The sequence below is a fragment of the Fringilla coelebs genome (genome assembly GCF_963513975.1).
Source record: "Fringilla coelebs genome assembly, chromosome: 15".
NCBI classification, from domain to species: Eukaryota; Metazoa; Chordata; class Aves; order Passeriformes; family Fringillidae; genus Fringilla; species Fringilla coelebs.
Genome location: NC_140041.1, coordinates 6911199 through 6981844, shown reverse-complemented (window position 1 = coordinate 6981844; position 70646 = coordinate 6911199). Strand labels below are relative to the sequence as shown.

Below are 70646 nucleotides of genomic sequence, written 5' to 3'. Positions count from 1 at the left end.
TGATGATTCACATTTATTGTGCAATCCAGAAGTTTGAAGATTAAAAATTATAGAAAGGCATCAGATACAAAAAAAGAAATCCTTTGTCAGCCTCTACTCTGTACAAGTACTTCTACACCTCCAATAATTAATTGACATAATTATCATAAAAGACTGGGAATTCAGGACAAAATCATGAGAAAACTTGCACAAAAAAAAACCACTTGGAGACCTCCCTCCCCTTCTCCCTTCCAGAGTTTGATGCACAGTTGGTTTGTGTCTTTAACACACTTCAGATAAATGATTGCTAAACATAATTACTAACTGTTTCCAAACCTCTTTTTCCCATACAAAAAGCTGAAATATAAACTGCAATCCTTCGCTGCTCAGGAATTGCATTTCAACCTTTGCATAAAATGAGCACTCAGAATTGTTCACCATAGCAATTTCTCTTTGGAGTACATAAAATTATCAATATGTCCAATGACCATCTGAAAAAGCTGAACTTAACACACAGTACCTCCTTTGAGAGCAAGGGGCTTCACCTGAATTACAGGTTAAAAGAACATAGACTAACTAAACGCAAGGTAATTTTTGGTGATGGTTATTTAAGGTTTAAGTTAAGCCTTCAGTGAAATTACAGCAAATTTGCACTTAAGTATCAGAGCAGAACTTCATCCACTATCTTCTACTGAATTCAAATGAAAGCTTTTGTTTCCAAAGGCAAGCAATCACACTTACATGCCACAGATTCATTAAGTCAGCACCTCTCCTACTCCTTCTGATACCATTTTCATTACCAAGATCTTTTCACTAAATATATAACATGTGGACATGGAAATCATGTATTCATTCCCAAATCCCTTGAACATTTTAAGTTCCTTAATTCTGTAGTTACTAGTCATTGATTTGTACTTGCATTATCCCCAGCCTTTAGAGCTCTGGAAACCAAATACAGAATTTCTACTGCCTATCCTACTACTTTTACTGCTGAAATAATGAAACATTATATAAGTTAATAATTTCATTATAAAAGTTTATTTCACTCTATCTTCCAGAAAAGCCATTCAAGAAAGAAATATGCAGTCAATTATCCAATAGAATGAAGTGGTAATGCTAATTACCAAGTTAATGTTCAATTAGATTTAACAAAAATACTGCTGGGAACTTGAGAAGAGCCATAATACTGATGGCTCTTTATTAATAGAATGATAACATACAACAAAGCAAAACCTGCCAGCAATGAGATGTCAGACTATAAAAGAGTCCCAAGAACAGATGACTTTTCCTGAGATTTAAGCTTCCTACAATCCTCATAGCTCCTTAGGGAGCCATGTCAATTATACCATCATCAATGCAAATGGCATTTTAAAGAGCCTCTGCAATGAGCAGGGAATGCAAATGCTCATCAGAGGTGCTGGTGTTCAGCACATTTCTCCCAAAAGCTCTGGCACCTCTTGTGTGTCTGCTCACTTGGTTCTGACTGTGTCATTTTCTGATGAGCCACTGGTGCCCCCTCTGCTTTTGTCAGTCCAACATCAGCCATTAAGAAGGGCTCCTTTTACACCATCAGAGCAGTGTGGAATGCAGCAGGGGCAGCAGCAAGATGAAGTCCAGAGAGTGTGAGACTGTGAAGTCTGCTGGCTTTTGTGCCTGATAGGCTCTTCTTAAGATAAAATGTTTTCTAACGAACTACCATAAATAGAAAAGTAATAAAAAAAAAACACAACCAACAGAGCATGAAACACTTAATACTGCTACATGGTATGGCAGCAGGAAATGAAACTCTGCCTGAAATTTAATTACCACTATTCAAAAAAAAAAAATCCCAAATGCTCATTTTCAAAGGGCATTTGATCTGCATCCTCTTGATGCTCTACTCAGCATATAACAGGGCTCTTCTGGGAATAGATGCAAACAAGTAAAAGAAGTAGCCAAAACCACAATATTAATGAAATAAACTAGCATATAAATTTGAAAATAAATTAGAACCCAGCCAGTCACCACACTGCAAACCATTCACATGTGATATATCCACTTCACATTTACATATCAAGGAAAAGCCACAGAAACTCTTTATTTCCCATGTTAAGAAGTTGTAATGTTTACCCCAAATGATGCAGCAATCCCTTTTGCTTTCATGAAAATTTTGTATTTGTTTTTGAATAATGTTGTTTTTGAATGTAGTTCAGTTAACTAGGATTAGAAGCTGTTTTCTAGATTACTTGGATGTAATGACTAATTTTTCTTTTTCCTAAAGGTTATTTCCAATACTGCTTCACCAATGGACAAAGTTGAAGGCATTTTGATAAAACACAGATTTGCACAAGAGACTCAAGAGCAAAAATAGAAATACTGAAAGAAATATGGGAGACAGGTGGACTAAGCATTTAATCAATTTTACATAATGCAGAAAGAGTTTTGAACTGGGCAGTGTTAGGAGATGTACAGATATACCCAATTCTAACACTGGCTTTTTATTTCATGGCTGCTCCATTGTGATTTTAGCTTTAGTCACACTTGGGTGAAGCTCAAGACTGTTCAGTCTTGAGAGCAATGGTGGGGAGAGAGGGAAGACAAAAGGGAGTGACTTACATCCAAACATAAACACAGAACAAGTGTCATGTGCAGGATGAGGTGAGAGGTCCCTGCAATGCCCATATCTCCCCTGGGGTTATCTGTCTCTTTATTAGGAAAGACATGAAAGAGTTCTAGCTCAAGGACTATTGAACAAAAATACAACAGGGCACAGGAAGGTGAACTTTCAAGGGATGTTTTACCTCGCAGGCAGCCATCCCACACACACCTTTTCACAGCACAGAAGGTGCTTGTGCTTTACTCACGTAACATACATTAAATTAATGTAACTGTCTAGAAACAAATTGTAAGCTCTTTAATTTTGTTTTTTTTTTTTTTTTATCCTAGCATGCACAGCTAGTCAATGAAGTAGCTCAGTTTAAAAATGCTCATGCCTTCTCATAATTCTTCCTCTTGAAAAAAACTATGAAACTAATACAGTGGTAATCTCCCTTCTGTAAGGAATTCTGTCCTATTGGGAAATACAACATTTTCCTAGCATGAACTGAACACCATTTTTGATTTTTTTAAGAGTTCCTCTGCTTTCAGCACTGAGGTCTGATACCTCCATCCAACAGCAGCATTGATCAAACAGAGCAAGCATCAAGGGCTGCACTCCCCATGCAGCAGAAGAAAACTCATTTCACAGGAAGGGAGGAAACTCAGTTCTCAGTTCACATGGCATTTTCCCTGTCTGCCAAGCCCCAAAGGCAAATTCTCCACCCCCTCTGGCACACACTTGGCTGTTGAAGTCACCAATTCCTCCATGAAACCAAGACATTGTGTTCTCTTCTGCACGGTGTGACAGCAATGGCCACTGCTCACAGAGTCACACACCAAAGTCTCACCTGCACATCCAGGTGGAGACATGCCAGGGCAGCCTCAGTCAGATTCACCAGCTCATAGATATCTGTACCTTACAGAAATATTTTAGTTCCCACACAAATGATTTTATTGGACTGTGCCACCATTAGGTATAGAATCATTTTTATGTATATACACCAGTTCAATATTGTCATTATCAAATGCAAGTTCATTTGGGGAGGTTTTAGAGTGCCTACATAATATTTCTAAAGGAGTTTAATCTTTTCATCTGGATTTGTAAAGCAAGAAAACAGGTTGAAATTGTACGCAGCTCTCCAATTTGTATTCCTGTATTTATAAGCATGGAAGACTATTCTACAAAAATCACTCCCATTTTTCAAAATCCCAAGTGCAAAAACTTTACCAGAAGCCATATGAAGTAAACTTTCAAAGTCCTCCATGGAACATGAATCCCTGCTGCAGATAGCTGATTTTAAATTAGTTTTTAAATTAGTGAGATAATCCCTATTTTTAATTTGGTATTTCAGTAAAGGTTTCCATCGATCTCAGTTTTCCAAGTGCACTTGAAAGCCTCTAAGTAACAGCAGTAGGCCGATTTTTAATTTTGCTTTCACACCACTTGATTGGATTCAAATTCTGTGAGGCAAAATGATATTTGGCAGCAAATGACACAAGATGCCACTTGGCATCATATTCTGATTTTTAAGCAGAAACTGTTGGAACACTTAAAATCATTTCTGTGTCTTACTATTCAGTATCTGAAATACAGGTCTAATTTATTAATGACTCCAATGTCAAACAGAGGAAACTAGCACACTAAAACCTCCTTTTTCTGTAGATTAGAAGGGTATTGATTAGATTAACTGGGGGAAATATCAAAATACTGCATGAAATGGATGAAAAATAAGACCTGCTACATAATCAAGAAACACTACAGACAAAGAGAGACTTTACAATCCAAGGACTCATGATGGTCAGTTCAGGAGCTACAAGCATATTTTACAGACCACTGCAACCTCAAAAGAGAATTTGATCAACCTATGGTTACATCATGAACACCATTTAAATCAGAATATTTGACTTGATTATGATCAGCCCACATAAATACTTATTCTATCTCAGCTGAGCTGCAGTACCACTGAGTACTACAAATATTATTTTCATGCTTCCCCCATCCACATCCCACTACTCCTTGTTACCCTCTCACATCTCAGTGACTCTGCCATTTGTATGGCAATTTCCTCTAATAGCTTTACTCAGATTCCAAACTGTGCAAAATGCTGAACAAAGCAGAACAAGTAATTCAAGCACCTTTAAGAGGACTACAGAGCCCTTCAGCAAGCATTAGATAAGCTCCTGAACAAACAGTATTTATTTTGCAAATTATCCCTAAGGTCACTGAATTGCACAACACCCAGCAGCAAACCCAACAAAGAGGAATGCACATGGAACACATTTACTGCTGGGGAAAACCTCATCTAGTTGGGATACACAACCAGACATAGATAAATGGGGTTCAATGCTTTGAAGCAGCACTAATTCTTACTAATGCTTGCTTCTGGTAATCAAGAAGCCTATCAGAAAGAGAGGAAAAAAAAGAACCAAGCAGTGACAACACATCTCCCAGAGTTCCTCTGGTACCCCAGGGAAGGACCCAACACTAGAGACTCACACAACACAAGGCAGGAATGTTTAACACCTCTCAATATTCACACAGCAGTGCTCAAGGGGTACAGTGTTTTGTATCTGTTTTTAGCCAGCATACACTGGCTAAATAGATAATGTTGAAGATGACAGCTTTCAAAAGCAGTAATGGATTTTGGTTCTGAAGCTCCAGAAGGACACAAGGTTAGTTCATTCCTCTGGTTCATCAGGGATTTAAACAAGACCCACTTCAATCTCTACTTCAGAAATGCCTAAATTGCCAAGGCTTCAAGCCAAGTTGCTCATAACTGGAGGTACAAGAGTAGAGAATATGTGCTGATGATGTCTGGGGCCCAACCTCCATGTTCTGACCAGAAGAAACATCTCAACATCCTCAAAACAAACTTCCTGTTGAAATTGGCCTATCATAACAAAAACATTTTGTCAAACATACCTTAACCAGGAACATTCACCAGTTAAGCATTCAGTCTCATAGAGGCAGATGATTTTGTTCTATTTCTCCTCCGCACAGTTTCAGCAAGAACACTCCTGGTTCACTCAGGCAATTCAAGACTAACACACCTTCCACACAGCTGCCTCAATTCAGCCAACATTTGAGCATAAAGCATGTTCACATGAAAGAGTGAGAAACAAGACCCTGGCACTTGTTGAGTTTATAGACAAAAAGCAAGATTTCTTTTTGATAGCTGGCAAAACTGTCAAGAAACAGATTTAGGAGCTTGAACATCACTAAACAAGCAGAAGGAATGAAAACACACCATGCATTCAGACATGCCAAATATCAGCTTCATTTGTGATTCTAAGCTATAAATCTTTGATAGTTTGGGGCTGTGGAAACGTCCAGACTGTAGTGAAACACTGAGTCATGCAAACAAAGCATAAAACAAACAAATAAAAAAATCACCCCAAACAACAAACCTTTGTGCCTGCAAGTGACTGGGGTCCCATTGAACTCAGCCTGTGGGGTGTGGAACAGGAGCTGTTTTCCTTATGAGAAGCTCTCCAAGGGACACTGCAATGTTTGCTGCTGCATCAAAACCCCTTGCATTCAAAAGAGAGGTAACAGAACTATTCATCCACTCCAAGGTTTGCCCAAGAGTATTGAGAAGTCCCTGAGGTTCATCTTCTGTAATTACCCTTTTGAACCCTGAGCAGAACTCCTGGCTCAGACACACTGTGTTGAGCAGCACATTAAAGAGAAACTCTGAATAACTATGGAGGGAACAAGTGCAAAACAGTCCCCATGTGATTTCATGGTCACTTACTCTAGAGCAAGGGCCTGCCTGCTTCTGTGTCTCAGGAAAAATCCTACAATTCCACAGTACTCCAACCAAGAAACAGCACATGTGAGTTTTATCATTTTTCCCAGAACACCATCAAAAAGACACAAACAAAACACGGCCACTCACACACTTACAGAGCTTGTGCCAGAAGGAGCTTTCAAAATGTTACATTTCAGAGTGCTAAAATGATTGTTCACAGAAACAAAGCCAAGCAACAGAGGCACAGAGCACAGATGAGCCAGCACTGGAGTTGGGCAGGAACCCAGTATTATAATCCCACTCTGACTTTAGCCTCAAAAGACTTTTTGTCCTCAGTCCAGCTCCCACGGCTGCCAGCCTCTCCACCGATTTCAGCAAAGGTTGATTGGGCCTCGGGGCTTAAGTCTCAGACATGCTGGATGTGTGTTGAGTTCAGCTGTCCTGCTCAGCAACACATCTGGGAGAGCAAGTCCTCTGCATGCAAAACAACCCTGGTCACATCATCACCTCACAGGAGTCACAAAAACATAGAACCACTTTAACGAGAAAGACAGCCCTGAGAAGGATGGTGACAGAGAAATCCAACAAATCAGTCAAGAAGACTGAGCACAGGCTGCAGACTTGCAAAAGGTTTCAGAAATAAACACACATCTTGTAAAATTCATCTCTATAAAGCAAAGCATTCAGTAAACTTCAAACTATAAACCAAAGCATTCTATAAACCAAAGCGTCATGAATGAAGAGGTGGGAATTTCAACATACCTTAAAAGCCAATGCAGTTGTGCATGACTTGCAATAAAGCTTCTTCTTTCTTCCTCTGATTTATAGATATAGTAAGCCAGAACTGACATTTTCTTCTCCAGCCAAAGACAGCTATCTTCTATTGATATTCTTGTTTCCATTAAAGCACAAGTCACTTAAGTACTCAAATGTACTTCTGCAATATTTTGTTTGCATCTATCCACAACACATTGAACAATGTGTCAGTTTTATCCTTAAAATACTATTTTTAATAACTGAGAAGTTACACAAAGGCCTGCAGGAGACCATCTAGAATGCAATAGGCACTATTTCTTTCCTTTTTCTTAAGTGTAGGACTTGAGATAGCCACAACACACAGAGTAACACCATACCACCTCAGCAGGCTGCAAGCATCTGCCCCTCTTGTTCTCCAGCCCAGCCTTTTATCCCCTCCTGTTGATGCCCTGCACCTGTGTGCCCTCTGCTCCCTTTGTGGTTGGTCGGTGCCCCTGGGCACTCCAGGGCTCGTTATCTCAATATTATTCACCTGAACAACACAGCTGCAGCCCATTAGGGATGGGGCTGGGCTGCAGACCCACTCCCACTTACCACAAACTGTGTACCAACATTTAAGAACCTCACAGACTCAACCATTATTTTTAAGGGCTGGGAGAATATGTAGGGAGTTCAGTTCTTCAAACCTGCAGCTTCCAATAACTACCTGTTGTAAATAAGGGATTTCTATCACCTGGACAAAATACTTGAGCTTTTCCCAACAGATCAGCAGTTCGCTGTTCAAACACTTTTATTTTTAAATAAAATAAATAAATAAAATATCTATCTTCCTTTCTAAGTTTTTTTTGCCTGCCCATCAGGAAGAGCCTTTACAATTGCAAAGTGAATGCTGTGGTGAGGTCAAGCTTAGAACCTCCCTGGAGTACTTCATGAAACCTACTGGCTTTCAGTGCTGTCTCAGAGATCTTTCACATAAGAGTGATAAAAAAAAAGAGAAGCACAGCATGCTTCTGATCAAAGATCTTGAATGAGGATTTAGGGATTGACCAAAAAAGCTGCCATTTCCCTTTCACTCACAGACAAGCTTTGATTAGTTACCAGCTATTAAAGCTGGGAGCTCTTGCATTGTGACAGAGAAGTTTAGCACCACAGGACCTTAGAAATTACAGGTTATATTGTTTGTAGCTCACATTAAAAACACTCAGATTATTGCTATTAGCCAGTTTTTCAACTTATTCTTTTCTTAAGTAAATCAAGACATTAGCTGCTAATGCCAAGTTTATGGAGGCAGTTGTTAACAATCCCTTGATTTCTGCTTGAAGTTCTAAAATACTTTCCAACAAAACCATACTTTTTTTTACAAGACAAGCAAGAAACACATTTTCTGTTTATCTACTGGGATAAACAAAGCAGTAATTGGTAATTCATATCTTCCTTAAATTATTTTCCTCAGTAGGAACTGAGACACACAATAAGTGAGCATTGAAAGGAAGAAAAACAAACATCTGAATTGCTGCAGGTCTTTATCTCACAGCAATGATTATGAAGACAGCCTTTATAGGTCTTCCTCTGTCAGTCTGAAAAAAGTTCCAAGTTACAATTAAATCAAATCAGATGTAAGAAAACGAAAGGTATGAAACACTGAAGTGTAAAGATGCTCATTACCCTGAAAGAAAAATGAAACTGCATACAGAGTAACTGCATAAACCACACATTCTTGTGTCACCAGCCAAAACAATCTTATTGATATATATTTTTAAATCTGACATTAGCTTGTAATAACATTTTCAAACAATAGTTCTTTCCTATTGATTTTCTGTGCAATCCATTAGAGAGAATGCTATCACCTTTGAGTCAGCTACGGGGTGTTAACCTTCCAAGAAGTCTGGGAACACAAATATGACAGTTTTTCTGAGCAGCATTGATTGCTGCATATTTTAAGTTATTCTGTAGAGGAATAGCAGAAAAATAGCTTCTAGATGCATAATGTATAAGCTCATTTACAGGAAGCAAGGAACAAATCAAAAAGGGAGAAGTGACACCTAAAAACCGATAGAAGCAACAGCAATCTTGTCAAGATAGATAACAACATGGAAATTTAACCTTATGGAAAAACTCTCTTTATTCAAAGCAGGCATTTTGACAAACAGCCTTTTAATTTGCAAACTGTGCTTCCCAAAGGTAATGAAGAGTACCCAAAATGAAAAGGAAAAGCATTGCCCCTTGTCTCTGAGACCTTGGCACACGACCTGCCAAAGCTCCAAAACGTAGACTTCCCTGTCACAAACATCCAGTGCACACAGACCATGGCACTTGGCTTCCTGGCCAATACACATATCCACAAACCTCGTGACAAATGTGAAATAGAAGGTTTGCAAACAGAATGCAAACAGAATTCTCAATGCTCCTGCAGTTCCTTGGACCTAGACTCGGGCTAGATTCAGATCAGCAGCCAGCTGACCTGTAAAATGCCTCCCAGGGAAGGGTTTCCCAAGCCAAGATCAGAATTAATTTTATTTCACAGCTTTAACCTGAAAACCATACTATGTTACCACATAATAAACATCCAGCCAGGAGTCCATAAATATTTAAGTAATCAGTATTGGTTTTGTTTCAGGCAGCTTGACAATTTACAGCTGTGTGCTTAATGAAGCACAGGTTCTCCAGGCAGCCACAAAGCTCAGCAGAACACAAAGGGTGTTTTCCCCATCCATCTTCTAAGAAGAGATTCCCAAACTCCTGTCACTGACCACTCTGCTCTAACCATGCACATACCAGTGGCCTCAAAAGAAGGAGCCAGTCCCTGTTGGACCCGACTACTTGAGGCACAGAAAGTGACCAGCAAGGATGCTTTAACCTACACATTCCTTAGAAAGACAACATCTGCACAGTGCCTGAAGACATGCAGGTGCCAAAGTGGCTCCATTCAGCACACAAGGTATATTTGTACTACAAATAATTCCTGCACAAAAGTGCAAGGTCAGCTGGAAAGTGCCACTTGCTCCTTTTGCACATTGAGAAGGCAGCAGACACACAGTACAGCACATTACAGCACTTTGGACTGCATACAAACCTACTCCTCCAACATCTTCCTCATCTCATCAGAATTTGCTGCCTACATACTTTGAAAACAGGATTAGGTTTTATACAGGTTGAGTTTAGATTCCCACCTCCAAGGCCCGTCCATGCCATTGCTTACCAGGCATAGAAAGCAGGAAGTGTTATTCTCTGGTACAGACTCCACTGGCATACGAGAAGATAAATCCAACAAAGAAAAATCTAGCTGGATAAATTTTATAGTTAAAATCATTTGCAAGCAAAGCTAATATACTTGTTCTTCAGCTTAAAATAAAAGCTTTGCCCAGCAGTTAACACTCAGAACTGAAGTGTGGATGTGCTCCCTGTCACCTCAAAGCCAGTGACTCTAGCACTTTTCATCAACCAGGGATTAGACATCCATCTTTCATATTGCTCTAGCCAAGCCTTCAGGAAACTCTCAGCATGAACAGTGGCGTTAGCAGGCACATAAATACAAACATCCCTCCCTTCAACAGCCAGCAGCAGTTGTGCTTGCAAGGAATTACTCTTTCACTTCATTTAATAATATGCCAAGTCTTCTGCAGAGGCCTCAGCTCACTGTTCTGCACCATTATTGGCTTGTGACTGCAGAGATTCCAGGCTCACTGGAGCACAAGCTTATATAAAGCTGGGCAGACACAGAGAACAAACAAAAGCAGACTGGACACAATATCAGCAGATTCTCAAAACCATAATACCCAATTACATAATTAATTCTGCTATTCAATCCCGTTCTTCTGCCACCTCAGCAAGCTATCGGTCTAGTTACAATCTTATCTTCATTGCTACATTAACTGCCCCAAAAACCTTGTCACTAGACAAGACTTCTCACTAGATGGTGTATTGAAAAGTCCTCAAATGGTAGAAAAGTCACACTTCAAAATACAACATCCATCAAAACACCTGCAACAACATACTTTGCTCTCTTGCAAATCCCTTAATATTACTCAATACTGAAAACCAATTAAAAAAAGCATGATGGGTCTTATGTTAAGGCAAAGAGAGGAGAAATTACTCATCTAAAACTTCCATAACTGCTGCTGCTGTGAAGCAGCCACATGAGGATGTAGCAATTAAAAGTACAAGATTTAAGTGCATGTAAATAGATTTGCTGGGTATCGAGCTAAACAGTAAAATGAAACACTGTGTATGGAAAATAATCCTTCAGCAAAAATTACTCTTTGTTATTGTAAACTTGATGATTTGAAAATCTAGAAAATTTCAGATATAGATTTGCAAACTCTATTTGACAAGTAAGTGCATCTTATTCCCTTCAGCAAGTTGTCCTGATTTTCTTGAAAACTGAAAAATCCTTCTAGGAGGAGGTTAAGTTAGAAGTTCTCTATATAAAAATATCTCCCTTCACATTCTTTTCTCGTATTTCTCAGCCCTGAATTTATAAAAGTAATTCCACAACACATTCGCTGAAACTCCTAATATAAATACAGCAAATCTCACAGTCTGTAATGAGTGTTACATGAAACATGAGCAGGGACTGTGCTATCTGTGAGCCACCACTGCCCTCATCTGGGAGAAGGCTGAATCTGGCAGGAAAGATTTTAATTTTCCACATGATTGTTTGTATCGTTAGTTTTGGTACTACAGATCTGAGAATACATACTGTCATTTACATTTTCCTTCAAGTTTAAGTGTCCTCTTGCAATGAAGGGAACCCTTTTAGATACCCTAGCCAAGACAAGGAGAAAAACCTGCTAGTACAGCTGGGCAAAGAAACAGAACAAATCACCAAACCAAGAAACCCACAGCATTTGCTTCCTCACGAGTGGAAACAGGCCATTTCAGTGCCAAATCCATCTACATACAAATGCAAACACCAAATATGCAGTGCAAACACATCAAAAGCTGAAAACAACTGCGATTCAGATCAAATAGAAAGAGGTAACAGAACAAAAAATAGTAGCTATGGGAATAGCTTAAATGTGCTCCACATTATGCTATTCATAAAGGCAAAACTACTCAAGGGTGGATGAAAAACCAACCTAAAGGGGGCAGAAGGACAAGGAGTGCTATTGAACAGGTATGATTTCCAGAAAAGGCAAGGAAATGGAGTCATGACAAGAAAAATTTGATTCAACACAATTTAAACCAAATCTACATGTCACCAACAATAAGGAGCCAGATCAGTTTAAAGGAGCAGAAGGAATCACACAGCCTTGACCCACTATGACAGAGAAACAGAAAAAACCCAACCAACCAACCAACCAACCAACCAACCAACCAACCAACCAACCAACATTATTTTGCTCTCCCCTTAACCCTCTTAAGAAAACCCTAATAAAATAATTTAGCATTTTAAACAATTTTGGCATTAACATTTGATTAATAGTAAAAAAACTCTTTGAAATGCTTCTATTCCACAAAATATACATTCATAAAGAGCATTCTTTGCCATTTAAGTTGATTTTTAAACACTCCCACCAGAAGCTGGGGTCATGATAATATTTTTAAGGAAAATATTTAGTTATCTGCTTAGTCTAAATCAATCCTTAGCAGTATCATTAAATATTTGCCTATTTATGCCTTCAAGGAACTACTCATTTGGCCCTTTCCACAAAAAAAAAGCTAAGTCATCCCTTCTCAGACTGGTAGCCCAGTCCCTAAAACTGGCAGCAGACTCTGAGGCTCACAAGCTGAATTCAAACTGTTCAGCAATCAGTGCTGGTTTCTGCAGAAATTACTTGTCTCAGCTGTTTCAGATCTTGTAGTGGGAGGGTGACACAAGCCCAAGTCAGTGAGGCTGCTCACAAACATTTCTTTATTTAAGCAAGAAGGAATGTGTTCCATGTTTTCAACAAACAGCCGGCAGCTTTGGCCAGCTGCGAGCAGGTTGCAGGCACTTAGTCCCACCAGAGGATTACTGAGTACTCCCAGTGCTGTTTGAGCCTCCACAAAGTGGTATCAGAGACCACTGACTAAAAAACTTGGAGCTCTATATACCATAATTTAAGAAAACTATGACAAAAATAGTAGAGGTACATACAGGTTGGAGGCAAGGTGAGAGCAGCACTGAGGGGACTGCAGCATCTCTTTCAATTTCCAAATTTCACAGCACCTCTCTCACCCATGTATTAAAAACTAAAAAATAGACTTTGTTCACCCTCCTCTGGGACCTGCTTTTCAAATGTGCAGCACCAGACAAGCAACACAACAGGGCTCATGTTTCCCTCAGAGACAACACTGTCACTCCAGCTACATTTGTCTGACATTTTACATTCACACATTAGGAGACTATGACTATTTCTGGACTGCTGAAAATACTATCTGAAGGACAGATAGATTATATACCCTGCATTCTAAAGTGGCAGGTTGCTATGGTTTCCCCCTGCAAGAACAAAATTCACTTCATTAGGTTATCTGAAGATCTCCACTAAAACCAAAAGGGGCCATCAGGGAAGCAGCCTGTCCTTTAATCACAGCTCTGCCTTCCTGAACACCAGTCCATTTTTCTTCTGAAACAGCTTTTGAAAAGAAGAATGTAGTTCTGCACATGAACTAAAATATCCTGATACTCCATATTCTGAGATGAGCTTTAACCAGAGTTGGCACAACAGCATGGATACTGATTGATCGGAGACTGCTGTACTGGAAACCTGTGGTTTAGAAAAAGATATTTAACTCTTGCTTGTTTAAACTACCACCTGAACTACTTAACTCATTTGGTAAATCAAATTAGGAATTAGCAGAACCTCTTTTCTTGAAAATAAAACACAGATAACAGGACAAAATATTTCTTCTTTATAAAGACACAAACCCAGGCGAGGCAAATTCCCATGACCAGGTATCACCCTGCTTCTGGAGATTGTGGCAGGAATAACATATTCAAGTTACTTTTCTTTTTCCCTCAACAATCTTTTCTGTGTATTTTTGCTTGTGTCCAACTCCTATGTGATCCATCAAACAAAAATTACTTGTTCATGCCATCTCTTTGGGCTCTTCAGCCAAGCACAGTGCCAAAGACTCCCAGTACTACTTTTAGCAAACTGTTTTCAACCATTGAGTGAGCCCTCACTTAGTTTTTCAAGTTGCATTCCTTTGGGATTTATGGAGAAGTTGACTTTTTTAAAAAGAAATAAAAGCTTCCAAGTGCAAGTGATTGACTTCCTATATTTTTTTTCTTAACAAAAAAAGACAAACTGTGCATTTCCATCATGCCAAGTCTCAGCTTAGAGGGCTCACCAACTGTTATTCCAGAGTAGTCAGGAACAATGAGCCCATTATCAGTAAGCCTAAAGCAAATGTGGAGCACCCACATAACCATTGGAAACATCCAGTCCATAAGCAAAAAAAAATTAAAATATTGAAACATGAAGCATGACTTTGTGCTGTCTTGTAATGACACAAGTATTTCTAACAGTTCTCTCTGAAGGGAGCTGACACTTTCCCCAGGCTGCTCCTCCCAGGGTAATTAACAAAAACACACACACTTTTGCAGGCCTATTAATCATCACAAGTGCCCAGTCTCAGCTTTCCCTGTCTCTTCAACAAATTACCCTTTGTTCCAAATCTAGCTGACATGACTCTTCCTAAAAAAGCAGTCCTGAATCTTCTCAAAATAGGAGAAAATACCTGGCTGAAAATTATTGGTGGAGAAGATGTAACCATGAAGAGCACAGGACTGCTGCTAGTTTTTAAGTCTGCACTGCAGACCCATGATATCATACCCCATGCAGACCCTCTTCTTCTAGGACAGCTAACTACACACCAGTCATATTCATAATGCTTGCTGATGCTCTTAACAAGGGCTGGGGAAAAGGAGTGTGAAACAGAAAAGGATTTTCCTGAATGATGCCAACAGAAACACCATGTCAACATGGTGGCATGTCTGGCCAAGCAGGAGAGCAGGCCAGCCACAGTTCCTGGACCTTGATCTTACTGAGGCTCACTGGATCCTCGGGCAAGGAGTATGGGTGCGTGAGAAATGACTGCTCGATTTTCCAATTTCAAAGGTTTATTAAATCTTAACAAAAAAATAAAACAAAAGGACTAAATATGTAAAAATTACAGCACTGGCAACCCCTGTGACTGTCAGCCATGTGCTTGTCTTCAAATGGATGCTCTGCCTTTTATACCTCTAGTCCCTCCTAAAGTCCTGTCAGTTGACTCCTTCCTTGCTGTCCAGTGGTGGGGATCACTTTCCTAGACCTTGACTGGAGGTCAGGTGTTACTACAGTAGAGAGCCAACCCTCCCCAAATGCCCCAACTACCAAGGCCATCCCATGCTAACAATGCAAGGGGGAGGACATATCACAGTAACATTTACAAACTTCTCTTGGCATGCATATAATGTTCACCCCTTAACTGTGAGAGCCAACCATCTCCTTATTCATCTGTAACTGGTGGAAATCTCAGGTGAGCCCAGTGCACATATTTACACCCTGCCGGAGCCAACTGTGGCACTGAGGATTAAACAGACACAGATTTGTGAAAGACATCTGACACAGGTTAAGTAGAAAAGAGGTGAAGATACCACTCCTACAGCTATCCACTCTGCTTCTGTGGCAGGCTCACCCTGCAGCACTCCTCAGCTTGGCACAGGCACTGGGAGCAATGGGTGCCCTCAGCAACCAGACCAATCCACAAGAAATGTGCGTGTCCTCGTCTCAGGCATGACAACCCCTGAAGAGGCAGAAGACACATCTAGGAGAGAAGACATAGCATCTTTGCTATAGAGTCTGAATCCTCCATCTCATCTCTGCCCTCTCTTGAAGCACCTTCCATCCACACACAGCAGCCTGCAGAGCAGAGTATGAGCATTCACTGCAGCCACTCCAGTGTGAAGTCTGGCAGTTCAGAGCAAAACCCTCCTCAAGCTGCTGCCCAAGCAGCTACAGCACGCCCACGAAGGTGTTTTGGGCTTCTGCTTGCCAAATGCCTAAGCCCAAAGAACATTTTAGAATCATAACTTAATTGTTCTATTTAATCAATATGAACTGCTTTTTCATGCCACCACCTCAGTCCAGAATCCTTCTGAGAGAACAAAAAACAGGCCAGTGATTTTGCCTGCTGTCGGTGGTTTCAAACCAGATCCACGGCCCACTGCTTTTTACAGCACTCCCTTAGTCTATTTTTAAGAGCAATTTGAGAAAAAAAAAGCTATTTAAAACAAGCAGCATGAAAAGAAGTATCATTTGCTTCACATGATTATTATGTGCATAGTAATGACAGGAAGAATACTGCAAATGTTTTCCAACTCTTAAAAAAAAAAAAAAAGAAGAACACTTCCTTTGCAATATATAATTTTGAATTTTAATTTAGATAACTCAGACTATTTACTGGCAACATAAATATCCATATTCATGACATCTGATTTGCTATAATCTTTATTTCTGATGTGCTGCATCTGTGAATACTTGAAGCACTTGAGTTTGCATTCATGGGCAATTATAGGGGAATGTCATCCAATAGCAACAGATTGATTTACAGTTTAGACTTCACAGCACCAAAAGACAATTCATTTTCTCTCAGATGGGCCGTGGCATGAGACCTGGAATTGATGCTTCCACTCTCATTTTTTTAACAAATTACTTTTTCTTGTCCAATAGACATGCAAATCAAGGGCATTATAATGAGGGTCAAACCAGTGCCTTTCAGATGCATTCTCTCAGTGCATCTCAGTGGTTTGCAAAGGTCAGAGGAAGGAAGGGAAATGGACAGCAAGTAGAAATTTAGATTTCATGCAAGTGTTTTGGAGTGGAAAGAGGTGCAGGTTTGGTCATTCCTTCACACCCAAGGGCTCCCTCATTCTGACTTCCACTGAGCCTTCCAGAAATCCAAGCTCTTGCTATGAAAACCACATTTTTCTTAAAAACCTCTGCATCTCTAACTATATTTCGTTCTAGTCTTGCCTGCTGAAGTTATTCTGAAGTAGAATGGTTCTTCCAATAAAACAAATTTTAATTAATTTCCACAGGTGATAGGAAGAATTAAACAAGCCCACAATAAATCCATAGTAAGTACAATAGGAGAAAGTAGTATGAATATAATTTTTGATGCATATATTGTCAGAGGGGCTGGAAAATGTTAAAAACATGAACCCTTTAATGCCTTGTACTGGAGAGGTTTCAGCCGTGCTGGAGGTGCGAGCAGTAAGGCACTGAACCCCTCCAGCATCTGCCCTGGCCTGGAAACCCAGCCAGGAACCATCCCAGGGTTTAGAAGCCATTTATGCTTCAAGAGCCATTTGTACGGGTGCCTTATCAAGGCTGACCTAGAACAGAGGCTAGACAGAGTTAAAGAATAAAGTAGGTATTTATTAAAAGGCCTCAATGGAGTCACCTGGGGCAGCACAAGAGCCCAGCCAGGGCTACATCCAAGATCAACCAAAATGATCACAAAAAAAAAGGATGACCAGTCATGAAGTCTCTCACTTTTATAAGTTCTGGTCCATTGCATATTGGAGTTAATTGTCCAATTACAGCTTTACTTTATGAAGTCCCATCCTTCTTGTTTTTTTCTCTTCAGCCCACGTTGTTTGGCCGTGTTGCTGTCCATGCTGTTGGGCCTGAAACCTGGATGGCTGTCCTTAGTCCCAAGCCAGAGAAGGAATTGTTTTGTCTACCTACTCTGCGAAGAAAGCTTACCAACACTTAATATGAAGCTCAGAGCTACACACTAAAGCAGCACAGCACTTGAAAAACACAAAAGCTAAAACCTAAGCCATCAGTACCAAAGCTGGGTGTGCGCTCGGGGAGTTCCGAACACTCCAACGAGCGAGACCATCACAGTGGCCTGGGCTGGCCGGGCCAAGCCGGTCCCTCGATGGCCGGGTCGCGCTGGGCCCTCGATGGCCGGGTCGGTCCCTCAGTGGCCGGGTCGGTCCCTCAGTGGCGGGATGGGGGCGGGCCGGGCCCTCCCGGGCCGCTCCGGCCAAGGAGCGACGGGAGCGCGGGCGCACGCCGAGCTCAGGCGCAGGAGGGGGCGGGGCCGACCGGCGGGGGCGGGGCCTGGCGCGGCGGGGCCGCCAGAGGGCGCCACTGCGCGGGCGGGGCGGCGGCTCGCGGGCTGGGGGTGCGCGCCGCTGCCGCGGGGCCGGACGGAGCCCGTCCCGACCGCCCGGCCCCAACCGCCGGGCCCCGCTCCGTTCCCTGCTCCGTTCCCGCTCCGGACACTCCGGCCCGCCCGGTCTCTCCCCTCCCGGGTAGGGAGCGGCGCCGCACAGACAAGGTAAGGGCGCGCAGCCGGGTCCCGTCCCGCTGGCTGCACGTTTGGCGTCCCCGTGCCTTGTCCGTCCCGTCTCCTCCCGTCCCTTCCGTAGGGTGGGCGTTGTCCCTCCGTCCCTCCATCCCCCGGCGGAGCGCGCAGGTCGCCCGTCCGCCGGCAGCGCCCCGCGGCAGCGAGGGGCAGGCCCGGGCATGTCCCGGGAGGCGCCGCCGGCGCGGCCCCGCCGTGCCCTCACACCCCTGGGCTGCGGGGCCGGCCGTGCCCCGGGGCCGCCTCGGGGCGCTCCGTGCGTGTGCCCGGGCTGCCGCATCTTGGCCGTAGAGTTTGAGAGGTTTCGGTGAGTTTGCCGCGTTTCAGCTGTTTGACTGGCCGGCGCTGTTTCTCGTGGCAGATGATCGATACCCCGGCGAGCGGCGGCGCTCGGGACCCGGTGCTGGAGCTGCCCGCAATGCTGGAGCGGGAGCTGCGGGCCCAGCCCCGCGCCGCCGGGCTCCGGCTGCTCGAGGCTGCCCACGACAATGGCCTGCGAATGACCGCACGGCTGCGAGACTTCGAGGTGAAGGATCTCCTCAGCTTAACTCAGTTCTTCGGCTTCCACACCGAGACGTTCTCTTTAGCTGTGAATTTCTTAGATAGATTCTTGTCAAAAATGAAGGTAAGGCTTTTTAAAGGATAAACTCTCAGCCTAGTTCTTATTCAAAACTGGAATGTCTTGGGTTTAGATAAAGGTTGCTCCTTCCTGAGATTCTTGGTTGTGCAGAGCTAAAAAATTCTATTCTCCATTTAGATTTTGGTATTAAGAAAGGTTTCTTCTGGAAAAGGAAAAACTAAAGGATGTCCATGTGTTGGTAAACAGGGCATGTTAATGGCTTAGACCAAGACAGACTGCCTGTCCTGCTGCATTGATACAAAAAAAAGTTAAATTACTTCTTATTTAACTGCCTTTTCAACCTATCAGCCTTGTGTATATCAAGATGCTGTTGAACACTTAAAATCTGGTCAAACATTAGTTAGCACTGCATTCTCCCGTGCAGATGTGACATGCTGACCTTAGTTGTTTTAAATTGTCTAACAAGACAGGATTACCACTGTACAATTTGGACAAGAACAAAAGCTTGTTTTGCTTGTGTGTTCAAACAAAAATGAGAAAGCTAGATGGAATGGATGGGAAAATGATGATTTCAAAGACTTGTGAATCCAGATTAAGCAGTAAAAATAGGGACTGAGTCATCTATGGAATAAAATAAGACCATTTATATATACTTGTACATATATATATATGTGTATATATACTTAAAATAGATTTATAACTCCCCAATTTTTTACTATCACTCAACATGTACAACATTTTAAGTCCTAAAAGCTTCCTATTAGGCTATTTTAGAACTTTATTAACAAGTCACTTCTACCTCAATCAAAATTGCTCTGCAGTCTTGTATTTTAGATGAATGAGATGCAATTTACAGTGCATAACTGTTTTCTTGTTTGGTTAAATTAAGATAATAATGTACAGTAAAAGACTTAGTTTTCAATCTCCAAAAAACAAAACAACCCCTCATCCCCATAATTTTTTTATGAAATAGATTGATGTCTACAGTTTGATACTTGCATGTTGCAATAGCTGATCAGAGGCCTTCTTCTTTGAAAATAACGATTCACTTTTCTTTAGGTACAACCTAAACACTTGGGCTGTGTTGGACTCAGCTGCTTCTACTTGGCTGTGAAGGCATCAGAAGAAGAGAGAAATGTGCCCTTGGCCACTGACTTAATCCGGATAAGCCAGTATAGGTTCACTGTTTCTGATATGATGAGAATGGAGAAAATCATACTGGAGAAATTGTGTTGGAAAGTTAAAGCTATAACAGCCTTCCAGTTTCTACAGCTCTATCATTCATTCATTCTTGAGAATTTAAGTTGTGAAAGGTACAATAACTAATACTGATTTTTCTTTAACTGCCTAAGACCAGAACATGTAGAATGTAGAAAAATAAGCAGGGAAATTGCTTGAGTAATTGGCCTTTCTATACTTTAAAGATTCCACAAACTTCCCCCTACTCATAATTGTTATAAATGTGAGCATCTGTGCTTTAATATTATTGTAATTTTAAATATTGTTTGCATAAATGGAGTATTGCTCTCTGAGCTGAAAACCAAACTTTCTCAATAATCATGGTATAATAAATCTCTGCTTATGCTGCAGGGAAGTATTGCCTCATTGTAAAGATTGCAAAATCTGGTTTAAAAAAAAATCCTTTTGCTAGTAAGCACTGAAATTCCTTGTTAAGCCTGCTTTGGTAATGCAGCTCTTCCCCAGTGTAACACAAGATTTATTTTTGGCATTGAGACTGCCAAAAATGAACACCTGTTTGAATATAACCCCAGAAGTTCTGGGACAAATGAGGCCTTTGTTTAGATAATGAACATTCTTGCTGCTTCTCTGAGTTCCCAAAGTGATGCTACCTTGATCAAGCTTGCATTCTTCTAGATTCACTCATCTGTTCTTATTACAGGAGAAAATACCTTAATTTTGAGAGACTTGAGACCCAGCTTAAGGCCTGTCACTGCAGAATCATGTTTTCTAAAGCCAAGGTAAGCATCTTGAAAGTTCAAAGAAAATTAAACTGCTGAAACTTAGCAAAGCAGTGTTTAAAAACATCTTCTCTCTCCCCAGCCTTCTGTCTTGGCACTGTCTATTTTGGCACTAGAGATAGAAGAACAAAAACTGCTGGAGTTGACAGAGGCATTGGAATTTCTACAGTTACATTCCAAGGTATGTGCAGATAAAATTTCAGGGGAGGGGGTAAGAAAAATGCATGGAAAGGTCTACACAGTGGGGAAGGAACAGGTGCATTGGCATATTGGGGTTTTTTTGTGGATTTCTTGTGATGTTTTGTTGGGTTTTTTCATTTGGCCTGGGATATTTCGCTGCCTGTCTTGTTGAAGAAGCTGAAAGTACGTGTACAAAGTAAAGGTTCAGCTAGTTGTTACCATAGGACATTCTGTCTTGTTATGTAGATAAGCAACAGAGAACTGACCTTCTGGAAGGAGTTAGTGTTGAAGTGCCTTACGGAATATTCCTCAAGCAAGTGTTCCAAACCAAATGTGCAGAAATTAAAATGGATTGTGTCTGGACGTACGGCTCGGCAGCTGAAACACAGCTACTACAGAATAACACACCTTCCTACCATTCCAGAGACCACCTCATAATAGGTAAGTCCTTGTAAAATCAACTTCTGATAATGTAGAAGTAAAATTAACTGTTAACTACCTCCAGGGTCCTTACAGGTTACCTCCTGGAATCATGGAACAGAAGTGTAGGCAGCCTGTTCTCATGTTCATGCTTAAACCAGTGCTGTACCTAAAGGGACAACCTAATTAATGTATGAACACTGGAGAAAGAACTGATGTGTGTTGTGGTAGCAGAAATGTTCTACAGACATTGGGACCACATTCACACTAAAATGTGAAGCAAAGCTTGGAAAAACAGCAAAAAAACTTCTGCCTTGCCCCAATCCCAAAAAGAAAACCAGCCTGTCAGAATGAGTTTCCTGTAATTGTTCACTTAAGCCACTTAAAAAAGACAGTTTTATACAGTTTTACTTGTATAACTGCTTAGTGAAGGCTAAAATCTGTAATTCAGTTACTCCTGTTACTGTTGTTTTACTCTAAAAATGGTAAACTTCCTTACCTAGACTTTACTTCCAGAGGCTACACATTTTTTATAACAGCCATCTTGCTGTTGTCTTGCTCTATTAAGATCTCATAGTTTGTTTGGCTCTTGTAGAAAGCACTTCAGTTGATAGGTTTGTTTTGGTTTTTTTACAGGAGTGCAGTAAAATGGGAAGACCATCCTGTGACCTTGTCAACAGACACACGAATATTTGAGAAACAGTCTGAACCGTGATCTTAATAATGAAGAACTCAACTCATGGAAAGAACATGTAACATTTCAGACTAAAGATCCTTCCAGCAAATACCAGTTCTTTTCATGATGAATTCAGTATGTGGTGTCAGTTTTCATTCTTACTTGGTAGACTGTTCACTAGTCAGTGGAATAACACAATCCCAGTACAAGGAATTTTAACACCTTAGAGTTTGTAGAGCAGTTTGTGTAATCTAACCTCGGTTTACAGTAACTGCAGGTACTGAATTAGGTATTAATTTCTAAAACCTGGTTCACTTTCTGAGGATTATGCAATACTAGGAAAATCTGATGTGCAGTAGTGTAGTGCTGCAGTGTGTTAAGAAAAGAAAGACTAATCCAACTCGATGACAACAGCAAATGCCTGCCAGCTCACCTGGTGCGCTGTTTGGGCAGTACCTTGTGTCCACGTGTTCCTGCCAGGATGGGCACTGGCCTCTTACCAGACACATTAAACAGCAGCCTGTGATACCCACTGAACGTGTCAAGTAGGTAGGGCAGGAGAAAAGAGGAACTTGACTGTGTTCCTTTAGGAAAGACAATCACTAGCACAGCATCAGTAACTGCAGTATTTTGTGAGAGCTGTAGTTTGCTGATGCCACTCTCATTGAGTGTAAAAACTTGGTGATACCTAATGAAGGACTAAGGCAAAGAACTGGGTCACATGTAACCCTTTCATGCCCTAAATTTTAAGTTCCAGAGTTTTGCTGTACTAGAGGTAAATGCTGATACTGAACAGGCACATTGTTACAGGTACAGTAAGAGCAAGGCTAGTTCCCCCTGTGGCCTCTGTGTAGGATAATCCAGATGAGAAACATTGAAGATTGCTTCAACTCTGATCTCTATAATGGTAAGCTTTGTAAAATACAACTATTTATTCTGAAGACCAGGTCAATATTTGAAGCATTCATGCTTCTAGTGCTACCAAGGAAGTGAATAATAAGAATGTATTACGGTATGTTAGATAAAAAAGGGTTCTGGGAGAGTGTTGCTAATGTCCTCTTGAATTCTGCATCACTGTGGGACAGAGGCTCTTGGCAACAGGCTGTTAAACCTGATTGTTACATGGACTGATGGAGTGGAGATGGAGAGGTCAGAGTGTGGGATGAGGTGTTGGTCAGCCAACCCTTCCACCAGCTGAGGTGGAAACCATTCTTTGCATATCTCAGACTAGTTAAAACATTTACAGAGGACTCCATACCAAAGCTCTCTGCTGGACAAATCAAATCTCATGAGCTCATGGGAGTGGACTGCACTGCAAGACATGTAACTGGCTGTCACACCTGTCAGTGCTGCCTGGGCATTGTGCTGACCTGTGCAAAGTGATTCAAAGGTGTGGACAGCCTACTGGGAGAGGATGCAGTGTGCAATTCTAATTGTCCTGTCTCAAGATATGTACCTTTAAATTAAACATTGAAATGTGCTTAACTAAGTAGCTTTTTTCCTGTTATGTATGTTATGCAAAATATTAGTAGGAAGCCTATAAATGTGACTTACACCTGAACAGTACCTGGAGAAAAATTTTCAGGCAGGAGGTAAGATATAATGCAGATTTTTTTTCCCCAGTTTATTTTTATAAGAGGTTGAGACTGCATAGGAGGAACCACATGAGAAAATGCTAAATATCTTATAGTATGTGTTCTTCAGCAGTGAATCACAGAATGCGTCAGGTTGGAAGGGACCATGGGTGGGATCAGCTGGTCCCACCTCCTTGCTCAAGCAGGGTTATCCCAGAGCACCCCCAGCTCCCTCAGTGGTTCCTCACAGGGTTTGTGTTCCCAGCCCTCTCCAGCCTCATTGCCTCCTCTGGACAGGCTCGAGCGTCTTGACGTCCTTCCCAAACTGAGGTGCCAGAACTGGACTCGGCATTCCAGGTGTGGCCTCACCATGCCAGGTACAGGGGGAGAATGACCTCCCTGCTCCTGCTGGCCACACCATTCCTGATCCAGGCCAGGAGCCATTGGCCTTCTTGGTCACCTGGGCACACTGCTGGCTCATGTTCAGCTGGCTGTTGACCAGTACCCCCAGGTGCCTCTCTGCCTGGGCACTGTCCAGCCACAGGGTCCCCAGCCCACAGCACTGCAGGGGGTTATTGTGGCCAAAACACAGGACTCAGCACTTGAGAGTTATTAAACTTCATCCTATTGGACTCTGCCCATCCATTCCAGGTCTCCCTGCAGAGCCCTCCTACCTTCCAACAGATCAACACATGCTCCCAGCTTAGTGTTGTCTGCAGATTTACTAATGAAAGACTCAATACCACCATCCATGTCATCAATAAAGATACTGAACAGAGCTGGCCCCAGCACAGAGCCCTGAGGACACCCCTGGTGCTGGCTGCCAGCTGATGCAGCACTGCTCACCAGCACTCTCTGGGCCAGCCATCCAGCCAGCTCTGAACCCAGCACAGAGTGCTCCTGTGCCAGCCCTGGGCTGCAGCTTTTTCAGGAGAGTGCTGTGGGAGATGGTGTCAAAGGCCCTGCTGGAGTCCAAAGAGACACATCCACAGCCTTTCCTGCACCCACCAGGAGAGTCACCTGGTCATAAAAGGAGACCAGGCTGCTCAAACACAACCTTCCCCTCCTAAACCCCTGCAGGCTGGGTCTGATTCCCTGGTTGTCCTGTAAGTGCTGTGTGATGACACTCAATATAAACTGTTACATTGCCTTATAACTGATTCATTTACTATAGTGTTTCTAAAAAGAAAAAAACACCCAAAACCAAACAATCTGCTTAAAGACGTTACTTTTTATGTACACCTTCCTCTATAGTTTGTGCCTTAGTATCATAAAGTTATCAGAGCTTATAAATCAGCTGGTAACATTTTGTCTTCATTCTGCTGGAAAAGATCTTCTTTCTCTTCACTGAAGTAATTACTTTTGAAAACAATCCATTGAAGAGATCACTGAAGTCTCCAACAGTTACATGATTCTAGTCCTTAACTGTAACATGTAATTTGTCTAAAGGGTCACATATAAAAAGTTCACTTTTCAAGACTAGAAAAGTCTGGTCCTCCTTTGCTGTAGTTTCCAGAAATTTCTGCTCCACTGAAGTCAAACCCAGGGTTCTATGGAAGTAAAATTAAAAATTGTTTAGTAAGTAAATTATTTAGAATAAAAATGCTTTAAAAAATCCCAGACAAGCCACAAAAAAAACCACCTAAATTGCTTTCTGTTAATATTCTGCCATTGTAACAAGAACATATAACAATCAACTTGTCATACATTTATCACAGCACTGAAATTTTTGGAACATGCATCAACAAACTGAATTGTCATAGTTTGGTTGCCTACTGCTTAAGTGACTTTGTAATGCTGTTCTTGTCTTAGCATCTTACCAAGTAGTCAGATTTGCCAGAATAGAAATTTTAAGGAAAGTTTAAGAACGAGATCTGGCTTTTGGTGTCCTTTGAAATTGCCTTTTGAAAATCTAAGTACGTGCCCTGATGGATAACAAGGTTCATAAAACTGCTGTTCTCTGCTACAGTACACAGCCTGCTGATTCAGCTGGTACATAAAATGTTGTAATTCTGCACCTCTGCAGACGTGTATAGGAACAGTTGTGTGCCAAAGGTATAGCAAAACAATTTAGGCAGTTTTAGTAAAAGTGCAAGAAACATCTTTTCCAGCTAACTACTTACATTATAGTAAGTACTCCATCTTACATTATAAACAAGCATATCCAGTAGAATTTGATGCACAATTTTATTGTAAATATGGCTTTGTTATAATTCTAGATAATAACAGAAGTTGTGTGTAGACTAACAAGTGCAAAGTTGTTAGGAAGATGCAATTACTAAAACAGCAATAGTAGCTCCAAACTCACCTGAACTTACCACAAACCCTGCAGACAGAGTGCAGACAGAATAATCTCTTCAAAGCACGGTGGTAAAACCTTGTAAGCCTTTTACAGCTATTGAACTAAAGCATATATATCCATGGCATTTGCTCAGCTTTCCTAGCCATAACCTCTGTGTGCTAACAAAACATATAAGGATTAATTATGGTACATTAACTCACTTCTCTTTGGAATCGCTCCAGTGTAAGTTTCCTTTGCATCTGGTCCTGTACCCAAGGATCAGCAGCATATTCATTTTCTAACAGAGAGCTCCAACAATTTCCAGCATCTCTATTTGTCTTCATTAGAACAATTCGTATCAGCTGCCTGTCTTCTGTTGAGTGAAAACACAGAGAGCAACTTTAAACTCAGTCCTGCATGCTGGTTCTTGTCTTGGTTTGGTGAATTCACCATTAACAAGCACAAGAAGTGAAGTAATTTAAATTCTTAATGCCAATGCCAACTTAGTTCTTGATAAATAACAAAACATTGACAAAAGAAAAAAGGCTGAAGCAAAGATAGCCTGTACTGTCATCTCTCCCCTTCTGGCCTGTAAGATCCTGAAGCTGTTTTAAGGGATTAAATACAGTTCATAAGTACTTCTATTGCAAGCATAAAGTAACCTCTTGGAGATGTTCACACAAAGATTTAATCTATTAATATAGACAACTTTGCTAAGGCAATAATGAAAAATTTAAGGTCAGGCTTTACAGGGAGTTATTACCAACAAAAGCCAGAACTAAGTTTTAGCAACATATGAATAGATTGTGTATGGCCATACAGAATATACTGGAAGCATGTTTCAGAATAAATGTGCAGTGCAGGGTGTTTGGTTCTACTGAGGTGAATAAATACAGCATTAGAAGTGTATTTTGAAGATTATTTGCATACTGATAAAGACTGGGCTTCACTTCACAATGTGTATTAACACTTTAAATTTTAATGGTTAAATTACAAATTATCAATAAATATTTAATATAAATATTGAATGGAAAAGAAAACCCTTAATGGGAAAACAGTGAGAGGCACAGTCCACAAATATGATTGCTAAACCCCAAAATATTCCAAATACTTTATTTATGCTATAATGGCCCAATATGCTTTTTTTCCTCATTATATATCAGAACCTTAAGTGTGATTTTAAAATTTTTTTCTGATTCTCTTGGACTGTAGATTTTGTCATAAAGAGTAGTAATTATGGAGAGTCATAGACCACAACAGCTGTACCATAACTGTTTAAATGAAGGTTTGCAAAAAACTTCTCACTATATGGAAATGTTTGCACCCATTGATTAGGACCTTCCAGGATGTGGCATTTTCTTATTAACCTTAGTCTCAAGTGTTTTTCAGATACCTCAGTTCCTTAATCCAGCAATAATGACTTTGCCTTTTTACACAGCTATGGGAAGAAAGTAATCTTTCCCATTAATAAAGAGAGGGTAAATTATTCTGCAGTGTCTACTGGAAAGTTTTACTGTCTTTATAATGTCACTTCAGATGTAGATTATTACCTAAGGTCCATGTTCCTTCATCAGTTACTGTAGAGTCAAAAAGTTTACCCTGAAAAAGACAGGTACAATATTACAAATCAGTAAAACCTTTTCAGCATCCAGTTCACATTGAGCTATGAAGTTTTACTCACAACTTAACCTTATATTCTGCTGAAAATGAATAGGGTGATCTGGCCCTACAAGTATACACTTGCATGTAGCCTGTCAAAGAACTATTGCTTCTTATGCAATTATTTTTTTAAATTGAAGCATTTAATACCTTGTTTCAGTATCTGGAGTCATTGAACAGGCTTGTGTTTCTCAGCAGGAAATGCCATTTTTAATAATCTTGTCATGAAAATGCGAGTGGTTTTGCCAGGAGTAACATCTAGCTCTGCTACAGGATACAGGTAGTATGAGCAGTTAATTATAAATAGGAAAGTAAATCTGTCTTTAGGCTGGGTTTTTGTTTGTTTGTGTTTTTGTTATTGTTTTTTGGTTTAGGTTTTTTTTTTCTTTTCTGGAGCAATTGAAGCTGTGCATTGTGCTGTCCACATTCACAATTAAAATCCATGTGAATTTCTATTTTTATTTTTCATAGAATTACAGAATGGATTAGATTGAAAGGGACCTTAAAGTTTATCTAATTCCAGCTCCCTGCCATGGGCAGGGACACCTTACACTATCCCACGTTGTTCCAAGCCCTGTCCAACCTAGCCTTGAACACTTCCAGGGATGGGGCCTCCCCACCTGCACAGGGAAGAATTTCTTCCTACTATCCAATATAACACTTCCTTCCGGCAGTTTAAAGCCATTCCCCCTTGTCCCATCACTCCATGGCCTTGTAAGAAGCCCCTCTCCAGCTCTCTTTCCATCTACTAGAGGACAGGCACCATAAAACCCCGTGCAGGTGAACAAAACTGTTTCCAATGAATGCCATTTTTAATGTACCAAACCTGGGATAAAGAAGAGAGGCACCAGAGGGCACAGATGTGCAAACCTTCTCCCAGGCGACTAATGACAGTACATGACGACACAGTCTAAGCTGTGCCAGGTCTGGGTTGGACATCAGGAGGAAATTTCACAGAAAGTGTGATAGACCTCGGATCGGGCTCCCGGGGAGGTGGCGCAGTCACAATCCCGGGAGGTGTTTAAGGAAAGCCCGTGGCCGGCTGACACAGTGCTCGGTCTGAGGCTGGGCTCGGTGATCTCAGCTATTTTATAACCAACTGAGGCCGTGCCCCCCGGCGCCCCGCGGCCTACGCGTCGGACGGGCCGCCGGCCCGCTGCCCGCGGTACCTGCAGCAGCTCCTGCCCGCCCACGGCCAGGGCGATGTGCCGGCTCCGCAGGCTGCAGTGCACGTCCTTGGCGCGGGTGCCCGGCGGGACGCGCACCTCGATGAACACCTCCTCCAGCGTCTGGTACCAGCGGCCCCAGGGCGTCACGCAGGGCACCACCCCGCTGCGCTCCTCGAACGGAGCCGACATGGGACACGGCGGCGGCGCTCGGCTCCGCGATGCGCACAGAGCCCCGCACACACCGAGCGGATCCCGCACACACGGAGTGAGCCCCGCACAGCGTAAGCGAGTGAGTGAGTTCCGCACCGCTCCGCGCTCCCCGCGCCCGCCCCGCGCACGCGCACCGCCGGCCACGCCCCCCGCCGGGCCCGCAGCGCGCGTGCTCCGCGCCGGGCGTCCCGATTGGCCGAGGCGGGCGGGACGGCGGCAGCTGATTGGCTGGTCGGCGCGCGCCGCGGCCGTTGGCCCCTTTGAACGCCGGGCCGCGGGGTCCCAGCGCCGTCATGGCCTCCGCGCGCGCGCCGCTCCGCCGACCCCTGCCCCGCGATGGCAGCGCTGGTACGTGAGGGGAGGGCACGGGGGGAGCGGGGGCCCTTCGGCGGGGACCGGCATCACGGTGTCCCTTCCTGTGAGGGACAGCTCCTAGCGCGGGGCCGGACAGCTCTCTGAGTTCTTGCAGGGGTCCCCTTCTAAGGCAGAAGGTCCCGACTTCGTGTCTAGCCCTGGCATGCCGAATACAGCTATGAACGGGTATAATGTCCGTAGTAACTAAAGCGGTGCCGAGCCTTGCTGGCCTCTGGTTCCGTAGTACAGCGCTGTAAGAGGAGCATGCAGAGCTTGTCGCGGCTGAGGCACTGCTAGCGAGAGCCTTTGCTGATGTTCGAGTCTCTCACAGTGAGGTTTTGGCTGTAGATTTACCCTAGATGTCTTATCAGTCTTCTTGAAGCTGAAAACCCTGTCGTTAGCCTTCATTGTGTTCTGCTGTTCTGAAAATCTCATTTTTAGGGCGTACCCCCCTGCAAGGATCCCGTAACGTTAAGCCATCAGGTGGAGTGGGAAGTTTGCTGTCCTCTGAAGCATGCCAAGGGGTTCGGAAACAGAAGAGTAAGTAAAAATTGCACACAACACAATGATAAGGTATCTTTAGATGCTGCAATTGTTATTGCCGTTACAGCTCTGCTGCTCAGAAATTGGTTTCTCTTGCAGAGACTCACTGTCTGCCTTCCAGCTTAAAGGAGCAGTTGTAAAAGAATCTGTTGGAATCTACCAAAAATAGCTTTATATGTGATTTCTGCTAATTGGGGGGGAGCCTGTGGAGGTCTAATGGGCTACTTATTAACCTAGCGTTTAGAGATATTTTCATGCATATTTAATATGTAAAGCATCCCTGAGTTCAAAACTGATATTATGGATCTGGATCCTGGCAGGAAAACTTGGCAGAAGTGGAAGTATCAAAATTGTCTGTCACCTAGTAGTCTCTCTAAATTTTGCCAAGCACCCAGATGACCAATATTGAGCTGGCTATTGCAGTAAAAAAGCAACTGGTATTGAGTTGTGAAGTTGATAGTCTAACAACCAGGTGTCTTTTGTACATAGGCAATTAACCTCGTGTAGTTTTGTTGCATTTGCCTCACTGTGTGCATGCACACCCTCTTCCTTCACCCTTCCCTTCTACTTCCTTCTGCAGGTGAGACAAATCTGAGCAGTGAGAAGAGTGCACCCACCCCAGTAACTGCAAGGAGACTCACATCTCTTGGATCAACAGTAAGACTGCTGTGGTGTCTGTAGCACTGTTAAATCCCAGCTAAATCTCTCTGACTGTTTAAACAATGCAGCCTCTTCATACAATTGTCATTAATCTACCCAAGTGAACTGTGGAACATGTTGCTGCATCTGTGCTCCTTAAGACCCAAGCAGGAAAAATGAAATTGCTGCATCCTTGGAAATCATGTGATAATTAACTTGGTACTACAGAGCAGCTTGTTCTGTTTGGTGCTATACTTTTGGGATTTCTTCTCCTCTTGCTCACCATGGGATTATGGTTTTCCTTTTTTTAAGGAAATGGTGTTCTTGCTCTCATGGGCTGGGCAAGGCACAGTGAAAACCTGATGGTGAAAGGAACAGGGAGGGGATGGCACTGCATGTGCAGGTTCTCAATGTCCTTTGCAAGCATATGGATTTCAAGATTAATGGCTTAACAGGCTGAAAAATGATAGCCCTGACACGCTCAATAGGTTCATGAGTATTGATGATGTAGGATGAAATTCTGCAAACAAACCTTAGGTGAAGATATTAAAATGTTTTTGTGGAGCTTAGGGGTGCTCAAGTCTCCAGCTTGGTTAATCTTTTTGTCCCTGTGGTTATGTGCTGTCCTCTCAGAGTAATGCTTTGGAGAAAGGATAAGGGTAAACCCATCCTAACCTGATATTTTTCTGCCCTGTCTGGGAGATACCAAGGGTTGCTCTTTATTTGGTGTGTATCTTTGTAGTGTTGTCTATATTTATCACCCACTCCTCTATTTAATTGTGTTCAGCTACTATGAAGCTAGAGATTTCTAACACATCTCTCTTCCAAAGCCGGCTAGTGGGATTGCCAAGACTAAAAAGGATGTTCTGCTTCTGAAAGAGAAAAAGAAACAGAAGGCACTGGAGAAGGAGGTATGAATCTATTGTGTGAGTGAAATCCTGTCATGTCTCCTCCCACTTATGATAATAAAAAATACCAGCTGGTAGAATTGGCCTCTTTTGCATCAGACAGCATACACATGTAGTTTACAAACAGCTGTGTGCAAAGGAAGGATTATCAGATATTATAGATGTGCAAAGCTTATGGAATTGCATTAATTCCTGCTGATTGTGAACAACTGTTCTGTCAGTCTTTTCAAAAACAGAACTAAGTCTTCTGTTGGCTACCCCAATAAGGTTCTGTTTTATTGAACAATCTCTAGATAAAACTTTTTGCTCACTAATTGTCATACTTTTAATGCTCAAGAGGCACCCTGAACTGTATCAATACACTTTGGTGTGCTAATTGGTGCCTTGTGTCTCAATGTCCTGTTCTGTCTTCTTATGTCTCACAGCCAAACAGGAGAGTTGGCTTCTGTTACCCATTAAAGCTAAGACTATTCTAATTTTAATGTTTTGTACTGGCTTGGAAGCATAAAATAAATAAGTCATATGAAATATTGGTATTATATGGTGTGTAATAATGGGGACTTGTGGTAATTCTGCTATTTCCTTCCTGTGAGTCAGAGTTTGCAGATAGATGTTCTGAATGAAAGTAAATACAGTTTGGATACCTATGCCTGTGGTTTAATTGGCTAAACTAATGATAGTAGGAAATAAAGAAAATACCTCATGTTTTAGATTCGTGCATTAGTGAGAGAACGTGGAGAGCAGGATAAAAAACTTCATGCTCTGGATGAAGATCTTGTAAAGATTGAAGCAAAGCTGAGTGCTGCAGTTCAGGAGAAAACCTCTCTTTTAGCAAATGTTGCATGCCTGAAGAAACAGCTGCTGGAGTTAACAAGAAGCAATGAGCTACTAAAGTCAAAGGTATTCAGACAACTGCATCTTTGCTTTGCCTTTGTGGTTATTGAGCTTCCTGTGCAAGAGGAAGCTTTACTTGCTGATCAGCAGGTGTTTTAATGTAAAGCATGTCTGCTTTGGGGGCTTGTGCCCTCCTGTCTAAACACAGAGTGGGAGGGGAAACCTTGGAAAGGGTTGTGTGAACAGCAATTCATACAAAGGAATTACACTTGGTGGTTTTTATCTTCTTTTCTAACAAGCTGTCTGAAGATGGTGTGCAGAAGAAAATGAGCAGCTTGTGCATGGAGTTGATGAAGCTCAGAAACATGAGGGATGCTAAGGAAAAGGTATGGCCATCTGTACAGGACAGTAATTCTGAGTTGCTCAGGAATAAAGTCAGTGATCTTCAGTGTAGTTTGAAGCTCTTGGTGGCAGTTGACGTTTAACAAGTGGCTGTTATCTTTGCAGAGGGATACTTGCAATCACATTTAGCATAGTAGGTGGTGCTATCATTAAACTGGAGTGATGATTAAATTTTATTTCACCACTGTCTCCCACAATGCCTTTTTATTTACCAGATCTCATTTTAATGTTAATATGGTGTATTTTGTTTGGTTTTTTTCAGACTGCACTGGCAAAGCAGGAAAACATGGAAATGAAGCTGCAGGAAGTGCAAAGGAATCTAGAGCATTCAAAAGGAAAAGTAGCACAGTTACAAGAAAAATTGTAAGTGCTAGGAAGATAATTAGATGATGTGATATGACCTGGCTGTGTTTCCATGCTTATCCTTTGTAGTAACCAAAATCAAGGCTGTCTCCCTGCTGAGAAGGAACAGACATTATCAGTGTTTGGAATAAATACAATGGAATGAAGTTCTAATAAGGGCTGTGGTTTGATAAAAGAACCACTAGAAACATTGTTTCTCTAGTGTATCTAGCCTTTTTTCCAAAATATAAATGGTATCATGTCAAGCCTTTGTCTTCCAATGTGGTATTGGTATTGGGATGGGGTGGGGAGGGAAGACCCATATCTTTAGGAAAGAATTGTTGTTCAGGTTGGAGGAGGACATTTGTATGGCTGAGCTATTTCTGACCCTTTATACTACTAAGTCAGGAATAAACAAGAATAGAGAAGCATTAGAGCAGGAGCTGAAATCCTAATTCAGCAGGCATTTGGCTTGGATTTGATGAACACATTCATGTTCTCCTGAGAAGTGCACTGAAGAGCCATTGTGCCTTCAGAGCTGCTTTGATGCAGACACATGTTCTGAAGAAAGGTAACTGCAGTTTCTCTTGGTTTCAGCAGCTCTAGGTAGACAGAACCCACTCTCTATCTCAGCACTTTCTATTTTGCCCAAAAAATGTCATGTTCTGCACAGGAACAGTGCACTAACATGCAGCCTGTTGCTGAGGATAGTGACCTGGGATGAACTTCCAGGCTATGTTCAACGTCAGGTTGCCACAACTGGCACTGCACCACAAACTTGGCTGTTGCAGTACTCAAAGGTAATAATGCAGGTAGTGCAGGTCACAAAGGGAGGAGATGTTGATTTGCTAAAAAAACTGCATTATGTTAATGCATTATTATGTTTGTGGCATATTGCTTGTGGCAAAATTTGGCTCAGCATCTTTACTACAATGAGAAGATTATCTGGAAAAGGGGGTAGAATCACTCTTAGAGCTAATATCAGGTTTTGAGCCAAACTGGGAGATGAAGAGTATGTGTTACTATTTAACTCTGGGGTTTTTTTTAAATACATCTGTCATAAAAACTGCCTGGTTTCAGGTCTGCTACTGAGAGAGAGAAATTTGAAGAAAAGTCTGACACTGAAAAACTCTTGGAATATATTACAGAGCTCAGGTAACAACAAATCATTCTCAAGAAGGCAGTTTTCCTCTTGAAAACCAAAAGTCCTAAGCCTTTTCCTTTTTTTTGATGTGTAAGCTTACAAGCAAAACTTAGTGGTAACAAGTGCCTGAATTTTCTTTTACAGTAGTGTTGCAGAAACAGTGGAGAAATACAAACTAGAAATTGCCCAGATGGAGGAGACACTGAGTAAGAAAGACCGAGATATTGAGATCCTGAGGGATACCCTCAAAGCAAAAGAGGAAGAGTCATGTAAACTGATGAAAGAACTTAATGAGAGGTGTCAATTGCTTCAACAAGAGAAAGGTAATTGTTTGTTCTTGTACACTGTTCCATATGTGGGATCACTCATATGTCTTAAAGCACCTCAAATAGGTGTTTTCTAAAATGTCAATTTAGACTGGTTTGTTCTAAAGGAGAAGTCAAGTCTCTGAGCTCCAGCTAGAAACATCAAGGCGTGTTTTTAACAACAGGGGGATCATTTCACTCTGACATCTGTTAAGTCTGAATTGGTGTTTCCATGGAGGGTAACTTGGGTACATAGTATACAATGAAAATTGTAGGAGTGGCTTTAATCTGAAAGGTGAACACTAAGATCTTGTTCCTTACGCTTCACTGAGAAGCAGTATAATGTGTGAATTCACTGCCAGCAGCTTGTTCACAGATAGACTGAGGTGCTGGAAATGTGGCAAGGATCCTTCTTCACCTCCTTACTCCTTCTCTTCCAACTCTAGCAACTCTGCAATCTCAGACATGTAGTCACTTTTCTGTACCAGCTGCCTTCTGTGTGCCAGTTAGTGGAAGAGGCTTTGGGGACATTATGTAGTTGCTTTCCCTGCCTTACTGCTCTTCTGGTGGAGGCTAATTGCTTGGTCCTGCTGTTGAAATGATTTTAAAGTGGTATACCCTGAGCCAGTTTTGAGGAGTTTCCAGATGGGTTGTAGTTATGGGTTTGTTTCCCTAGTTAGGCAAAGGAAAAACAACATTAGAATGGAAGTATTATGATTAATATATATTGTATCTATTTGAAGATAGAAAAGGGAATTTATGTTATATTGACGATTTTTCTATGCAGACAAAGAATTGTCTGAGGCCAAAGGACAGTTCCTGAGTATGAATGCTGAAATAGAAGACCTGAAAAAAAAAATTGCTTTGGTGGAGCAAGAACACCAAAAATTGCTTCAGAAACATGAGGAGGTCATCTCTCAGCTGCAGCAAGAGAAGGTAAATACAGGCTATGAATTAGTCTAAAAATAGATGGTAATGCTAAGGACTGGCACTAAAAATTGTTGTTTGCACATAAGATGTGCATTCCACAGATCATGAATATGGCAAAGTGGGTACTGGCCCATGTGATCTAATAGATCAAAGAACCATTTCTGCTGGGATGGGGGTTTTGGTTCTTCCCATAGATTTGAAACTTAAACAGTGCAAATTAACCCTTAACTACCCAGGATGTACTGGTAGTTTTAAAATCTGTGGTGCTCTGGCATGCAGGAGTCATCTGCATCAATGCAGCAGAAGTTACAAGAGTTTGAAGATGAAGTTACAAGTGAGAGACACCTTCTGGAAGAAGAGCTGAATGGTACTATGAAGGAGCTGAATAAGTTGCATGCAAAGGAAAAGAAAGCTGAAAAGTTGGTGAAGCGACTGGAACAAGAAATCAAATCTCAAGGTCTTGAACTCACACAGATGGAAGAAGAGTTGAAAGGGTTTGTGAAAGAAAGCTTCTGCTTCAAGCTTTGAAAGGAAAAATGTTAAATTAGTAGTGTAAGCAGAGCTTCTGAGCCCAATTCAGGTTTTAGAGACCTGAGCAGATCTGAAGTTATTTCTTGCTGATTGTTGATTACTGATAGTGATGAGATCTAATCACTAGCACTAGTAACTTGAGTCAGTATTAATTGTAATTTGAGTCAGTTTTACATTGTTATAATTAAAAAAAAAACAGTTGGGATTTGGTTGAAAGGCTGGTATTGTAGTGCTCTGACCTTGCTGTGCTGGCTAAGATATGTGCATGTTGTACAGGCCATATCTGTCCTGAAGAAGGCTATGACAAAAATATTTTCAAGCCAGTTGTTTCTTGTTTAAGTTTACTACTAGGTATTCAGTCTATTCTATAGCTCCCTTGGAAAATAAGGGGAGGGGGAAATCCTTAGTAACACCTGTTGTGGAGATTGTGCTTTAGGCTGCTGCTTCAAGCTTTCTATAACTGATAGCAGCATTTGGTAATGTGTTCACACATGCTTCTCTCCGGAGTGCAATGCTGAATTTTTATTTCAGGAAGAATGCAGAGTTGGAGCAAATCAAGGCAATGCATAGCAGTGCTTTATTGAAAATCCAAGAAGAGCACAGCAATACACTGCAGGAACTTGGAAAGACTATTGCTGACTTGGAAAGGTATTTAAGTTTTAGTAATGTATAGGACAAGCATTATTTCTAAGATGACAATAAAATGTACTGTTCATTTAGGTGCCACATGTGGGTGTTGGCAGGGCATTTGAGCAGAGGATTTTGTGATGGTGTTTGGTGGTATTAAGAATTTATTTCTTGAGTACTAGGCAAGTATAGTGACACAGTATCACCATCTAGTTCAGGAAACTGGATTTTTCTTCTTCCAAAATGTAACAAGTTGGAGGAGTTCAGGTGTCTTCAATCACATTTGTAACTAGTGATGGTGTTCTTGACATTGAAATATCTTGCAAAAAGACTTAAGGAGACTCAAAATTTGAACTGAATTGAAAGTAATTTCCTACAGTTACTGCAATTATTTTACCTTACAATATTGAGATTTAGAAAGTATATAAAAAGTGATACTGTTATTACTAGGTATGTGTGTCTCCCATGAAGGGCAAATATCTTGTGGGATATTTGTCAGTGACAGCTACAGACATTAGGTGCTTTGCTGGTTAAAATAAGCTTCAGAGAGTAGGTCCTTTGTTTTAAAATCCTTACCAAATATAGTGAAGGCTGTATCACAGAATTTGTCATAGTTTTACTGCTTATGGCTTTATGGAGCTGTGTTGTGGTTTCTTTCTTTTGGATTTATCAGTGCCTGTACACTGCCAGATCTTCAGGTTAGAAAATCTTTGATACTTGCTAACACGAGCTCATATTGCTCTTGTAAGGTGTGAACATTTCAGTCTGTATTTTGCCTGAAGTAAAAAGGTTCTTCTCATTTGTACTGTAATACCAGCTACAAGAAAACATCAGCTGAAGAAATTTGCAGTTTTAAACTGGAGAATTCCTCTCTGCGAGAAGAAGTTGCCAACCTGAAAAAAGCAGGCCAAGAGAATCTGCAGTTGCTTCAAGAAGCAGAAAACACTAAAAACAAAGCAAATGAAGAATATGCAAGGTACTACATAGACAAACTTTTCCTTAAGCTAAAGAATGCAAACTGAGGCTTGCCTTTCTAACTAGGACCTCATGTGATGCTCTAAAGATCAGATCAGTATTTGGTGTAAGTTGAAGTTTCTTGATTTCCCAGTGCAGAAGGCTGAAAATACTGACAGACAAAATTTATTATGCTTATATGCATTAGGAAACTGGTCCGCCCAATCAGTTATTTTGATCTTTGTTTATATGTGGAACATAAAAGAAAAGGAAAATACTTGAATTAAATATGTATGAATATTGTCTGTTTCAGAAATATCAGTTACAGTGGCTGCTCTGCAAATGACATCCCCAGGGGTGACAAGCAAATACATAAAGCAGAACTCACTCTCTGCCACTCCAGTCTGAATGATGTCACCACAAATTCTGCTCACAAGCAGATGCCAATTAATCATCCATGAGTTACCACACTGTGATGAAATGAACTGAGGTCCTCTCTCTGCCTAATATGAGGCATTACAGTGCAGCTGATGAGAAATAACACCCAAGAAGTTGTGTTAGGCCAGTACTGAGAACATGCTTCTGACTGTCTAACAGCAGTTTAGTGATCCATGCTCTCTATGGTTCTGTGCTGATTAAGATGCTGCCCTTTCTTTCCTCCCACCTGCTTAATGTTTCCAGTTTTCATTAGAGCTGGTAAAAGAAAAATTCAAGAGGTGTTTCCTGGCTGAGGTGGCAGGGAAGGGATGGAGCAAAGAGCTGGGGCTGAAGAGGGGTCAGTGCTTTTTAGGTGTAGGGTTTTGGAAATCTTGCATATATCCACACTGAAAAGTCTTGAGTACTTCCTGCTGGAGCAAATCCTCCATGTCAAGCCTAACTACTAAATTGTTCCTGCTAAAAGCTGTTGGCATTGAGCAACATGAGATTTGCTTCACAAGGACTTGCATCCTTATAGGAAAAGGTAAAAATGTTGTTCATCTTAAACCTAATTGCCTTCTGTACTACTGTTTACTTTGTGGCACTTTTTGTGCAAACCTTTATTTCAGTTCCACTAACAGCTTTTCAACCATAGTTCTTGTGGGGTTTAGATTTAGCATAGTGGAAAAAAAGTAAAAATCAAGGGCCCATTAAGAAATTATCGTCTTTTCCTCAGGATGCTTTTAGAAGTCCAGACCAAGCTTGAACTACAAGAAGCAGAAACAGAGAGAACAAAAGAGTCTTGCCTTGCACAAATGACTAAACTTCAGGAAAAACTTGAGGAGCAAACTGAAGATCTGAAAAGAGAACTTGAAGCAGAAAGATCAAGGTGACTTTCTCAAACTTAAGCTGCATATGATGGCACAGCCAAGTTTTATTGGGAAGAAGTGCTGAGAGCTAACAAAGAACATAACAAAACTGCTCCTTGCTTTTTAGGAAAACCATAAGTGAAGATGTGACCTCTAACTTAGAGAAAGAGATCAAGACCTGGCGTAAACTGTATGAAGACTTGCATAACAAAGTTAAGCCTTTTCAGGTGTGTTGTAAGTAGGTGTTTGTTAGTATCTGTTGACATAAGACTTTTGCTCTTGGCTCAAGTTCTACTCTTGAGAAGTAAATATGCTGCTTCCCATTCCAAGGCATTTATTTTACAATGGTTTCCTAAGTTACTATCCAATGAGCCATGTATTCCCTTTCCCAAACTCATCTTCCTTGGTAGATTTCAGTTCAGTAAAAAGCTATGCTTAGTTGAAAGGTTTTTAAGAGGTTTTTAAGACAATCAAATGTATTTCAGCAACAATTAGATGCTTTTGAAGCAGAGAAGAATGCTCTCCTGGAGGAGCATGGGGCAGCCCAAGAAGAACTGAATAAACTGAGTAATGCCTATGCTAAACTACTTGGGCACCAGAACATGAAGCAAAAAATCAAGCATGTTATGAAGCTGAAGGAAGACAATGCCCACCTGAAGCAGGTTTGTGAAATGCAAAATTAGAAATCTGCAAGTTATTAATGTGCTTGATGCCTTTGTTTGTTACTCTAAATATTTACAGACTAGTCCTGCAAGCTACTTATTTCTTGGTTTTTAAATTCCTGCGTGAAGCAGATTAGAATAAACCACCAGCCTCCAGAAATGCCAAGAGTTTGATTTTTGACTGAATTTACAGCAGAGGGATCAGCAGTACTTTACTCTTAGCTTGGTTGGCTTTTTTTACCTCTTCTTGGGGTCCTAGGCTTAATAACCTATGTGCTGTAAGTTTCAGACTCCCATGCTTAGTGGTGTTACACATGCTGCTGGTTTCTCTATACCTGTATGTCTGGGTTGGGTTTTAATGCCTCCAATAATTGTCTATATGTTTAGCATTAGGCAAAATGGCTCCCTCAGTAAATGATGAAGCAGACTCTTCTCATGTTCATCTAACTTCCAAGTCTTGTTTTGCCTAGGATGTATCAAAGCTGCGTGCATTGCTAGCCAAGGAAAAGCAAACCAACAGGCAGCTTCAGGAGCAGCTGTGTGCAGTACAGGGCACCAAGCGTTTTGATCCTTCCAAAGCTTTCCTGCATGATAGCAAGGAAAATATTCCTCCAAAAACACCTTTAAAAGAAGGTAAGTTTGAGATTCATGTGGCCTTTGTACCTCTTAAGCTTAACCAAAGAAGGTTTGAGAGCCTTGCATGGTCTGCCGCATCTGAGGGAGGTGAGGGGTGTCTCTTGTTCCACAGCAGATGTTGGAGGCTGCCATCAGTGGGGCACTCCCAGGGTACTTTGCAGCCCAGATCCCTACAGCCTGGCAGGAATAGGTGGTGTGCCAGGTCAGGCAGCAGAGCCATCTTCCTTCTGTCACCAACTCACACGTTTCTGCTGATGAGGTGGCAGGAAGTGTCTCCTGCACATGTCATGAGGTACAAGTGGCTCAGCCAGACCCCTCTGCACCCTGGTTCTTTAGCTATCTGGCAGGACCTTAGACCACTGTAGGGGTCAAGATAAGGTGCAAAAGGTCTGCAGATAAATGTGGAGTGGAGGAACAGAAAGAGAGAACATAAGGGGGCACACCAAGGAAAGCAGGGTGGGGGAGATTCATTATTGTGTCTGTTCCAGGCTTGAAATCCTGGCTTGCCTGCAAGGTTCAGTGTAGGGCCTTCTGCGCCCCAGGAGACAAGAAATTACTTCATGTGGTGGGAGCACTAGGTGAAAGACTCAAACTTAGTAACATTTTTCCATTGCAGGTAATAAAAACAAAATTTGAAGTCTTCTTGGTATCAAGAAAATAAATCACCCATAAATTTGTTTGCTTCAGGAGACTTCAACAGACTGCTACTTCAAGGTGAACTTGGATGCTGTATATAATACAAATCAGTAGAAGCCCTAGAGAAATGATCTGAAATTATATATTTTTAGAAAAACTATGTTTTACTGAGAAGCAACAGGTGGCAGCACGTTCCTGACTGCTGGTAACATCATTACAGGCGTGAACTCTTCAGAGTTCACTGTTGCCCATTTTGGATATGCTGAGGCTTTTTAGTTAGGTTTTGAACAGAGCATTTTAAGTTTGGAGAAGGAGAATAAGCACTGGAGATTAAGATTACAAATGAAGTCAGATTTCATGTGAACTTCTTGATTTTTATATGTTTTTAATATTTTTTTTGCGTCTATCCAGTGTATACAATTCTATGATAAATTAATTTTGCTGTCTATAGCTGATTTGGTACCAATGGCAGCAATATTGCCAAGAGACCTTTTTACTTCTGTGGCCTACACACTATAGAGCCTGAGTAGAGATGGAACTGTACACTTAATTTTGATATTCTACAGGATCTATATTCAGTATATGTGAACTTTAATCCTGGGGCTAGGTGTTGCAGCTGCTGATCTTCAGAAGAGCATTTGCAGGTCAAAGTCAAATTGACTGCATTTATCTAAATGTTTGTGTACTGTGACTAAGATTAGTTTCTTAAGAGCAATGCTGTGTCCACTGTACTCTTAAACTGCCATATAATCTTTGTAGCCAGCTGTTGTAGGTGATCAGTGCTCCAGTGACAGGGAACAACAACAGAGCTTCTCTCACTTGGGTGGGAGGATACCACAGAGCTCACATGCATTGTACAGACTGGAACTTGGACAAGGGGAAAGAATCTGTTAAGCTGCATTTAAAATTAAGAACATATTAGCATAATAAAAATTGTAAATTAAAGAATTTGTCTATTTCCTTTGCAAACAGGTATAAACCCCAAAAGTACATTATAGTGGGATCCATCTAATATTTTTTTTCTAGTCTTATCTTCAAAACAAAGCCCAATGCCTCAAAACCCACATATTCTCTAGTCTTAGGGAAATTATTTAGCTGAACTGTATGAAACATGCAACCTGTGATTCTCTCATTTCTCTTAATACAAAAGCAAATACTGAATTTAAGTCAAAGGTGGAACTGTGTTTTTATTGTGTGTCTGTGCAGCTATCTTACACAGAGGTGCTGCAGAGGCAGGACCCAAAGCTTAGCTGGTAGGATTTATTTGCATTTATGCTGACATCATGAGCTTACAGAGACTTCCTAATTCCTAGGAAATTATATACGAAAAATGCACATCAAGTCCAAGGAAAGAAGTTGGTAGATGTTGTCTTTTAATGTTATCTTTGTGTATTTACTGGATTTCTTGATCCTTTGAAGATTGAGGATGAGGATTAGTTTGAGGTGTTTTAATTAAGAGAGCAGTTGGTATTCACCCTGAAGTGTTGAGAGATTTTGATAAAGAAGTTGCTAGAAGTGTTTTATACTGGAGCTCTCCTTGTGGGGAAAAAAACAACAAAGGTTCCCTTGTCTGAAAGGTGCAAATGGAGTAAAAAAACAATGTAGAGGAAACAGACATTTGTCTGAATGTTAGTGGAAGGTTCCACCAAACTCAAAACATAAACATGGAGACACTGATTTAAGGTACTTTTTTTTTTTTTTGACTGAATGTGCAAATATGCCAAGGGAACCCAAGAATGGCAGGTGTCACAGGACTGGGCTTTTAGGGCTCCTACATCCTTGTTTGATACAGCTGACATGAGCAGGCTTTTACTGACAGAAAAGAAGACCGACTCCAGCAAATAATTCTGCTAGCCTTACAGCAGGGGTGATCCTTGAGCTTTAAAATATTGACAAGTCATAGAGCAGAGTGGGGAGAGAAGCAGAGGGTGAAAGTCTAGGGGAAGTTGGAGGCTTTTTTGCTATCATGCACTCTGAAATAAGTATTAAAAACTGAAACCTTGACATTTGTAGCTCAACTGACATTAGTATTCACTGCAGGAATCCATTACTTTCATGTTGTAGAAGATTTTTTTTAATTGAAAAATCTATGATTTACCATAAATCTCTAATCATTTGTCGTACTGTATTGTAGTAAGAGCTGGGCTGTGCTCAGTTGAAATGTAACATGAAGAGCTCCTGGAATTCTCAACCTGCCTGACCTAATTAGAGCCCTCCTCCTGTTTGCCATAAAAGACAAACTGTCTAAGACTCAGTGCCAGTGCTTTGAATGGATCTCATGCACACAATGCTGTGCTTGCTCATGCTGGCTGTTATGAGGTAAAAATTTAAGCTCGTACTGAGCTGCTTAAATGGTACCACTGGGACCAGACCAAAAGCTTAACAGGAATCAGAGCCACACGTGATGCAGGGCTTGGATGTGTGTTTTGGTTTCAAAGGTCAGCAGAGCCAGTGCTGCTCTCAGTCCATGTGCTCTCTGCAGGCACAGCAGACAAAGGGACAAGTGCACAGTTGAACTGCAATGATTTCCCAGGCTGCTAATTCCCTCTGTGCTTTGGCAGTGCCTGAAATGCTGCTGGAAATGGAGCAGGTAAGGCTCTGCATTAACAGGTTGCTACCATATTTTGGTTACAAAATCAAGGGAAAAACAAATGGGGAGGAGAGAGGGGATTTAATTATGCTGTGGTCTCTGTGAATTACAGTCTGAAATGTTAATTTAATGAGTGGTCCATTTAATCACCCAGGGATGCATAATGCTTAAGTGACTGATCTAGACAACACTACAATTCTTACTGCACAATCATAGTGTTTCACAAAGTGGATGTAACAATAATAAAGAAATTGAAAGTATTGGTAGAACACTACAGAACTTGAGGTAAATATTTGAGAAAAAAAGAGATTCTATCATATAATGAAAATTATATGCAGTTTTTGTATTTAACTTAATCCGATGATAAAGTTGGTAAGATCTTTTACAGGCTGATTGATGATTGTAGCTTGAGATTTCAGTGTTCATGCTTTTGCTGTTTTTCTCTTGCTCTGAGAAGACAAAATTTTTATTTCTCTATCAAGGTTTTTGTTAAAATGCAGAGCTCTTGCAAGCTATGCTGGGAGGAGATGGTGTGACATCGGGTGTACTGGGAGTTCTTGCCTCCATGCTGCTAAACAGTTTGGTATTTCTTTGTAGTTTCTTCTTGATTTCAAGTTATGAATTACTGATGTTTTGAAATAGAATTCTAAGGTTAATGGAAAGAAATCAAATAGCTTGTTACAGGGGGAAAAAAGAGTATCTGTATTCCATGAAGGCAGAAACTGGCTGAAGTGGTTGAATTTTTTTATGTATATACACTTTTTTGTACTTTAAATGTCAGTTGTTTTTCATAAAGGTAATTTATGAAATTCTGCAAAATTTCAGTATGATTTGATGAAGTTTTGGTAGACATTTCTGGTTTTCTTCCTTGAGTACTACAAGTTAAAACTACTTTAATCAAGTCAAGTTGAAATAAATCCATTGGCATAGATACAAGTGTGAAGTAGCTACAGTGAGTTTTGGCCGGTAATTTTTATGTGTCTACTTATCTTCAGTTCTCTTGCTAAAAAAAAATATCTCTTGCCAGGCACAGTCTCTGCCTTTGTGGGTCAGAAATGGTACAGTAACACTTTGTATACAGTATCGTGTTACCTTCAAGACTTTGTATTGACAAAGAAATCACATCAGCCACCTCGTAAGCATGTAACGATACATTCAAGATCAGTACTGTAAGCAGTGATTGCTCTCTCAAAAACAGCCCCCCCTTCTCTGTGGGAGTTACCAGTTGCTTTTGCCTCAAACTCTGGGTAAAGGCAATTGAAAATGCTTTCCTCCACTCTAAAATGAGGAATTAAGTAATTTATAGTGAATGTATAAATTCACTATAAGTGACAGAGCTATGTGCAGGATCATATGTGTTTTGGTCTAATTCTGAAGTTTCACTTGTTTTTTTACAAGTGAAAACTCCCACTAGAAAGTTCACAGTTTCAGTAGGGGAAGTGTGATCAGATGTTAAAACGCAGCGCCACAGGCGCTCAATGCAGTGACTTTTGTTACTGTTTGGAGCACCGGGCACACGGCAGGAGGAGCGGCCCTGCAGGTAAGGCAGCCCCGGTGCTCGCAGTGCCCCGGCAGCACAGGCCCCGCTGCCGTCCTTCTCCCCCGAGGCCAGCAGCGTTCGGGTGGCCGTGGCTGTGCTGCGGGGCTGGCTGCGGGCGGGGACAGCCCCGCCGTCCCTCATGGTCCCGCCGTCCCTGACGCTTCCCCAGCCCCGCCGCTCTCCGCCCGCCCCGTGCGGCCCTCCCTGTCCCCAGGGGCCGTGCCTGTCCCTTTAAATACCCATGCTGGCCCCGCCCCCTCCGGCGCGCCCTGGCCAATGAGCGCGCGGCCGGGGGAGGCGCGTGCGTGGGGCGCGCGGCGCGGCGAGGGCGCCCCCCTGTGGCGCGGCGCTCGGCCCGGGCGCAGAGGCTCCGTCGCGCAGCGCCGGGAGCCGCGGGCGCGGAGCGGTACCAGGCCCGGCCCGGCCCCGCCATGGTGGGCCGGGAGAAGGAGCTCAGGATCCGCTTCGCGCCGGGACGCTGCGAGCTCGTGGAGGTGAGGGCGGAGGGCCGGCAACCCGCCGCGGGGCGGCTGTGCTGCTGTGCAGCGCGGGGCCGGGCGGGCAGGCCCGGAGCGCTGACGCGTTCGCGGCGGGGCCGGGCCCGGGGGGGCCGGGGCTGCGCTCTGAGGGGCCGCGGGTACCTGAGAACGGCGGCTGGGAGCGCCCACGGGCTCCGGGCGTTGGGTCCGTTTGTATCCGCACGGCCCCGCCGGAATGGCCAGCGGACGGTGCGCTCGGCAGCCCGCGGCGCTCGGGGGTCGCGGCGCCGCTCTCGGCGGGCCCGAGGCGCAAGGAAGGGCTCGGAGATAGAGACCGAGTGCGGGGGTTCCACAGAGGATTCATTCCCCGGAGAGGCGCCTCCGTGCCCGCTGCCCCGGGCGGGGTCGGTGGTGAGCCACAGGTGTACGTGAGCTGCCGCAGCGATGAGGGTTGGGCGTGGAGGGAGGGGCAGAACAACTTCTGACAACACCAACGCAGGCTCACCTGTCGTTGCGAGCCGTCGGAGAGCCCCAGGCTTTGCCTGTTGCTTTCTGTGGCTGCCGGGCATGGCAGAGCTGAGGGAGCTCAGTCTCACCTTCCCTCCCCTGTAGTGACTTGGATCTCATCGGATTTTGTTGCGAATCTTTTACACCAGTGGCTTTCGGGTTTTGGTGGCCATTCCTTAAAATTGGTGTTTTCAGTTCAGCATGATGTTCTAAATAAAAATATAAAGTTCGAAAAGCTTTATGCAGAACTGTGAAAGTACTTGTTTCTGGTTTTCAACTTGAAATGCATAATGTTTTGTTCTTTTTATAAATTATACTGTTTATTATGTTTTGGTAGTGTTTGCAAAGTGATCTGGTGTCTCATAAATGCTGTTTTTAAATCTGATAGTGCTGTGACTTGTTTACATTAACTTGTTTATGAGACTTCTAAACACAATAGTTTTTTGTTGTTCTTGGTTAATATGGATATCAGATAACAATAAATGGGATGGTTCGTTATAAACCTCAAAATTGCCGGTTTTGGTAGTGTTAAGAGGACCAGCATAGAAGTGCTGCTGCTGCTAGGTGATGTCCTGTGAAGGAGCAAGGCAGCATGCAGGGGAAGAGTTCATCTGTTCAGGTTCTGTATCACCGGAATGTTAAAACTTCTGGCAAGAGGAGATTCAAACTGGTAATTAGTTGGTGTTGGGTATATGAGAACCATATATCATTTGTCTTGCTCTTTCAGAAACAAGTGACTGGAATCGATTAGTCTTGCAGACAACAGCAGTAACATGTAAGCTGTGCTGGGTGAAAGCTGTGTTTGTGTCCAGTTCAAGCTGTGCTGCTGATGTAACATCCTCTTCACGATATGTAAAATAAACAAACTTAGATGAATGAGGTTCTAAAACATGAGGTTTTGCAAATGACACTTGGTTTTGGGTTGGTCACATCCTACTTACTGAAGATATTCAGTGATGTTTTGATGTTTTTAGAGAACTTTTTGACTTTGTTCTGCAGCAAGTGTTGGATATTTATTAATGGGCACGTCTGGCTGTTGAAGCCATGATCACAGGTCCTGTGGCACTGTGCATACTTTGCTAAGAGAAGTAGTACAGAAGAAAATAGTAGTTGCATGTTCTTGCTCCTGCTCTTCAGAGAAGCCTGGGTAGCCTTAAAAATGGTAAACCAGCTTGTGTTCTCAGGTAAAATTTAAGGATAAAAGTAACTGTCACTTGCTGTAGTCTGTCATTTTCATGCAACTGTCCAGATGTAAATTATTGATTTTCATCTAGTACTAATGGGAATAAAGCTTTCATCTGGAAATTCAGAGTTGAGAAAAATTCCTGCACTGTGCTGGGAATTTGGAACAATTGTTTTGGGTAGGATGTTTGTATTATGCCCTCTGCATAAGCCCTTATAGAACAAAAGCTTTGTAACTTCACGGGTGAAAGACAGTGAGTGGGAGTGATTGCTGTGGCCTCCTGTGCTGCAATCAAAAAGTAGCAGTCTGGTACAATGCTTAGAAATTACAGGGCTTTTGAGATAGAATGCTTTCTGCTATGCAATCATGTACAGAATTATAGTAATTTGTCACAAATTGTCCTTGTGTGAAAGTGGTCAGGAAACCCAAGATCTGTGGGTTCTGCACACAAAGTTTTTTCTGCACAGGCATGGTAAAGATATGCTTTCATTTTTGTTTTTAGCAGGAGTTTTTTTGGGTTTAGTTATAGCAGATACAGAAGGAAAGCATTAAAGGAAAATAAAGATTTCAGAAACAGACATGGATCTTGTGTTTGCTGTCTTGAAAACCTGATGTTCTAGTGAGAGGTGGGATGAAGTTCATGTGTGCTGATGTTCACAGCTGTCCCAAGTACCAAAGTGTGCAGGAGCTGAAGTACAGCTTCAGTCTGTTGTATAAATTGAGAGCTGAAATTGTCCAATTGCTTCCATGTGCATTTTGTAAAATTGACAAACGATCCATGTCTTGCTTTTACTTGCTATTAGACTATTGTGTTGAATAACAATTAATTACTCTTCTATTTGATAATAAAATTCAAGATTTGAATTACTACAGTAAGTTATATTGTATTGCTGCAGCTTTTAACAGGCACAGACTAACCAGATTTGTTGTAGGATTTGGACCCTATGGGTTACCTCTTTTTGGGTCTGTTTTCTAAAGAAGTTAGTTCTCTCAGATTGCACAAAGTTATCAGCTTTTGAATGAACTTAAAATTCTGTCTCCACTAGTGGTTTGGATTGTTGTAGAAGTAAATCAGTTTACCACTGAACTTTTGTTTTCATTACCTTTGAATATGTGGTTAAGTGGTTGAGTGGCTGCAGTGTTGGTCCTCCCAGATGTTGGTGTTGAATGAGACACTCCAAAAAACTCAGGAGAAGCTTTTTAAATACAGTAGCCATTGACTGTAGTTTTACATACTTTTAAAGAAAAAACAGTACAAAATTAGAGTAGAAACAAAACTTTTCCTGTTGTCATTTCCCTAGGAAGATGTTGACATTCCCAGTAGGCGAGTTTTGATCACTGGTGCTACGGGACTTCTTGGCAGAGCTGTGTTTAAAGAATTCAATGAAAATAATTGGAACACAGTTGGTTGTGGATACAGGAGAGCTCAGCCCAGATTTGAACATGTTAATCTTCTGGACTCTATTGCAGTTCATGACATCATCCATGATTTTCAGGTAAGTCTCTGGAGTATAAAGTGGATGGGAGGGGTACTTTATCTGTGCAGTAGTCAGCTGATAGTGCTGCTGTGTTCTGGGGCGTGTGTGGGGCTCATGCTTTGGCAGAGCTCTGACAAAAGTGTGTGCTCTGCCCCACCTAGAGCAGAGGCTTGCTCTGTGGGTACAGACAGCTCTGGCTGACCACAGGCAGGCTGCAGGCACAGCTGTATGTGCAGCACACTGCAAAGGAAAAGATACTTTTGAGTTATTGACACAGTAATGTGCCAATATGCAGTTCTGGGGAAGTGGAGGAATATTTAAGTACAACAGCAGTAACTCTGTGTAGTGTACAGTGTTCACTGTTTTTTCAGTCTGAGTGCTAAGGCGAATATATAAAACCTGAAATACATGATACATGCCATTCTATAAAAGAGTAAATATCATCTTAATAATCTGCAAAATCAAGTAAGCCATGTGTAAACAGCTTACCTAAAAATTTTTAGTACCCTTGTTTGTGTGAGAGATCTATCTTATAGTAATATATGTTTTACTATATAGAGTTAAAAAGAAAAAAATCCCCACAACTTCAAAGTTGCTGTAAGACTGAAGCTACTGAAGACCATAACTTCACAATTTATGACAGGTATTTTTCTTGTCTTGAAACAGCGTAGTTTTATTGTAAAGAGATACTAAGGAAAAGGTGTTCCAGGTGTTCTGGAATTCCAGAATTAAAAATGACAATCCTGTTTTTATTACTTAGTTTTGCCTGAGGGGTGTCATTGCTTGAGTTAGGGTACAACTGCCATCTCTTGACATGTTGGTTGTTTAAAATTAGTCTTTAATTTCCAGCCTCATGTTATAGTGCACTGTGCTGCTGAGAGAAGGCCAGATGTTGTAGAAGGTCAACCAGATGCTGCTTCTCAGCTCAATGTGGCTGCTTCAGCAAACTTAGCAAAGGAGGCAGGTAAGGAGATAATCTCATGGATTTGCTGTCTGGTTCAAATCCTGCATCTGTTTATACAGGGACATGAATACAAACAGTGCAAGTGTTAATGTCACTTCTGCCATCAGTGTGCTGTTGATCTGCTTTCCATAAGAGTAGTGTGCAAAACTCTGTGAAGGATCAGGGGACAGACAAAGCAGCAGGAATGAATGGGCATGGAAGATGGGATCCTTGGGAGATTTAAGGGTCTATTGGGATTTCAAAGAAGGCATGAATTAATATAAATAATCTATAAACATTTCCTTCCTAGCTGGAGTTGGAGCATTTCTGATCTACATTAGTACAGACTATGTATTTGATGGAACAAGCCCTCCATACAAAGAGACTGATGTGCCAAATCCCCTGAATTTATATGGTAAAACCAAACTGGAGGGTGAAAAGGCAGTTCTGGAAAACAATGAAGGTAAGACAATCAACCACTTTTAATACAGGCTTTCTATTTTTACTCAGTTACATATTTGCTTAGTAGACTCTTAAGTCAACGATGAAGTTGCAAAACCATGGAAACGAGTTTCGGAGAAGATTGTGATTAGGGGTTGGTCTCTGCTCATGAGCAATTCTTGCTTATATCTTGACTAAAGCTTTTGTTTCTTACCTGTTCCAATCTTCATTCATGTTATTTATCTCTTACTGATGGACATTCATAAGCCTTTGTCTATTGTAAATCTGCTGCTCCTAAGAAATGATAAAATACTCATTCAATATATAACTGCAGTTATTTATGGGGATGCATTGCAAGTGTTGTTAATGTGTGTTTACTTAAAGGGAAAATCAGACTTGTGATTCAGTAATAATACAGCTCAAATAAACATGGAGCCTTATTACTCTTTGGGTTTTGCTCTATTATGTATACCAACAGGCCACCCAGTTTGGTTTTACTCACCTGTACACATCATATTCCTGCTTGTAACAGAAGATTTAATAACATATTAATGGTTTTAAACAACCAGATTTTTAAAAATTATTTATGTCTTTTCTTAATGAAAATTTGGCACACAAAATACACAAACATAATTTTTAAAGTTCTACTTAAGGGAAAAGAACACGTTCCCTATAATTTAAGATTGATTTCTTGTATAAAAGAGAGATTTGGCTGTTTCTAGGTGGTGCACTGTCAGTAGTGCACTGTCAGATTATAAGGAAAGAAGCGCTTGTATTTTATACAAAAATCTGAAGAAAGTAATCGCAGTGCACATGCAGAAGAGGCTTCTGATACTTACACTGTTCTTCTGTGCTTCCCAACCAGACAACCAAGCTATTGCTAAATTAGTGTGGTGGTCTTCCAGTAAGTAAATATATGCTGTGTATGATGGATTTGGCATTATTAGTAAGAAAGAAATTGTGTAAAAAAAAATACTTTGATAGGAAAAGTCTCATTTAAGTAAAAATAAATTTAAATGACAAGTTATTCACTCCTCCTCTAGATTAAATACCATCTTTGAATTTGACTGTGATGCTGTTTGCGGCCTGTTCTACATTGGTAATGAAGATAAGACTTTACCAGATCCAAGGATTTGTGGGTATCCTGCTAGAGCCTTCCCCCAGCTCAGCACTGCAGTTTGGTTTCGTAACCTTTCAGAGCAGGATCTGTCAGGCAGCAGTGGGTTGCAGCAGTGGTATTATTAGCAGGAGGAGTGTTGAGGTGGTGCTGAGTAAAGGGTTTGAAAAAATGACTTCTCTTGGTTCATACAAATGCAAGTATTTTCTGTGTTCTGGTATTCCAACCACTGATTTGCTGATACAGACTAGGTAGAATTCCACTGGTCAAATATGTAGCTGTGTGAAGAACTGCCCCGTCCATTTCTGTTGTAAAATGCAAAAATCTCCAGTAAATGGTTTAAAAATTTTTTTAAAAGATACTTTACTTTGGTTAGAAGGGGACACATGCTTATAAATATATATGTATATGTATAAAGTCATGCTTATAGAACTACAAAGTGTCAGGAGGTCCTCAGAGCTGTTAGTCATGAGGCTGATCCTCTCCACATCCTAGAGAGCTGAGTATAACAGGAAGACAGTTGTCTTCTCAAAGAATGAATATTTTTTAAGCAATTTAAAAATAGATGTTTCAACCAGTATTTAAAGAGAAGAGCATATCTGCTGAGTTACTAAAAAACTGCATCTAGAGCAGCAGGAAATCAGTGTCATGCTGGGTTTTCTATTTGTTTTTCTTGTCTAAGTACTTATTTTGGTTTACTTGTCTGTGAGAATAATTTCTGTGTTAGCTTTTTCTGTTTGTCTCTCCAATAGCTATAGCATTTTCCTCCAAGTAGATTAAGAATGGCAATTTTTTGATGACTTCAGCTTCTAATTTCAAGTCCGATTTTTTTGTTTTGTTTTCTCTTTCAGCAAAGCTATTACTTTTAAGTAATTTGTCATAGCCTTGGATTTCTTCTCAGAGGCTTTTTGAGTCTTCGTGACAGAGATAGACTAGTATGATGTATTCTATTATGAAATATGTTTCTCTTTGCATTTTGTTAATTTCTCAAATCACTGTCCTGGAATCTAACATTGTTTACTATTGTGTTTTATGAACCTCTTCCTTAGTTGTCAAGCTTTTCATTTATTTCAAGGTTCGTGTCTTTTTTTTCTGGTAAATAATCTACTCCTTTTTACAGAAGGCTTCTGCATGATGGGTAAAAAATCTTTGTAATTTATGCCTGAAAAAGATGACCTGGGATTGGTGGGAATTTTTCTCCTTGCTCTTACCTAGTGAGGATGGGGAGTGCTGGAGAAACTGCACAGCGTATTTGGGGTTTTTAATTTTTTAATTTTTGTTGTAACCCAAACAAGCATCTTTATGCAATTAATGAAAGCTTGTTAACTTTCTGGAAATCAATGGCATAAATGAAAATAAATAATAATAATACAGTCATTTCTATAATTTTAGTGTTTATAAACTGGTTTTGATATAAATTAAAATTATATTCTGAGAGCTAACATACTGCTTGCATTTTATTTGTGATTTGTAGATACCTAATCAGCATATTTCTTAACACTTCCACTTTTCAGATTGTCTGCCACATTGGTACCCACCCATGATCTAACATACTCTTTCTTTTAGACACTGCGGTACTTAGGATTCCTGTCTTGTATGGAGAGGTGGAAAGACTGGAGGAAAGTGCTGTGACAGTTATGTTTGATAAAGTGCAGTTCAGTAATAAATCTGCCAACATGGACCACTGGCAACAGAGATTTCCTACCAATGTCAAGGATGTAGCAGCTGTTTGCAGACAACTAGCAGAGAAGAGAATGTTGGTAAGAATGGCAAGAAATGAGCCTCTGCAAGGTGAAAGCAGTTGGATTTCTCAGCTTTGCTTCTGAACAACTGAGAACTACACATCACCTGGATAATTTGCATTTCTGGCATGCTGGGAGGGAGGAAGGAACTGGCTGTAATATTACAGGATCTGTGCATGACTATGAGGGTATTGTAGTCTTTGAAACTAAAGTGGTTAAAGAGATTGGACAGAGCCTTCTGAAAACTGTCTTGTGTCTCCTGGTATAGAGGAGAGAATTAGAAATGCCAATTTATTCTGATATGCCTTTTACAAATCGCTACTTTGAACTTAAAAAACCCATGTGGTTGAAGTTAATTCTCAAAGGTGCCCTTGTTTATTGTATTAACAACACTGAAATGGCCAAACAATGTCTCTGGACTGCAGTACTTCCTTGTATTTGTTCACCACAGCACCTTCAGATTACCATCTTTGCAAGGTAACAGAACAAAACAACAAAGAGCCACCTTCATGTTTTTCACACAGTAACTTTGAAAACACGGACTGGACTTGTACAGGGTTTGCAGTTTAACATTCAGAATGTGTGTGATGCTTTTTGCCTTTGTTTTTGAGTAAGTGAAAGTCAGAGAATAGCTGAGTTCCTCCTCCCCAGCTTTTTGACCTTGCTTGGTTGGTGGGCAGCTCCTTCCCCTCCTGTTCATTCTACAGTCTGTGAAGTCAGTTTCTGGTCTCAGGTCCTGGTCAGGTGTTCTCTGAAAGAGTACCACTGAGGTGCTGTAAGATGCCTTTTGAGATAGGGTCTTTCTGGATGCTAATTCTGCACAGTTCTGGCACAGGAATTAGCCTGAGGGCCAGCTGACTGCTTCCTTTCATCTGTGTTTCCTCTTTCTCCTCTAGGACCCATCAATAAAAGGAACCTTCCACTGGTCTGGCAATGAACAGATGACGAAGTATGAGATGGCCTGTGCAATTGCAGATGCTTTCAACCTTCCCAGCAGCCACTTGAGACCAGTAAGTGATGTGTTGTTGGACCAGTAGGCAGACAGATGTGCCTTGTCATTGCAAGTAGCAGGTCTCCCACTGGCTGTACAAGTGAGCTTCCTCTTCAGGACAGGCTGTGCATGTCCAGCACAGCAGCTCTGTAGCTGAGGGAACTGGCTGCTATCAAGCACAGGAAAAAACCAGCTGCTTTGACATGCTGAATTAGGAAAATTACCCAGTCAGTCAGTCACTGGTTTCCCAGTCTGTCGTGTAATGGTATTTCTGAACAGTTCCCCTGTTCTGCAGAAAATCTGTACTTTTATGTTAGATTGATAGAACATTAACTTGAAGATATTGCACAGCTTTTACAGAGCCCTGTCCAGATTTATTTCTGAGTACATGCACTTACGAACTGCAAATTAATTTTGCTTTTCTTCAAACACTTGTCCTGCAGTTTTATTGACATTTGAGACTACTCTTGAAGGCATACTAGTAATGTGATGGGCATATGACGTGTCAAGATTTTACCTATGTACAAAATAAATTCTAAGGATTCTGAATTGGTGAACACTGAAACTGAAATGTGGCTTGGAAGATGGAAGAAAAACAATGGAGAACACTTAGTCTGAATTTTTTCTGCCCAACTCTATTTCTCCTCAAGACATGGTTGTCTTCATATTGATCAAGACATGGTTCTGTTTGCATTCTGGAATATTCCTTGCCAGAGTGAAAATAGGAATAAAATGTTGAAAAACACAAATAGTAGCAGTAAAGAGAGTGAGAAAAATTTGTCTTGAGATGGTTCACATGGCATGATGGGTTGAAATAAAGTTAACTATATAACAAGTAAATAGTAAAAAAATTTAAACCATAGAAACCCCCACAAAATAGAAGGGAGGAGACAACCATAACTATATAGAAAGCTGTGAAGAAAATACTTATAACATACATGTACAGTTATCTTTCTGTCACTTCTGCTTACTTATTGGTGTGGGGTTTTTTTGTGTTCTGTTTCTGTTTTTAGATTACTGATAGTCCAGTTGTGGGTGCTCTCCGTCCCAAGAACGCTCAGCTGGACTGCTCCAAGCTGGAGATGCTGGGGATTGGTCAGAGAACGCCATTTCGAGCTGGCATCAGAGAATCACTTTGGCCTTTCCTTGTTGACAAGAGATGGAGACAGACAGTCTTCCATTAGTTTGTAACTTTTTTAGTAAAAGTATGGTATGTGGCACTTTTTTAAAAGAAAAAAAAATAGTTTTGTATGAGTGTTCTTAAATGGTGACATTTATGAGCTTTCATTTAATTGGGTAAACAAATGGTCTTGCACTAGTGAAACTTAGCCTAAAAAAAGTTCAGTGAAAAAACTGAGCCTATTTGATGTCATGGATTTTCTCCTTCCATTTATACCAGTTTAACTTGATATCTGTTCTTGGTGGGTTGAGGTTCTTAGTAATGAGTACTGTGTGATGCTGAGAATGACTCAGATCACTTGCTGACTTACTTTTGGCTGAAATATGTTGGTGATGCTTAAGGTCTGTGCCATTGTTGTATATACCATTTCTCTTCATTAAAAGACATGGTCAGTTACTTTATCACCAAAAATCTGAGGTTTTTGTTTTTAATTTCTGAAGGTGGTGTTTTTAGGGAGTTAAGCTGAAGTAGGAATCCTTAAATGTTTGTTTTGCTTGAGCTCTGATCAAAATGTTTTTTAAAAAAGTGAAACTTTATTTTTGCAGTTATCAAGTGTACTTTTTATGCTTGAAATATTTTCAGAATGTTCTGTAAATTGAATGCCTGCAGCTTTGTATTTGTACAGTAAGTTGTATGCATTTGTTTTCATGGTGACTTATAAAAGCTAGGGGAGGGTGGGGACAGTGGGCAACCAATAGTTTTGACCTGGGGTTTTTTTGGGTGGGGGATTGGAGTTGAAGGATTCTTGATTTTTTTTTTTTTTTCTGGGTTGTTTTATGTTTTTTGTATGAAAGCACAAAGTATCTTCATCCTTCCCTTCCCTTTTTGGGGATAGCATTTGCAACTTGTTAAATTAATGGAAGATGTTTGTTAATAAGTACATGGGAGATGGAGAGGAAAGTGTTCAATAATTTGTAGCACTGCAGCGGCTTTTGCACAGACTGTCAGAGCTGACACTGCTGCAGTTTGTTGTGGAACAGCAAAGTGTGTGTGGTGAAGGTTTCCAGCATAATAAAACTGCAGTAGTCTAATATAAGATAGTCTTTAAAGCTGGACTCAATAACCAGATAATGTGGAGAAAGAACATTGTAAAGCTTTGCTTCCTTTTGAAGTTGTAGAATCAACAATATGAATGTTCTGATATTGCTAGTATATTATTAGTAAAGCTAGTAAAAGGCCCAGTTGGATGGTCATTTATTTTTCTGAGGCTGAAATGAAGGGGAAGGGAAAGATGTTCAGGTTTAATTTTTTAAGTGTGTGGGGGAGACACATGGAGAAATAGACCAGTTGAAGGTCTTGTAAAGGTGAGCTTCACATTCAGTCATTTCATTTCAACTGGCATATGCTAAGCAATCATAATCCCAGTCTGTTTTAGTCTGAAGTCCTGATACACACATGGTAACCTATCTCCAAAATGACAATAAATATATATTGCCAGCATGAGAAACAGTTGTTGATTCTTTCCTTGCCATCAGGATTTGTTTATTTGAATCAGAAATGTTTGCAGTTCTTCTTGAAATCTGTGTGCCCTTTCAGCATTGGGTTTTTTTTCCTTCTTTAATTCAGTAATTATTTCCTGACTTGGATTAGGATCATTTCTCTGTCAGTGTCACTGCCTTTGAGATGTGATAAATGTACACACCAAAGATACAGAAGGTGTTGAAAATGTGAGCTCTGAAACATCTTGGGCTTCTGGGCTGGATCAGGAACATTCTATGTCCCTTCCCCTTGCAGAGAGCAGTTTAACCAGGAATGAAAAAAGGATGACTTCTCTCCCAAGGATAAAGGACCTAAGTGAGATGAGTTGGGCATTGTACTGGGAAGACAAAATTGAAATATTTGGACTTTTTTTTCACACTGAGCAAGTAACTCCCACTGTCCAGTTGCAGCCTGTCAGAGGGGATTCATGTCCTCAGCATCCCCGTTGGAGACTGCAGTCTTGAGGCATTTTGCAACTGGACAGACACCTTGGATGACATTTCCCTCCTTTGGTTATAGAAGTCTAAGACAGCATCAATAAATATGGCAAGAGGCAGTGGAACTAGCACTGTCATTTTCCAGTCACTTTAAAGATACGTTTCTGTTGAAGGAACTTATCACATTCTTCCCTTTTCATTGCTGGCTTCATGACAGAGGTGAGTGGAGGTGTTTGTGTTCATCCACAAGGGCCCTGGAGCCTTTTAGAGTCAAAACTGTTGTGCTTGCATGAGACACAGTCTTGGTGTTGGAAGGAAAGAGTGGCCTCTTTTTACAGAAGCAGTGCCAGTTTCTGCCAGCTTAGTGATTGTGAAGTATGACAATACAGAGTCCCCATTTGAGGGTTGTTGGAGGTTCATATTCATTTTACTCATTGCTGTCTGTCAGCAGTGGGCATCAAGGAAGAAAAGTCACTGGTTGTAAAGTCTCATTTTCTGTTTAGGCTGGCAATGCCGTGGAAGCCCAGCAGAGCAGGAGCTGATGTGTGTCTCAAACACCAGTAGCAGGATAACTGTGGAGCCAGCCAAGGACTGTTGGTGTCTGGTGAGGGGCCACACAGGGGTTGGGCAGCACTTTCCTGGGACAAATACCCTGGTTCTGGCTGCCGGACATCAGCACAGAGAGCACAAGCACGTGAGTGTGGCCCAGAAGTGGAACCCGTTTCCAGAAAGGTTTAGAAGAAGGGACTGCAGGATAACTAATTTGCGTAGAAACAGATAAACTCATCTCTAGGGCATGGAAAACTTACCTGGAGAAAGGTATCCCCACCAGGCCCAGGATCTTGGGCACATCAGCTGGATCAGCCCTGGAGCCAGGACTACTGATCTCTTTTTCTCCCTTTCTTCCTTCTCTTTAATTAATCTCTTCCTCTTTCTTTTCTTTCACCTCACTCCGTTATGCAAAACCCCCTGCCACTACATGCTTATGTAGGAGGTCAGGGACTAACTGGTATCAATTTCCATGCCAAGTGTGTAATTCACTAATGAAACTTTGTAAGCTTTTGCAGACCCTCTGACTCTTTGTCATCCTTTACAACCACAAGTAAGTCATTTGAGGAAATTTCTTGGTTGTTTTGGGAAGCACAAGTGTAAGAAGTGTTTGCTTTTCAGTAGAAACTCTGTGGAAGTGCCAGTGATGTAATCTCCAAGGACTTTTGTGCAGAACTAGACTTGGAAGCCTGTTAGACTTATAAAGCAAATTGTTGCCAGTTTTATGGTTGTTTTGGAGGTTTTGTTAGCTTTCACTTTTAAGGTTTAAACCTTTATGTAAGTTTTAAACTGCCTCCTTGCATTCTAAATTTCCAATTTTTTAATAGGCAAATTCCCAGCTTGCTAAAGATTTTGCAAATGAACTAAAAAAGAAAAATGTAAATGTATAAACTGACATAGCTGGATTCTGGAGTGCTAGATTGTCTTAATTTCCAAAATTTAACATTTGTGCTGTAAAAACTGTGAAAGAAAAAAATTTTCATAGCTCTACATGCCTGCTTTGCTTTAGTACGCTGGGATTCATGGTTTATGGGGTGAAAGCAAAACAGGAAAATCAGATGATTGAAATCTTTTTTGGTTAGTAAGAGTCACATTTTGGAATTTTACATTAAAATCTCTAGGAAAACCTCAGCTCAAACCTACCTTTTCATGTCTCTCACTTCCCTTCTCTATGTTATACAGTAGATTTCAAATAAAAGCAGGTTGGTGACAGAAGTTGGTGACATTCCTGATCACACAAAGAGAATTCTAAGTCACAAAATGTCATTTTGGCATCTGCTATCTGGAAGAGGATCTGACCAAGTGGTCAATGCACCTGTCAGTTGCACACTAAATTACTGTAGCTGAAGGAAGGCAGAAGCAAAGTGCACGAAATGCTGCACCCCTCATCAAAAGGAAAGGACATCCTGATCTTCACCTCCCTGGGCTGCAGTGCACTCAACTGTAATACACTGATGAGGCAGAGCAGGTAACACAGTCTCCAATGGTATCAGTCATGTACTTGAGGTTTTACATTAACTCACTAATGACATAAATTTCCAAGTTTTAACTCTTCTGATCCCACATACTCTGTAATTAAATTGAAACTGGATGTTCTTTTAAGTGGCACATCTTTATTTAAGCTATTTGCTCCATGTGTTTACAGCCAGTCCCTCACATACAAAATTGCTTGTGTGTCTAACAATTACAGTATAGCAGGAACTTTAAATTAACTGTATAACAAGATAAAAAAACATAACCTCCTACAATATCCACTGGTTTTGATGAGCTTTTGGACTTCAGAGATGCATTGGATGGTAAGCTTAGTGCTGTCTTGAGGGTCCCTGAGTTGCAGCTTTGAGTTCAGGGAACTTGTGGCATTGCAGTGTTGCTTGTTTACTCTATAACAACTTCATTCAGTTACTTGCCTGAACTGGTATTTAATTAAAACCTTAGAGAAGTGAGACTTCTGTCTGAAATGGCTCCTTTATAACCTGAAAGAGGTCTCTTGAGTGGGATTGACTGTTCAGTGACACTAACTTCCAAAATAATGACTGCTGTGTAATGTCATAGGGCATTTGCCAGCATGAAAAAATGTCATTAATAGGTATGGAAAAAGAAAAAATGTGTAGGCAGCAGGGATTAGGAATTACATTAAGAAAACTATTACAGAAAAGATTTCTCTCTGTACTTAATGTTCCACTGATTTCAGTAGGGTTCCTTACCATGCTTACATTTAAGTACAGGATAAAACTTCTAAGCATCAGTGCTTGGGAGTACCTTGATGAGAGGTGAATAAGGATACAGATTATGGACTTCCATGTATTTTTAAGTTTTGATAGTACTCTGTTGGGGATACTGTAATTCAAATTGGTATCAAAGAGTGCAGCAGTTAACTTCCAAATCTTTTCACTGTAGTCTAGTAACTACAGTGGTGGCAGTGAGTGCAATCACAGGGGATGGACCTGATGAGATCCCCAAAGCCCCTGCTCCTACCCCAGCCCTGTGACAATGCTGTACAAGTAAGAATGTGTGCAAAGAGGGCTTACACTGTATTTCATGGGGCTGTTGTATTGGTAGAAGGCAAAGGAGGGGCTAAGACAGTTTGTAGTTTTTACTTTAAAGAAATCTGGGAAAGCTAATTGCTCACAGTGCCGAAAAGTCAGGCAGAGACATTGAAGAAACACTGTATGGGAAAAAGTCCCCTTGGCCCAGCACCCATGGCTCTGCAAAGGGAGCAAAGGGAGCAGCCTGCATGGCCAGCAGTTGTGGGAACAGGCTCAGAGTCCTCCAGGATGGCCAAATTCCAGAAAACAGAAAAGACACATTTAGCAGACCTGTCCAGGAAAAGCTGCTTTGAAATTTTGGGGTTGATGTACTTTTAACACCTGGTTGTACATAGAGACATTTTCTCACCTCCTGCCATTCTCTTCCTCTTCCTACCAGCACTCCAACACACAAATCTTTTGTAGTCATCAAGAGGAATTTTAATTGCTTGTCCCCTTTTATAGACATATGCTAGATTTGCCTGGTATGTCTGATACACAACTGGTTGTACTTGTTGCCACTGTCTTGTGGGAAGTTTCCAAAACAACCAAGTACTTAACAATTTCAAATAAAGGTTCTGTTCTTGCTTGTCCTGCCAGTTGATTCAGCTGGTGTATTTTTATTTTTAACTCAATAAGCAAAAGGTCTAATTTTCAGAATTACTGATGATCATCTAATAGCAAGTATCTTGCTATTAGAGTCACTATTCTGAGTCATTAGAATATAGGTATATCAGGGAGTATTTCTGAAAGTCCTGAGTGATGGATGGACAAATAAAGTGTTAGAAAAAAGGAGTCAAGGTTAAGGAATCCATTAAAAAAGAAGCTTGGATTTGTATACCAGTCCTAGCCACTTAGTTCTGCTGACCCAGGAAATACAAAGAGGTAGCACAAATATCCCATATAAATTCAATTAATTCAACAACAGCTCTGAAGAACTCATCTCTAGGGCAAACACCTGAGACAAATATTAGAAGGACAATACCAACTGCACCATTTCTACTGTGAATAAAATTGAGTCTTTCTCTTAAACAGCTGGAAGAACAAATGGGATGAATGCACAGCCTGGGAGAGGTGATGGAATGCATGCTCAGCAAGTCTGCAGATGACACCCAATTGTGAGGAGCAGTTGTGTTCAAGGGCAAGGCTGCCATTCAGACAGCTCTGAACAGGGGAACAGACACTGGCAGTAGTCTGAGTGAATTCATTTGGCCCATTATTCATGAGAAAGGCTGGAGAAGGTCAAATTTTGGGAACTGGAATAAGTGAGATGTTAAAAGGTTTTATGTTTATGCTGGAGCAGATGGTCAATTACAGGTATTAAAAGCTGACAAGGCACCAGGTCAAGATGAATTATTTATTTCTATATTCTAGAAGGGGTGGGAAGAGAAGCATTTTGAATAGCAAATGCTTTGCAACAGTGGAGGTCCAAAAAAGGAGTGTAGGTCTAAAGAACTGAAAATTAACCAATATGCCCTTGTATATAAAGAGGCTTCATTTTGCCCAAATTCAGTTTGTGAATGAAGTGGCTAAAATGTTAAAATGTGTAATATTAATCTTATCTTTTCATGCAAACAAAATGTAGATACTGTAAGAGCACACCTTCATCTGGAACCACGCTGCAGCAGCAGTGCCTGTCTCAGCCTACACCAGGCCTGCACACTCCCTAAGAGAACTGCTCACTTCAACCTGACTTCTAAAAGCACAAAAGGAGAATTACATGTCCAGTCCATGAGACCTGGGTGCATAGTTCTAGTCTGAACCTTTCCTTGTGCTTTTGACATCCCCTCTCCTCATTATCTCCTGTGCAATTAAGTGGGGAGTTTTGCACAATGCCCTCCTCCCTCCTGCTGAGAACTGCTCTCCTTTGTTCATCAGGAGAAAAGTCCAGCTCCTTCAGCTTCCAGAAACCTGACTGACCCAGCTGTGACACAGGGGCACTCCTGTCAGTGCCTGCATACCCCCCAGATCTAGAGGATTCACTTCTGGAGGTTAGTGCTAAACTAACGTAGAGGAAAAGAAGAGAAAGATTTAGAAACAGCAAGTCCAGACAAAAGGAAGGGCACTATGAAAACCCTGGCTCTGAGCCTTTCCCAAAACACAGCAAAGGACTCCTATTTCTTCCTTCTTCTGGGGCAGTACAGGTGGAGTTGAATGGAAGTTCAGCAAAATACCTCAGTATTCAGGCTTTCTTTTATTTCTATTTTAGTTACAGATGTCATGTTATGATTGGTCTCCTTCTTGTTTGATTTTTGAAGAGGACTTCCAGTAGGAAGAGATAAAACACAGAAAGCTGAGAGTATGGAAATGAATGACTGCAAGGGGCAATGCAGGAAAGAGAACAAACACTGAGCAGATGCAAAAAATGAATGCTCGTGTTCTTAGCAGAGGAGTGAAAGGCTCAGAGACCTGATTTAGATCACACTGCAGACACATGTCAGGGCCTGGAGGGAGCCCCTGGCCCTGCAGCCCCTTTCCCTGGCCCTGGGCTTGTCTGCAGGGTGGGGTCAGCTCCAGGATGAGCTGTGGGAAAACCCCCTGGGCCTTTTTCCCAGTGCCCCTTCCCCTGTCAGCTGGGGACAGGCTGTGGCCAGAGGATGAGGAGCTCAGCCTGCCTGCCCTCTGGCTTCCCCCTGGCCAGGGAAGTGAGGAAGCCTAGAGGAAAGAATTTCACCCACCTAGAAGCTGGGTGAAATCACAGAACCAACTTACAGAGTTTCCCTTCTTGAGTCTTAATGGTGGCTATTTTGACTTTTTCTTTCTAAAGTGTGTATTTTAGTGATAATTTATTAAAGGACAAAGCACAGCATTAGGCCCCAGTGAGCACCTAATAGAAGCAGAAGGAGTAGAAGAAGATTGAGAACACTGCGGGCTTGTAAATCTGATCTCAGCAGCAGAAAATGCATGGAGAGCAATTATGCACACAGAACATTTAGATATATGTAATTGCTTAAGGGGAGTCAGCATGGATCCTGGAAAAGAAGATTAGGCAAGATAAATGTGCTTGGCAGCTCTGAGTAGGCAGGACAGCTAGAGTAGATATCATTTATCTGGATTATGGGGAGGGAGGGGAAAATTTCTTAATTCTGCATAAACTGAAAGATGACTCATTTTCCAAGTCCATAAACATAGCTTGAGAAAAGAAAGCTGGTGCCCTGGGTTATGGCAGATAGAGACAACAGGCATAAATATCATGTAAAGTTTTTACAAAAATTCCCCATCTGATTTTCAGAGACTGCTAAGTGAACCCCTGGGGCTTTGTGTTTCCCTCAATTGCATGTAAGTAACCCCCACTGGCTCTAGGACTGTCCTAATATAACCTGAGTCAGGGCAGCAGTTTGTGTGGCAGAGTCTTGAGCCTGTGAACACCACTGCCACAGAAGTAGGGATACAGGAAGGGGGCCAGCCTGGCATCAAGGACACTGGCAGTAATTGTCACCCATTTTAAAATGTGTTGGAACCTCTTTTAAGACCATGTGTTGCATTAACTCAGGGGTGGAAGGCACTGGATCCAGGACAACTCTCAGGGGCTCCATTTTCATTTCCATCTCCAGCAGCCATTCTTATGATTTCACTTTTATTCTACATGAAACTTTTTAGAACTTAGAGCAGAGCAAGGACATTTTCACTTTAGGATGTACAGCTGAGCTGGAGAACTCTTCACAGATTGGACTCCAGTGTGTTCTTCATGTGTGCAGTTGGAATGGTCACAGACACCCATCCATGGCACGTTTATGGCCCTGCTGCTGCTGTGCCACCACTGCAGAGCACGAACCCAGCACTCCTCAGGAACCAAAACCAGCTGGAGCTTTAAAACTCAACTCACTGCAAAAGCTCATTTTCATTCTGCACTCAAGGCTTCACCCAGTTTACACAGAGGAATTAAATGGATCAGAGTACCTTTCACAGGGGACAGCCTCATCTCCAGTTCTCAAGGGAGCTGCTTCTTGGTGCTTCTGGGATAAAATATTTGCATACACTGACTACCTGCTTTGTGTGACATGGTGAGCACTTCTGTCCCAGCTGTGCTTTACAATAATTTCCCTACACAAAGCTGTGCTTTTTCTACAAACTGACCCTCAGTCCTGAGGCACCTTTGCTCCTCAAACCACACTGCAGCTTTGAGTTAAAATAGAGCAACTTTGCAAGACTGTTTTCTCCATTTTTCCCTTCTGGAAATGAACCCCTAGGATGTGCAGCACAACACCCAGGCAAGGAGAGCTGAGGGTGAATTGGAGAGCTCAGATCCCTCGCAGGGGGAGCAGCCTGTGAGCTACAGTGGGGTGGAATCTGTGTAAAGCTGGTGAGCCCCAGATGCTGGCTGGGGAAGAGCCCTACTCTAGTCCCTAGCCCCAGTGCCAGAGCAGGCACAGCTATTCCTGAAGGAATTCCCCAAGCCTGTTCTTGAGACCAGCCTATCCTGGAAAATGTGTTATCTCCATGAATATCGGTAACACTTCTCTTGTGAAAAATCAGAATATTTTATGTGCATTAGGGGTGGGTGGTTTTTTTTGGTTGTAATTGTTAGTTTGGTGGGGGACATGTTCCTGATTCTGTTACTTTCTTTTTCTGTTTGTTTCCCTTCGTTTCTGGGTGTTTGCCTGTTTAGGTTGTCACCTTCTTTAATTAAATCTCTCTGTGCGCTGCGAAAGAGATGGAATATCTGAAACTGAAGCAAGGCAGCAAAGATGCTTTGCAACAGCTTTTCCTTTCCGAGTTCCCCGCTTGCTCAAGAATCAGTGTTCGAGAGCTGGGGTGGTGTTTGCTTTGACTTCAGAACCTGTCTGAGGCCGAGAGCCCCAGGCTGTGAGCAGAGCTTGCTGTGCTGCTGCAGCCGCAGCGCTCAGGGATGGGGAGAGCGGACGGGACAAGCCCCGTGCTCACGGCCATCCACCAGCCAGACACAGCCGGGCCCGGGGATGGGGACGGGCTGCGGGAACACTCCCGTGTTTGCAGCGTTAACCAAACGCGCAGGGAGCCAGCGACAAGACCGGGATATCGGGGAATTCCCGTATTTGCCTCAATTAGCCAAACACGTGGGCGGTCAATGCCGGGGTGGGATGCGGGGGCCGGATTCCCCGTTTGGGACAATTATCCGCGCCTGCGGTGCCGGTTCCGGAGGGATAGTGGGGCTGGGTGTCCCGTTCGGGTCGGGCTGGGTGCCCCGTCCGGGCCGGGCTGGGTGCCCCGTTCGGGCCGGGCTGGGTGCCCCGTTCGGGCCGGCTTTCCGCCCCGTTCGGGCCGGGCTGGGTGCCCCATTCGGGCCGGGCTGGGTGCCCCGTTCGGGCCGGGCTGGGTGCCCCGTTCGGGCCGGGCTGGGTGCCCCGTTCGGGCCGGGCTGCGTGCCCCGTTCGGGCCGGGCTGCGTGCCCCGTTCGGGCCGGGCTGGATGCCCCGTTCGGGCCGGCTTTCCGCCCCGTTCGGGCCGGGCCGCGTTCCCCGCTGGCCGCGGTTGCCGGGCGCGGGTGCAGTTGCGCAGCGCGGCCGCCGGAGGGCGCTGCTGCCCGCGCGGCCCCGCGTGTCTCGGGCTGCCGAAGGCGGAGGGAGTTCGCGGTTACAAATTTATATCGTTTATTATTTCTTTATTATTTCTTCCTGTGTTTACATTGATGCAAGCGGCCAAGCAGCTGATTTAGCTCCATTTGTCAGTCTGATGGACCCCTGCTAATTGCGTGAGTAGAGCGCTCGTTTCCCCGCCGATGCACGGCTTGTACAACAGGTGATATTTAGTTGCTAGCGCACATCACTGGCTGGATGCCACCTGCCAAAGCTGTCATTCAGATTTCAGGTGTGTTTTTGTACAGGCAGAGTAAAATGGCTGGAGGCAATAGGATCAAGGGGGGTGTGTGGTAATGAGTTTACTTGCTCCTTTTATGCTGGATGGCTGAGAAGCAATAACAATGCCCTAAGTCTGAAAGTTTGTGTGCCATCAAGCATGATGTTACGCTGTAGCTTTCTCGATTGCTAAGAAAACCCTGAACACAATTGGTTTGGGAGTTTTCTTGTAAAATATACCGCGAGAAAAACTCTACAAGATTTAGTTTTATCTAGCTTAAATATAAACAATCTCATTTTCATAATGTGTGAAATTTCTCTGTTTTAAACGGAGTGTTTTCATCTGCTTCGTCTGGAAGTGTCAGTTACTCATACATGATGACAGAAGTGCATTAATAAGGCAGTCAGGAACAAAATGCCAGGGCCCTCACGTTGTGTCTCTTGACACCCTGGAAATCCTCGTGTTTAGTTTTCACTTACCATGGCAGATTGCGTAAGCATCGAAAAGAAATGCACCTAATCCTGAAATGCACTTTTGACCCCTTGTTTTTGACCCTGACACATGTTGACATCGGAAATTAAATTTTGGCAGTTTTGCTGCATTCAGTACAGGGAAGTTTGCGGAGGCAGACAGGAAATCCATTCCTGCTCTGTAGATTTATCACAAAAACGCCGAAAGCAAACAACAAAGCAAGTTTGCTTTACTGGAAACAAGCTCACACCTTTGCTCTTTCAAAGATCCTGTTTACAAGTTAAAGCCATGGCTCAGACTGTCTTTCTTCTTCAACAACCAATCTATAGGTGCTGCCTGAAGGCGCTTGCAAAGGAAGAGATCAGGAGACATCCTGCTGCTATCGTGGTCCAACAGAAGCACTGATGCTCTGAACACTGGATGATTGTGTTTCAGTATCTGAGAGCCTGGAGAGCTGCAGCTGAAATGGAGGCACAGGTGTGCTGTCACCAGCAAAACGATTGCTCTGTGTAGAGGAGCTCCAGCTGAAGTTACCCAGACCAATACAAATCTTTCTGGCACAAAGTATATTCCCACTAAGCCTATTCATGGGTTATATCATAAAAATCTTCTAAAAAGGTCAGTTGGAAGGACTCTTGGTGTTACCTTCCCCAAAGGCTCTGCCCACACTGGAGCAGAGCTGTGTTTGAAAGTGGTGTCGAGGCACAGTTTGGGTTCAGCTCTGGCTGTTCCATTAGCAGCCTGGCAAGAGCTTGGATGAGATGTTAGGAACTGTATTTTCTTCTTGGAGGAGGAGGGGAAGGTTTTAAATTTTGTTAGAATTAAACAAAGTGATATGAGGCACAAGTAGCTTTACTTTTTAAAAAAATTTATTCATTTTTAGTTCCTTCATAAGATTGGATTTGTGCTGAACATTTTTCTATGTTACAGGTCATGAATGACACAAAATTCATTGTGGATTGCTTCTAAGACTGTTGTCAGCATGAAATTTCTTCTCAGAATAGACCCAATCTGTATTTGGAGAGAATGAAATAAAATCTTTATAGATTATGAAACAGACCCAGCAATGAACGTGTTATGAGAACATGACAAGAAATTTCTCCTGTCACATGGTGGTTATGAAAGTTATTGCGCAGAAAGAAGAAAGTGATGAAGGAGTAAAGGTGTAGATTTGTTATGCTGGCTAGAAAATAAATGCAACAAGTTTGTAGTATAATTGGGAAGAAAACCCAAGTAATTTGGTGCCCAGTTCTGTGCTCCGTTTGCTGGCAATGACTAATTTGCATTTTGGCACTCTAAGAAAGTGGTACATGGAGGTGATTTGTTATGATTGCTGATAACTTGTCAGGTTTCCACTGGGCACTGTTGTTGGTAAATTTCTGGTGTGAAAGTCCATTTAAAATATAAAAACAGATACGTTAAAAAGAAGTAAAAATTCCTTTTCTCCCTTTCTGTCCAGGAAATTGCTGATAACCCTTTTCCCAAAGTGTTTCCTCTTTCCAGAGGCTGTTTTTGCAGTCAGTGAAGTAGGCAGCATGGTGTAGTCAGGACACCAAACAGAAGAGAAGCTCCAAAGTTCATATCCATGGAAGCTGCTGCCAGCTGCTTTTTACTTTGCATTGCCTCTTGCTGGCTGGTTCTGCATCATCTCCCCCTTTCATGGGTGTGTTTATTACAGTATCAGTTATGACATGGCATTTCTCACTTGCAGTGAAAGATCACCTACAAATATAATGGAAGGGTGTTGTTACACTGCCTCACCTAAACATTTGCTCAAGAACAGGTGCCTTATCTCTAAAATCCTCTGGATGGCACTGAAGCCTTAGATATATATATTGAGAGTCTCCTCTTTCGGTACCAAATCCTATTATCTAGGTTAGCTCATCTGTATTCAAAAGATCAATGTTGCATTATTACAAAGATCCTTTCAAGTGTAAAAAGGATGGCACTTCATTACAGAAAGTAAAAGAAACTAATCAAACTTTCTTGGTGAAATCATTGACTTTTTATAGTAAAGGGCAAATTTAAGAATTTGAAAGTCCGAAATGTAAGAGTCTTACAGTCGAGGCTCTGTGCTGCTCTAACTTAAATCTTCTCTAGCACAGTCCTTGGATTTTCATATAATCTGGAGAAGAAAGTGGTGTGATGTAACTCTCCTGATGGCTTCTGGCTAAGCCAAGCTGCCATTTGCCCTGCTGCAATCTGATATTCTGTGTAGTTCAGGAAGTGTCCAGCATGCAGAGAGGGTCTTTATATAAGATAAGCTCTTTGCTGAGGACAGTTAGCTGTGCCTTAGCAGATATTCAGTTAACCTGAAATCATAATGTGTTTGAGTCCTTGTCTAAGATGTCTTTTAGCTCTGTGCAACTTGTCAAAACAAATACTCAGCTATTTTTTCCCTTTTGGTTATGTTTCATTTGTGAAAGGACAGCAAAGAGTGGTACAGTTTCCTGGTTTATTTCTGATAGCCAGATCTCCTCTCTCACGTCTCTCTTCCTTGTAGCTTTCCAAATGCTTTGCTACAGAAATGGTTATTACTGCCTTACATTGCCTGAGGATAGATCCAGGACAGAACTCAGACCACTGAAGTTCCACTCCTCAGAGAACTGGTGCTGACTAGCAGCTCCTCTATAAACACCTCACTGTGAGTATTGGTAATCACCTTTTTTTCTTTTTGCTTATTTCCTTGCCTGATTAGGTGACTTGTGTAGCTCACCAGCCATTGGTAGGCCTTGCCATTGAAAATATTGCTCAGAATTCCCTTTTGTTGACTGAGTGCTCAGTTCATTTTCATGAATAAATCCCTAGCATCTGATCATCCACAGAAACGAATATAAATGGATTATGAATGCAGCCAAATCAAAATTCAGTTTTAGTTTGCATGCATATTCATGAATGTTTCTTCCCACCAGCTCCTTTCTCACTGACAACAGGCACGAGTGGAGCTGCCAAAGGTCAGTGCAACAGCAGATCTCAGCTGAAGCAGATCAGTCCAACCAGCTCGTACCAGTTTGCACTTTGAACCCTATTCCTGCTTCCCCACCACATCTCAAACAGTCTCACACTCCCTTTGTGCAGGGAACTCTGGACTGGCTGTTTTGTGGTCAAGGTGAGGTGTTGGAGACTGCAACCCTGAAATAAATGGTAATTAACACGATCATCCAGCTGCTCCATCCTCAGTATACATAACAATGGTTGCTGAAGAAAACTGAGCAGAGAGAAGTATTTAGCTCAAGGAGAGGAGGAATCCTCTTTCCTTTTGTGCCAGGCTGGGCCCACCTGGGCATTTCTGGAGATGAGCTCAGTGGGTTGGAGCCTGCTGTTGATAATGCTGAGATCCTGGGCTGGATCCCCCTGTGGGCCATTCACCTGAGCCAAACTCAGGGATCCTTGGGGGTCCCTCAAACTCAGAGTATCCTATGATTTCCTGGATTCCTGGAAACAGCTGGAACTGCTTGCTGCCAGAGATGAGGTGCTGGATGGGATGAGCACTTCACAGTTGTGGGGTTGGTAGGGTTTTTTTCTGTTTCTGGAAGTACTGGCAACAAATGTACTGCAGAGGTTGTGCAAGTCTGTCAAAGGGTGGAAATGTGTGTTGGGCTGAGGTTTCACATTATTAACCATGCCATTGGGGAAGATTTGTAAGAACACATACAAACCTAGTTAGTAATTATTAGGTTATTTCTGGTAAATAATGGAAGATCACAAAACACTAATTTCTTTTCTTTAGAGCTGATTGTATTTACAGATTGTAATGTGATTTCTAAATTATGTTAGATGTGCTTTTTTTCCTCTGCTCTTTTATTTTATTATTATTATCTTTGGTGGGTGTTTGTATTTTATCTAGTTTGCTGAGCTCATTTAACAGTTCTGTTACAAGTGTCCTTGGCACTGCTGCCCCAGAACAGAATGTACTAAAAAAAAGAAATGGAAATATCTTAGTTTTTCCCCTCATGGCTTCTGTTTGCCTTTTCTGCCACTGATATTGCAGGTTTAGAGGATGCAGAACTGAAATCCTGTGCCATTTCACCATGATCAGGAAGGCTAGACTGCACAAAGCTATCAAGCTGCATTGCAAGCCTTTTTCTAGGGCTGTTTTCCTTACATTTCAGCCTTTTATTTGCTCACCAAATGTCTTGACTGATCCATCATCTTCAGGAGTTGATTTCAATGGAAATACTGTGCTTGATCTAAAGAACAAGACAAATAAATGTGGACTGTTATCAGTCCAGTATCAATCAAAGTAATCTTACGATTCTTCTGCAAGAATTTAGAGGAAAGCAAGTTGTTGTTTTGTTTTTTTTTTTTCTATAAACATATGATATTGTTACCCATCCTTTGTAGAATATGGCCCTACTTAAAAAGGTATTAAAAATATTCTCTGTGTTTTTAGACATCTTTTTCT

The 70646-nt window shown here is 41.8% G+C and overlaps 4 protein-coding genes across 4 annotated transcripts; 3 read left to right on the top strand and 1 right to left on the bottom strand.

The window, feature by feature from the left end:
- Positions 1–18154: 18154 nt before the first annotated feature.
- CCNG1 (cyclin G1) lies at positions 18155–23649 on the top strand. The gene is made up of 7 exons (XM_084215943.1): positions 18155–18326; positions 18715–18978; positions 19993–20246; positions 20834–20912; positions 20995–21093; positions 21339–21533; positions 22149–23649. Exons 2-6 carry the CDS (start codon positions 18715–18717, stop codon positions 21528–21530), a joined length of 888 nt encoding a protein of 295 aa, XP_084072069.1. The 5' UTR covers positions 18155–18326; the 3' UTR covers positions 21531–21533; positions 22149–23649.
- Positions 23650–25017: 1368 nt separating this feature from the next.
- Positions 25018–29189, bottom strand: NUDCD2 (NudC domain containing 2). The gene is made up of 4 exons (XM_084215724.1): positions 28872–29189; positions 27594–27642; positions 26265–26416; positions 25018–25312 (listed from the first exon to the last, which is right to left on the bottom strand). Exons 1-4 carry the CDS (start codon positions 29058–29060, stop codon positions 25229–25231), a joined length of 474 nt encoding a protein of 157 aa, XP_084071850.1. The 5' UTR covers positions 29061–29189; the 3' UTR covers positions 25018–25228.
- A 185-nt stretch (positions 29190–29374) lies between these two features.
- Positions 29375–40870, top strand: HMMR (hyaluronan mediated motility receptor; the record flags this gene model as incomplete). Its single annotated transcript, XM_084215719.1, has 18 exons — positions 29375–29429; positions 29877–29975; positions 30559–30635; positions 31448–31528; positions 32237–32425; positions 32659–32745; positions 33024–33124; positions 34184–34258; positions 34392–34570; positions 35340–35488; positions 35762–35976; positions 36545–36661; positions 37458–37616; positions 38748–38900; positions 39008–39107; positions 39366–39542; positions 40013–40175; positions 40795–40870. 18 exons carry the CDS (start codon positions 29375–29377, stop codon positions 40812–40814), a joined length of 2196 nt encoding a protein of 731 aa, XP_084071845.1. The 3' UTR covers positions 40815–40870.
- A 4425-nt stretch (positions 40871–45295) lies between these two features.
- MAT2B (methionine adenosyltransferase 2 non-catalytic beta subunit) lies at positions 45296–55805 on the top strand. Its single transcript, XM_084215639.1, has 7 exons — positions 45296–45438; positions 48415–48609; positions 49441–49555; positions 49845–49997; positions 52659–52852; positions 53731–53844; positions 54839–55805. The coding sequence occupies exons 1-7, from the start codon at positions 45376–45378 to the stop codon at positions 55007–55009; spliced, it is 1005 nt and encodes a 334-aa protein (XP_084071765.1). The 5' UTR covers positions 45296–45375; the 3' UTR covers positions 55010–55805.
- Positions 55806–70646: the final 14841 nt, after the last annotated feature.

What these genes read in the sequence shown, in the direction of transcription:
- CCNG1 (XM_084215943.1), top strand. Translation starts at nt 18,715, where the DNA reads ATGATCGATACCCCGGCGAGCGGCGGCGCTCGGGACCCGGTGCTGGAG. An exon ending in GAGAATTTAAGTTGTGAAAG is followed by an intron (nt 20,247 to 20,833) that starts GTACAATAACTA and finishes TTCTTATTACAG; the next exon opens with GAGAAAATACCTTAATTTTG. An exon ending in TTCTACAGTTACATTCCAAG is followed by an intron (nt 21,094 to 21,338) that starts GTATGTGCAGAT and finishes CTTGTTATGTAG; the next exon opens with ATAAGCAACAGAGAACTGAC.
- NUDCD2 (XM_084215724.1), bottom strand. Translation starts at nt 29,060, where the DNA reads ATGTCGGCTCCGTTCGAGGAGCGCAGCGGGGTGGTGCCCTGCGTGACG. An exon ending in GCGGGCAGGAGCTGCTGCAG is followed by an intron (nt 27,643 to 28,871) that starts GTACCGCGGGCA and finishes TGTCTTTTTCAG; the next exon opens with GGTAAACTTTTTGACTCTAC. An exon ending in TGGAGCGATTCCAAAGAGAA is followed by an intron (nt 25,313 to 26,264) that starts GTGAGTTAATGT and finishes TTACTTCCATAG; the next exon opens with AACCCTGGGTTTGACTTCAG.
- MAT2B (XM_084215639.1), top strand. Translation starts at nt 45,376, where the DNA reads ATGGTGGGCCGGGAGAAGGAGCTCAGGATCCGCTTCGCGCCGGGACGC. An exon ending in ACATCATCCATGATTTTCAG is followed by an intron (nt 48,610 to 49,440) that starts GTAAGTCTCTGG and finishes TTTAATTTCCAG; the next exon opens with CCTCATGTTATAGTGCACTG. An exon ending in TAGCAGAGAAGAGAATGTTG is followed by an intron (nt 52,853 to 53,730) that starts GTAAGAATGGCA and finishes TTTCTCCTCTAG; the next exon opens with GACCCATCAATAAAAGGAAC.